The sequence below is a fragment of the Rana temporaria genome, chromosome 10, assembly GCF_905171775.1.
Source record: "Rana temporaria chromosome 10, aRanTem1.1, whole genome shotgun sequence".
Lineage (NCBI taxonomy): Eukaryota > Metazoa > Chordata > Amphibia > Anura > Ranidae > Rana > Rana temporaria.
This window is the reverse complement of record NC_053498.1, coordinates 125055533-125127621: the sequence shown is the minus strand read 5'-3', so window position 1 is coordinate 125127621 and position 72089 is coordinate 125055533. Positions and strand designations below refer to the sequence as shown.

General features: G+C 45.1%; 1 protein-coding gene across 2 annotated transcripts; it reads left to right on the top strand.

Annotated features, from left to right (window-relative positions):
- The first annotated feature begins 19752 nt into the window (after nt 1-19752).
- On the top strand, nt 19753-52816 carry ETS1 (ETS proto-oncogene 1, transcription factor). 2 transcript variants are annotated; one of them, XM_040326202.1, is made up of 8 exons: nt 19757-19899; nt 39298-39417; nt 39717-39917; nt 42143-42217; nt 43831-44079; nt 45273-45533; nt 51254-51372; nt 51580-52816. In XM_040326202.1, the coding sequence occupies exons 1-8, from the start codon at nt 19818-19820 to the stop codon at nt 51793-51795; spliced, it is 1323 nt and encodes a 440-aa protein (XP_040182136.1). In that variant the 5' UTR covers nt 19757-19817; the 3' UTR covers nt 51796-52816. The 2 variants fall into 2 exon arrangements, with proteins under 2 accessions (XP_040182137.1, XP_040182136.1); XM_040326203.1 differs by lacking the exon at nt 45273-45533 and having other exon boundaries at nt 19753-19899.
- Nucleotides 52817-72089: the final 19273 nt, after the last annotated feature.

Below are 72089 nucleotides of genomic sequence, written 5' to 3'. Positions count from 1 at the left end.
TGTATAACAGTGTAAATTTGCTGCCCCCTCAAAATAACTCAACACACAGCCATTTATGTCTAACCCGCTGCCAACAAAAGTAAATACATCACTAAGGCCCCTTTCAGACTGGGGCGGGAGCTGCGGTGGCGGTATAACGCCGCTAAAAGTAGCGGCGCTATACCGCCGGGATTGCCGTGGAAATCAGCCGCTAGCGGTGCGGTATTAACCCCCGCTAGCGGCCGATAAAGGGTTAATACCGCCCGCAATGCGCCTATATAGAGGCGCATTGCGGGCGGTATTGCCGCGGTTCCCATTGTTTTCAATGGGAAGGAGCGGTGAAGGAGCGGTATACACGCCGCTCCTCTCACCGCTCCAAAGATGCTGACAGGAGATTTTTTTGTCTCCCGCCAGCGCATCGCCTCAGTGTGAAAGCCCTTCGGCTTTCACATTGAGGTAGCTGGGCAGGAGTTTTTCAGGCGGGATAGCAGTGCTATTTTTAGCGCTGTACCGCCTGAAAAACTCCTCAATGTGAAAGGGGCCTTAGTGAAAGTGTCCAAATTGGGCCCAATTAGCCATTTTCCCTCCCAGTATCATGTGACTCGTTGGTGTTACAAGGTCTCAGGTGTGAATGGGGAGCACGTGTGTTAAATTTGGTGTTATCGCTCTCACTCGCTCATACTGGTCACTGGAAGTTCAACATGGCAAAGAAAACTCTACACCAGTGGTTCTTAACCTTTCTAGTGTTGTGACCCCTTGATAACATTTCACAAATTTGGAACCTGTATTACAGTGGTGTCTCGCAGCAGTAACACCTATGCTAAAATCAGCAGATAGGGTCTCCTCCAGCCCCTCCCACCTCACAATCCTCACCAGTCAGCGGATTTTTAGTCTACTGCCCCCCAGCCATGCCCTGAACTGAATGGGCGGAGAGTGGGTGGCCACGGCTCTAGGAACAGCCCAGCTGGGTGGCTGAGTCAAGGCTGGGAGAGCGGTGTGGGCTTCAGAAACAGGCCAGGATTTGGTGACCCCTGGCAAATCATCATTAGACCCCCAAGGGGGTCCCGACCCTCAGGTTGAGTACCACTGCTCTACATAAAGATGGCCTAGGCTATAAGAAGATTGGCAAGACCCTGAAACTAACCTGCAGAACGGTGGCCAAGACCATTATGCTGTTTAACAGGACAGGTTCCACTCAGAACAGGCCTCGCCATGGTCGACCAAAAAAGTTGAGTGCACGTGCTCAGCGTTATATCCAGGGGTTGTCTTTGGGAAATAGACATATGAGTGCTGCCAGCATTACTGCAGAGGTTGAAGGGATAGAGGGGGCCAGCCTGTCAGTTCTAAGACCATACGCTGCACACTGCATCAAATTGGTCTGCATGGCTATCGTCACAGAAGGAAGCCTCTTCTAAAGATGATGCACAAGAAAGCCTGCAAACAGTTTGCTGAAGACAAGCAGACTAAGCGCATGGACTACTGGAACCATGTCCTGTGGTCTGATGAGACCAAGATGAACTTATTTGGTCCAGATGGAGGAGCACAAATGGAAAATTACACAAGAACAGAGTGTTGTCACCCTGTAAATGTCAGAACAAGGATCTTGATGGCAGAATCACCAAGGATCTATTTTTTTTATTGAAAACTGCAGATTTCAAAAAGACTGAAAGTAACTTTGGAAATAACATTAACATCTTAGTTTATTTGGGATTTTACTTCTACCACCCCAATTCCAAAAAAGTTGGGACTCTATAAATCCCATATTTTATTCACAATAGAAAATAGAAAACGTATCAAATATTTCAACAGAAAGAATGTAGCCTTTTAAGGAATTGTGGAAATTGGTGGCAGGGTCATGTTTACCACAGTTGTCCTCTTCTTTTAACAACACACTCAATAACTGTTGATGGAGTTTTGGGAGAGGAATGTTGTCCCATTCTTGCCTAGTTGTACATTAATAGTGTCATGTGGAAATATATATTTTTTTCCATACAGTCAGACTAGACACCAAGACAAAAGACCAGCTAACAACACACATTGTCACAACCATCACAAAATGAACAATCCTGTACAGCTCCTGTCCTGATCACATGCCTCTCACACGTCAGATGACGCCCAGAAACCATGCCGTGTCTGATCAAATCACACAGAGACCAGTTACTAGTGGTGTACCACAAGGCTCTGTACTGGGCCCTCTACTATTCAATCTGTCTGTTATTGATATAATGGAAAGTATAGTAGTGGGTAACGTATGTCTGATGACACAAAGGCGTGCAATAGGGTGGATATCCCTTGACCTATTTGTAACATGGAATATAATTTGGCTGTGCTGGATGATTGGTCAAAGCAGTGGACGCAGCAGTTCAATGTTTCTAATAGGAAAACAATGCATTCATCCCCCTTTCACATCAGGGCGATTTGTTGTGCATCCGCTGCAGTGCTGCCATGAGAAATAGAAATCACATTACAGTAAAACCTTAGATTGCGAGCATAATTAGTTCCAGAAACATGCTTGTAATCCAAAGCACTTGTATATCAAAGCATTTTTTTTGCAGGGTATAAAAGAGAAGAGAGGCGCCTCTAAGTGTAGCAATACGTTGCTAAATGTTGTACCTTCATTAAATGTAACCATATTACTACACTTAGAGGCGCCTCTATTGTCTTTTATACTCCGTTGTGACATGACGCTACTCTTATATCAAGACATCGCTTGTATATCAAGGCAAAATTTATTAAAACATTTTGCTTGTCTTGCAAAACGCCCTCAAACCAAGTTACTCTCAAATCAATGTTTTACCGGGGCAGATTCAGATAGAGATACGACGGTGTATCTCCTGATACGCCGTCGTATCTCTTGATACGCCGTCGTATCTCTGAGGTTCCGCATAGATCTCCCTAAGATCTGCCAGGTGTAAGTGACTTACACCGTCGGATCTTAGGCTGCAATCTCCTGCTGGCCACTAGGTGGCATTTCGTGTTTTACTTGCGACGAATATGCAAATGAGGAGATCCGCTGATTCAGAAACGAACGCCCGCCCGTCGCTTTTTTTTTACGTCGTTTGCGTTCGGCTTTTTCCGGCGTATAGTTACCCCTGCTATGTGAGGCGTATCCTATGTTTAGTATGGCCGTCGTTCCCGCGCGAGTTTTGAATTTTTACGTCGTTTGCGTAAGCCGTTCGCGAATACGGATGGACGTAATTTGAAATCCGCCGGGGGATTTACGATCCGCCGGCGCAAGTTTTGAGGTAAGTGCTTTCTGAATACAGCACTAGCCTCTCAAACTTGCGCCGGCGGATCGTAAATCAGATAGATTACGCGGATCTAAAGATCTGCTAATCTATCTGAATCTACCCCACTGTATTTTCTTTAGTTCCCCTTTACATCAATGCAACATAGTGCAGTGTGATTTATTTTTAAAAGGCACATCTTTTGCAGAGTTTTTATCTACATAGACTGCATGAATATGCGTATTCGGCGCGATTAGTCTCTTCCTCCTAGCAACAGCGATGTCATGGCACACATTGCTAGCCACTGGCCAAATCAAAAATGCATGAAACATTAAAATGCATGAAAAACGCACATAAACTTGGTACAAAAATTAAAGATGGATAAATATGAAGCAGCACTAGTGTGAACCTAGGCTTAGGGAAACAAAAACCTCTGATAGAATGCAATATTGGGGGTACAGTGGTGGCCAGAACTACACAGGGAAAAGTTCTGAGGTACTTTTTTTTTTGTGAAGATTGCAGAATAAGCAAACAGTGTGGACTGGCAGTGGGGAAAGCAAATAGAATTCAAATAGATAAGGGATCACGGGAGGAAGGAGGTCCTGATGCCCTTTATATAGATCTTTAGTTATCACTAGAGCAGGGGTGCCCAACCAGTGGCCCGCGGAGCCCTCTGATGTGGCCTGCAACCTCCTGCTCTGGGATAGAATAAAATACTGTTATTAAGGGTCAGTTTATTACTAAAATCATAGTGTATATATGGGCATATCTGTTCTGTTCTGGTGGTTACTGGGTTGCTTTCAAACAAATCTGCAGATGCAGAGCAGTGCTGGTGCGGGTTACCTGCACTGAGCCATAGACTTCTATTATTGCGAGTTTGGTGAGCTTTCTGAAAGTGCACCACACCTTCAGAATCTAATATAAGTCTATTCCAAAGTGCAGAAAAGCCAAATGAACACTGTGTTGCACCCGCAGTGCGAGTAAACCCTGCAGCGCATCAGTATGAAAGCAGCCATTGGCCCCTTTTACATGGTCAGTCTGACCCAATTGGACCCTCCATTCACCTCTAAGAAGTGGCATCCGCCCGCTCCGCTCATTGTGGCCCGTGACCAGTTACCAAGTCGCTTAAGTGGCCTTCGCGCTTCAAAAGGGATCACCAACAGGAGAGAGAGAAGGGGTTCCTCATAGATCTTTAGTCATCTCTACAGGGGTCATCAGCAGCAGGTCCTGATTCTTCTATTGTATATAGATCTTTAAAGCGGTATTTGCACCCACTTCCGGGAATAGGCAGACATGCCTCTACCCACAGCCCCTGCTGTCTTCTGGGAAACACACTGTTCCCAGGAGAGCACAGGGACCAGTGACGGCCCACTACTCGCGCATGCGCAGTAGGAAACCGGCCAGTGAAGCCGCAACGCTTCACTTCCCGATTCTCTAACCAAGAATGGCGGCGGGTGCAGCCAAGGGACAAGCGATTGCTTGTCCTCGGCTGAAGACATAGTGGGCGCGTTGGACAGGTAAGTGTCCATTTTTTATAAGTCAGCAGCTGCAGTATTTGTAGCTGCTGGCTTTAAAAAAATAAAAATAAATTGGGGGAACCTCTGCTTTAAGCTGCCCATAGATGGATCAACACAAGTTTTCCAACAGTCTCATTCAACAGAAGTGGATAGTTAGATTGACTTCTTTCAAGCGAGAACAGCCAGAGATAGATCAAAATTTGGCTGGTCCCTGCTGAACCAGCTAAACGTCGTTCCATCTATGGCCGTTCTGCTCAAAAGAAGACAATCTAATGATCGATTTCTGTCAAATGGGACGGCTGGAAAACTTGCATCAATCGGCAGCCTCTTATCAGTGTATTTTGGGAGTGGAGGAGTCCCGCTGTCAGGATACAGTGGCACATTGGAGAGGATTCTTCCATCCACCTAGCAAGCATGCATAGGGGAATCCATTCATACAGTATGTATATTTTTTTTCTCCCAATTAACCCTTTAGTAAAAAAAAGAAAGGGGTATAAGTTCAGGAGACCTCACTTCCAAAAAGATGTTAAGACAGAACAAGTTCAAAGAAAGAAATGTGAAATGTTTGAGAGATAAAACGAATCGGGAGAGACTGCAGAGATTAAAAGTGCTTATAAACCCCAGACATGAAATGTGAACAAAGCATATCCCTCTATAGTGTGTATTTGTCTCAATCCAAAGCACCAAGTGTAATTTCTGTCTGCTGCTTTGTTATTCTGCTATCCGCATGAGTCACTTCTGACAAGTTTTGCTGACACCAAGAAGAAAATGGTGACAGTGAAGGGACCTCCAGATGCTTGACAGCCTCGGCTCTGTTACTGTGTGAAGTAGGATGTGTCACTTCCCTCCAATCAGCTCTCAGACGTCTCCTTACTGAGCTCTGCAGTGTCATTTCAGCTCTCCGCCTACTTTTTTCTGAAAACTCAGACAAGCTTTATAAATTCTGGACATTGGATGAAGAGAACCTGTGTATTATCCAAGGCTATTCACTTCACTGGGTATATGGAAGGGTTTACAACCACTTTTAAAGAAGAATTCCAGGTAGGGATATTTTTACAGTTTCAGTGGCCTAAGCTGGACCAATGTACCTATGTTATACCATACCTGCTGTGTGATCTCTCTAGAATCTGGAAATCGCTAAAGTAGGCATTGCTACTTCAGTGATCTCCACTAGCTAATGTATTTTATTGGAATTTAATGTGATAGACCGACACACAAAGTGGCACATACCGGTAATTGTAAAGTGTAAGAAAAATGATAAATGGTTTCCATTTTTTTTTTTACAAATATCTGGAAAGTGTGGAGTGCATTTGTAGTGAGTCCCCCTGAGTCAATACTTTGAAGAACCACTTTTCGCTGCACTTTACTCTGATGCTCCTAACTAAAATCTAGTGGAACCAATTGCCTTCAGAAGTCACCTAATTAGTAAATAGAGTCCACCTGTATGTAATTTAATCTTGGTATAAATACAGCTGTCCTGTGAAGCTCTCAGAGGATTGTTGGAGAACCTTAGTGAACAAACAGCATCATGAAGGCCAAGGAACACACCCGACAGGTCAGGGATAAAGTTGTGGAGAAGTTTAAAGAAGGGTTAGGCTATAAAAAAATATTTCAAGATTTGAACATCTCACAGAACACTGTGCAATCCATCATCTGAAATTGGAAAGAGTATGGCACCACTGAAAACCTACCAAGACATGACCATCTACCTAAACTGACAGACTGGGCAAGGAGAACATTCATCAGAGAATCAGCCAAGAGGCCCATGGTAACTCTGGAGGAGCTGCAGAGATCCACAGCTCAGGTGGGAGAATCTGTCCACAGGACAATTATTAGTCATGCTCTCCACAAATCTGCCCTTTTATGGAATAGTGACAAGAAGAAAGCCATTGTTGAAAGAAAGACAAAAGAAGTCCTGTTTGCAGTTTGCGAGAAGCCATTTGGGGGACACCGCAAACATGTGGAAGAAGGTGCTCTGGTCAGATGAGACCAAAATTTTACTTTTTGGCCTAAAAGCAAAACGCTATGTGAGGCGGAAAACTAACACTGCGCATCACGCTGAACACACCATGCCCACCGTGAAACATGGTGGTGGCAGCATCATGTTGTAGGGAAGCTGGTCAGAGTTGAAGGGAGAATGGATGGAGTCAAATACAGGGAAATCTTTAGAAGAAACCTGTTGGAGTCTGCAAAAGACTTGAGACCGGGGCAGAAGTTAGAATGGCCCAGTCAAAGTCCAGACCTAAATCCAATTGAGAATCTGTGGGAAGACTTTTAAATTGCTGTTCACAGACGCTCTCCTTCCAATCTGACAGAGCTTGAGCTATTTTGTAAATAAGAATGGGCAAAAATGTCACTCTCTAGATGTGCAAAGCTTGGTAGAAACATATCCAAAAAGACTTGAAGCTGTAATTCCAGCAAAAGATGGTTCTACAAAGTATTGAATACAAATGCATGCCACACTTTTCATATTTTTATTTGTAAGAAATTGAAAACCATTTATCATTTTCCTTCCACTTCACAATTATCTACCACTTTGTGTTGGTCTATCACATAAAACATGACAAAATGTGGAAAATGTTCTAGGGGTATGAATACTATTTTAAGGCGTTGTAGGTAGAAAGAGGACCAGGAAAGATCAGTGTCACCTCCACCTCTGTCTCCTTCTCTCCTTTTTCTCAGACCCCTTCTATTCTCCATCTAGACCTCCATTGGTCAACCCTCCTTGGCTTCCAATAATGTCTCAACACTAACAACACCCAAATATATCTCTCACCCCTCTAGTTTTCTCATGCATCACTAATTTACTAAATGATCAGTATGCATATCACACCACTTCCTAGAATTTCATTTTTTCAAAACTGAGCTCATAATATTTCCCGCCACCCAACTTTTCTATTGTGATGAAGAACACAACTACCAGTCTCTTTCCTCATGTCAGGATGCTAGGTGTATTCCTGTACTTTGACCTCTCCTTTCATCCACTAATCCAATCACTTTGAGAAAAGAGAGCTTCAACTGGAATGACTAGATAGTTGCCAACACCCCAAATAAGTAGATTATTCAAAATATAATATCCTTCATAGGGCCCTTTCACACGGGTGGATCAGTAATGATCCGCCTTCGTGTGTCCATAAGCTCAGCGGGGATCGCTCCGTATATCCCTGCTGAGCCGGCGGCTGACAGGGCGGTCTCCGCACACTGTACAGGGACCGCCCTGTCTTTTCTCCGCTCTCCCCTATGGGGGGGATCGGATGAACACGGACCGTGTGTCCGTGTTCATCCGATCCTCGGACGGAAGAAAAAATAGGGTTTTCTTCCGTCCGCAAAATTGGATCTTTGTGGAGGCGGGTGATTGCGGGTGTCAGCGGATGTTTATCCGCTGACACCCGCAATCACATAGGTACCAATGTATGTCCCCTTTTCATCCGCAAACGGATGGATGAAAGAGCGGACATACGGTCCGCACGTCTAAAAGGGGCCATAGGCTTTTAAGGCAACTTTAGAAGATGATCAGAAGCGGATGAGACATGTATGGATCCTCGCGGGATCCATACATGTGAAAGGGGCCTAAGTAATAAAGAGGGTTTTACACAATGTAGCACTCTCTTGTTTTTTTGTTTTTGACATACACTGGATGGTCTTTGAGGATTGAAGAGGAATCTGGGATAAAGGGCTTTAACTATATAGATGTTGGAAGAAATTGAATCATGTGCCCTTTAAAGTAAAATGAGATAAGAGCTATTGATTATGACCTCTGGTGAGTTGCTGGTTTGGAAGGTGGAGGACACGAGGTTTAGCACTGTGGATGAGGATTTAATTTGGAAGACGATTATTTATGTACTTTATTGGAGTACGAGTCACTTTGCTGGATGGACTTTTGTTGCTCTGCACACCCAATATGAATGGGGGAATCAGGTCATTTTTTTTCATTCAACCTCCTGGTTACATGAAAAAAAAAAAAAAAAAACAATTAAGCATGAATGCCTTGGGGTATTCTGACAGCCGTCGGAACCATACAATAGCCCAGCAGGGGGATTCATCCTTCCACACTGTATAGCCTATTATATATTTATTTTTTTGTTCAGCCTGCAGGCTGAATGAAAACAATCTGTCAGTGTAAGGAAATACTAAAAGTGGGCCCTCTGTGGTTATTATGGGGTCGGGCTGTCAATACCCAGAAATTACCCAGCAGGCTTCTTCAATAAAAGCCAATCTTTTGTCAAACCGGAGGGTGGCTAGGGCCTGCCACTGAGCAAATTTCAGATGGTTCTTCTGGGAACTGTACTGTCTTCCCTGATGTTGTAAAGCGCTGCGCAAACTGTTGGCGCTATATAAATCCTGTATAATAATAATAATCCTGACAAAATGTGTACAGTGCATCTTGTGAACATTTGTATTGTAACCGTACTATCTCCCTTTATGTTTAATCTATGCTTATACAATTGTTCACATATACAAATAGAACAGGATAGAGCATATTCAATCATGAGAAACACATGTATGTATCTAACCAGGCAACCTATGTTTCCAAAACATGAAAATAGAACATTGGAAATCTACTATACCCATTTTGTCAATATAAACAGATCTTATATGTTGTACCATAGAATTAGAGACACAGCAATACTGATATCAAAAGGAATGGTAGCTGACCTCACTGCATTAGAAGTAATAGGGCAGATCCACAGAGCGAGTACGCCGGCGTATCTACTGATACGCCGGCGTACTTTCAAATTACCCGCGTCGTATCTTTAGTTTGAATCCTCAAACCAAGATACGACGGCATCTGGGTTAGATCCGACAGGCATACGGCTTCGTACACCTTCGGATCTTAGATGCAATACTTCGGCGTCCGCTGGGTGGAGTTTGCGTCGTTTTCCGCGTCGGGTATGCAAATTAGCTATTTCCGACGATCCACGAACGTACGCGCGGCCGTCGCATTCTTTTACGTCGTCTCTAGTCGGCTTTTTCCGGCGTATAGTTAAAGCTGGTGTTTTGCGGCGTATAGTTAGACTTGCCATGTTAAGTATGGCCGTCGTTCGCGCGTTTAATTTGAATTTTTTTTTTTGCGTAAGTCGTCCGTGAATCGGGATGGACGTAATTCACGTCTATGTTAAAAAAAAATGACGTCCTAGCGACGTCATTTAGCGCAATGCACGGCGGGAAATTTCGGGACGGCGCATGCGCAGTTCATTCGGCGCGGGGACGTGCTTCATTTAAATGAAACATGCCCCCTAATCGCCGATTTGAATTCCGCCGCCAGAGATAGACTACGCCGCGAAATCTTTAAGGATTCGAACTAAAGCCAGGTAAGGTACGGCGGCGTAGCGTATCTCTGATACGCTGCGCGGGTGCAGATCTCTGTGGATCTGCCCCACAGTATATACTATGGGCTAGCCAAGGAAGCTCAAAGATACAAAATAAAACATTGCGGTCATAGTGATTATATAGTAGGAGGGGATATGGTAAAGCGATGCGCACTGTTGGCTTTATAGACATTCTATCTTAAATAATAATAATATTGGGATTTTGATGACAAAATGTAGAGATCGTTCAGAGTGTGCATGTAATGCACTTTAAATTATAAGACATCTTTTACATGATAACTTGCAAGGGATGATTCTCCAGTGAGCTGATATATAATTGAACTATTGGTCACCCGTGATTGGTATTGTACTTAGAAAGCTCCTGTCATTGATCCATTTTATAGACTTTTTAACTGAATCTTTTTGACATTATTTGAAGAACCAGTCTTGTATTTAATTAAATGTGGCAGTGTGTAAATTGTTTTTTGTGGTCCTGTCATGTATTCTGCTGTCTCTCGGCAGAGAAAGACACTCCGAAGTGTGACAAAAGCTTCATTGGACATGGTGGGGGGTAATTAAGCCCGACGTGTTAGTTCATTGACTCCACAATGGAGCTCAGGGGACACGTGCTGTCTGTGTCGGATCTGAACAATCGGCCTTTTAGCTGCTCTAATTGTCTGGGTAGAGCGGATCCTTTATCTGGGCCGGTGGGGTGTCTGTGACCTGTGACTGCGCTGGGGCTCATTGTGTGTTTGTGTAGGAGGAAGGGGACAAGAGCCACATTCTTCACAACTACACCGCAGACCTGGTTAAACGCATCAGCAAAATAACTGCGTCTCATTCCCCCAATTCCACCATCTGGGTTTCCAGGAAAGTTCTTAGAAGATTAAACATTTGCAAAGGCAAAGAAAAGTTATTCAAGATATTGGGGTGCAAAAAGTTTCAGTCTTTGTACAGAAGGAGAGATCTTCACCTACAAAATAGAGAATATTTTGTGGACTGTTTTCACCGCTATTCAGAACTGGTGAAAATGGAAGGGACTGCGAACAGCATCTTTTGATGGGGGGGGGGGAATTTTATCATCTGTACATTCCATGTCAACTCGATGCACATAAAAGTTACATTTCAACCTTTCAAAAACGAGGCAACCGTACATATAAGGGGCTTATTGGAGGGATCCATCTTCTGCTTGGATTTGCTTGGCTAAAACACACAACAATCCACAACATAAAACCTAAAACAACAAAAAACTGACACTAAAAACTTGCTTGGCTCTACATTAAGAGTAATGCAATGTAAAGCTTGGCTATTTCCTTACCTCTAGATTGTCAAATCCTATGGGCAGGACTCGCTCTCCTATTTCTTATTATTATCACTATATTTTGCTCAGTCCAGTAAAGGACATTGTGTATTGGATTTCCCCACTTGATAGATAGATATAGATATAATTTTTTTTATGCAACACCATGGCAAATGATGGCACCATTTAAAGGAGTTGTAAAGGAAAAATTGTTTTTGCTGAAATGGCTGTTTACAGAGTATAGAGACATAATGGTTAACTGATTCCTTTTAAAAATTGATAAAAATCAATCATATAATGTACCTGCAGTTTCTAGTTTCGTTTTTGCATGTTGTTTCCTGCTTCTGTGATGTACAGAGCCAATACAGGGCAGTGATGGTTTAGAAAACTAAACTGATTGGTGCTGAGGGGTTTTAGACGCACAGTAATCACACCTCCTTGATTAGTGACCACAGATAGAAAGCTCTCGGTACTGTGGTCATCAGGAAACGGACAACCAGGAAGTGTGGAGATCAGAGAAGAATTGCAGCAACTTGAGAGAAAAAACGAACAATGAGGACATGAAAACAGCACTGCATTAAGGTAAAGAAAGCTATTAAGATAAAAAAAATTTTTTTTACCGAATTTTCAGTCTTTTTTCTTTTATAGCGCAAAAAAATAAAAAAGCCAGAGGTGATCAAATACCACCAAAAGAAAGCTCTATTTGTGGGGAAAAAAGGACAAAAATTTCATATGGGTACAATGTTGTATAAGTGAGTAATTGTCATTCAAATTGCGAGAGCCCAGAAAGCTGAAAATTAATCTGGTTAGGAAGGGGGTGCACAGTGCCCAGTGGTTAAGGAGGTTATTTTTGAATCTTTACATTATATCCTTCTCTTCTCCTTTTCAGATTGTAAGCTCTTTTAGTCATTACATATGATTGTGTATAAAGGTATGTTTTTTTGTACAGCGCTGCAGAAGAGGTTGGCACTGGATCGATAGAATACTGATGGGCCCAGAGTGGTACACTACTTGGCCAAGTATATGATTTAGTAGCACTAGCCAGAGGGCAGCCCAATGATATTAATCACCTGCTCAGCTGGGGGTCTATAACTGGAATGAGCTGCTGCAGAGCATCGCTCCAACGTATGTTGGAACTGCCTGCAGCAAACAGATGAGTAGCTGAGCAGCCATTGATGACCTCTGAAGGGGGTTGGGGGGAGAGCACAGTACATAATCTCAGGACACTACGGCCTGTCTTATATCTCCTCCAGAGAAAAGGCCAAAACCAAAATAATCTGAGCAACCGTGATCACCCGCATACTGGACTTCTACAGCTCTACTGACATGGTCATTGTTTCCCCATGTGTACAGAATATATCAGAGCTATATATAGGATATTAGAGCGTAAGCTCCTCTGACTGGCTCAGTGTCCTCTGTACAGCACTGGAATAAAGCTGGCCATACGCTAATAGACTTTCGTACAGACAGTTGTAAAATTTTTAGTACATTCCATGACTTAAAGGGCTTGTAAACCTATTGTTGTGCATCAACAGCCACCTCGTTTTACTCACCTAAGCCAGTTTGTCTCCCCCCCAGAGAGGCACACACCCTATCTGGCCTAGGTCTCTGCTCTTGATTGGATAGATTGATAGCAGCACAGCCATTGGCTCCCGCTGCTGTCAATCAGGCGGGGTGGTCCCGAGTCCTGCTGTCTGTGTCTATGGACCCAGCAGCAGGACATGGGAGCGCGGCCCACACGGGTCCCCCAGAAGAAGAGCGCTTCTCAGATGGGTAACTTGATGCAGGGAAGAGCCAGGAGCGCCGAGGAAGGACCCTAAAAGAGGAGGATTGGGGCCATTCTGTGCAAAACCAACTGCACAGAGGAGGTATGTATTTTAAAAAAAATTTAGTGTCCCTTGGTAAAGTACTTCAAAAATGCTTTACTTTCAGCATTTGATTTTAGAACAAATGGACTCTACTGAATACAAACCATATAGATTGTTAGAAATGCGTTAGTTTGAGAAAATGTTCCCATTTTTGCTTCTTCAAATTCTCTCATCACTGCAGTCTATAAGGAATGTGGATTTGGCCCCACTACTGATTAGAAAATCAAAAAGAACGGAAAAATGCCAAACTAAGTTCTACTAATCTATACTTGGCTCTAGTCAGAGCTGTGTACATGTATAACAATAATAGTGTGTGACTGTGGTAGGACATTGGAGTGTAAGCTCCCCTGGTTCCGACTGATGTGACTGGCTCTGTGTTCTCTGTACAACACTGCAGAATATGTCTGCATTATATAAATGTGTAATAGGGTGTGACATTAGAGTGTAAGCTCCTCTGGTTCCGATTGATGTGACTGGCTCTGTGTTATCTGTACAACACTGCAGAATATGTCAGCATTATATAAATGTGTAATAGGGTGTGACATTAGAGTGCAAGCTCCTCTGGTGCAGAGACTCATGTGACTGGCTGAGTGTTCTCTGTACAACACTGCAGAATATGTCAGCATTATACAGGCATACCCCGCTTTAAGTACACTCACTTTACATACACTCGCGAGTAAGGACATACCTGCGAGTGTGTGTAAAGTGCCTTACAAGTACTGTACAGACATTTTGCAGCCGCAGCAGAAGGCGCTGAAGCTCCGAGAGCATAGCCCGCCCTGTTCCAGTGTGCCCCTGAGACCTCAACTACAGCCTCTGAGACCTCAACTACAGCCTCTGATCCCCCACTAAACCCTAGTAGTGAAAAAGGGTATTGTTTCACGTTAAGTACATTTTCGTTTTACATACATGCTCTGGTCCCGTTGTGTACTTAAAAGTGGGGTATGCCTGTATAAATGTGTAATAGGGTGTGACATAAGAGTGCAAGCTCCTCTGGTGCAGAGACTCATGTGACTGGCTCTGTGTTCTATATAACGGAATGTTGGGATTGGACGATGATACAAGGTGATAGGAATTAATCTGGGACTGGTGTGGGTACCTTGCATGCTTGTCGCCTACAAAACCTCAGCAGGTTCCTGCAGTGTAGTAACACAAGAGAGACTGACAAATGTCAGCCGGCGCCATCTCATGGTAGATTGTTGTAGTCCAAGTCAGGCGGAGCTCATGGTGAGAATAGTGCCACTTCATTGCCTTTGCCCACCAGGATGGGGCGGAGGAAATGTGGCATCTATTTGGGGAGAGAAGATGGCCTGAGTGTGTGTGTGTGCTATGACTTCCCTCGTACTCAGCATCTGGCGGGAGGACTTGGCAGGCCATGAAAGGCCTCTCATGTGCTCAGCCAATTGCTAAACTTCACAGAATATTTCCCCATCTGCTTATTTAGTGGATTCTTTGGAGAAGAAAAACAGTGACGCGGCTTCACATCAGCTTGGCCGCATCTCACCATCATCCGTGCAGAAGCCGGGCCTTCCCTGGGCGCATACCGCCTGTTATTTATATGTGGGGACTATTTATAAAGTTCAGTGAAATAGGAGATCCAACATCGCCGGATCACCGCTTTATAAAAGAGGAAACTGGAGTCGCCTTGTGACAGGCTACAAAGTTACAATGTACAGTCTGATCACTGCAAGAGAGGAGACTGGGGAAATGCTTCCTCCTGCCTGCAGCAGACTGACGACATCACTCAGCCAAGGGAAAAATCACTGACTGGAGATTAGGATTGCTTTTTAATGATAAAAGGTTTATGATAAAAAGCTTTTCTGAAAGATGATACTGTTCTGTATATTGTGACAAGTATTTACAGACCGGCTGTTATAGTAGGACGAGACATTCATGGATTGGGTGATCAGTAAGATGGAGGAACATTGCTGTATGCAAAGTCATTCATAACCTCCAGTACAGGTACCCTGAGGACAGCGCTGCCTCTTGTGGGACGTTCCGTGTAACAATGAAGGGAAAATAATACAGTATATAGAACGCCTATACAGAGCTATAATGTACCTAGGCCAGTGGATGCTGGAGCTACGATGACCTGCACTGGGGGACACAAACATTTTGATTAAACCAAAGTTAATAAAGTGGGGGAGGGGGTAGATTTTCCTCCAATGCTTTATTGCGGACTGTACTTTCTAGTCCCAGGGACAACCATTCCCCCATTTCTTGTATAGGTGTCACAGGGACAGGAATAAAAAAATCACCTAAATAGAGTCACATGCAGAAGTTTTAATTAGAGATGCACTGAAATTTCGACAGACAAAACATAAGAGTAAATGGTATTTTCAGCATTTTGCTGATAGAGAGAAAGGTGGCGATAATGGCGCAGAAAACGCATGTGAATTTACCACGATTTTACGGTGCTTATGGTGTGTTTTTCATAGGTCATGTGACTCAAAAAACTCATAAAAAATGTAAGACAGATGGGTTATTGATGCGTTCTTGCTGCAATTTCAATGCATTTCAACGAGAAGATGCGGTTTGTTTAACTGACCAAAAATGCGGCAAGCTGGATTTTTAACACCACAACAGAAGCAGAACAGACCCAACACTCTCCAACCAATATATCTTCTTATATATTGTTCATTTGGATGGAGTATAGAGAAGTTAAAACTAGAGGTACGCCGAATGGAAATTTTGGATCCAAACTATTCCTCGGCTGTTTTTTCACCTTAATGCATAGAATGCATTAAGGTGAAAAAACTTTTACCTTTCCAACCCCTTTAAGAAAAATGCATCCCTTTATATGTAGGTCTTCACACTGAAGACCTACATATAAAGGGATGCATTTTTCTTAAAGGGGTTGGAAAGGTAAAAGTTTTTTCACCTTAATGCATTCTATGCATTAAGGTGAAAAAACAGCCGAGGAATAGTTTGGATCCAAAATTTCCATTCGGCGTACCTCTAGTTTTAACTTCTCTATACTCCATCCAAATGAACAATATATAAGAAGATATATTGGTTGGAGAGTGTAAGATGGCAGAGGGACACAGATCGGTACACTGCAGGATCAGTGGGCATCCAGCACCCTGTGGGTATCGCTGGAGGATCATGTGGGATGTATCTGGCTCAGTGAAACCAATACAAATCTGATCTAAAAAAAACTACAACTATTAAATACAAATTATAAACTTAGATTATACAAAGAAATTGTGTGTTCTAACAGGAATCCTTCAGGATGGGGTCTGTTAGAAATCAGTGCAGAGATCAACATAAGATTACCTTTACAAGCCAAGAAATGTTACAGTTCATACAGTAATGATATGTATGTATCAGTTTGTATCATTGTATCTTTCAGTGGTTGTAAAGGTTCGTCTTTTATTTTCTAAATAGGTTCCTTTAGGCTAGTGCATTGTTGGTTCACTTACCTTTTCCTTCCATTTCCCTTCTAAATGTTTTTTTTCTTTGTTTGAATTTCTCACTTCCTGTTCCTCCTCGGTAAGCTTTCCACCATCATCCGAGTGGTGGAAAGTCATTTAGAACAGCTTACTGAACGCCTTACTGGGGAGTTCTACCCAAATCTTCCACTATAAGTTCTGGTGACCCCCTGACATTTTTTTTGGGGGGGGGGGGTTGACAGTTTTTGGCAACCGGGTGCCCATAGTTACAATGCCAGTGCTGCTCAGAGGACAGGGAGAGGGGCGGGGCTTCGGGCGCCGGCATCGCTGGATCCTGGGACAGGTGAGTGTCTATTTATCTAAAGTCAGCAGCTACACTTTTTGAGGGTGGAACACCACTTTTATGTACATGGGACGTTCTACAACTTTCCCTGAAAGATTTAACTTGACAGATAAAAAACGACGTTTACATGCCGCGTTTGCGTTTAGAAGCTTTTTTTTGCAAATAGTCAAACATGAAAAACATTTTATTTTCTGTTGTGATGGAGTAATGGAGTAACCACGCAATGACTTGAAGGCCATTCGAAAGCGCTTCAAAGTTGTATTTGATTTCAACATTTGATTTTGGAATGAATGCACTTTCTTGAAGGAAAATCACATTTGTATGTTTGAGAGAAAATGTTCATCCTGCGCCTTTCACTTTCTAATCATTAGTGAGGATGAAGCGACTTTAGTTTTGTACCTCAGTGATGAGCAATTTCAAAAGGAATGTTCTTAAAAGTGAAAACTGTTAAACTAAATTCTGCTGGTCTCCATCCTATGTGTGCTAATCATAGGTGTGCACAGGGTATGGCATTAGGGTGTGCACCTCAAACCTCAAACACGTAAGTGCGTGCCTGTGTTTATGTGCTGATGGTGTCAGTAGAGCAGTGGACAATGTCAGTAGGGCTTGTGGATTGTGTCAGTAGTTTTCACTATAATTCTTTTCACGATTTTTAGTTTTTTTACACATTTTTTAGGAGCCCCTTTAGGGGGCTTTGATGAAAAATCCAGGGCTTAAACAGGCGAAATCTGCACCACACAGGATGGTTAGGGTGTGCCCAGGCACACCTAGCACACCCTGTGCGTACGCCTATGATGCTAATCCTGATATCTCTGCATCAGCTGTATCTGAGTATACAATTGTAGCCTGCAGTGTCTCTTTGTGCATAGATTGTCCAGAGATGGATCTTGGTTATCATTGCATGTCCCCTCAGTGATCATTGCATGTCCCCATGTACCATCAGTTATCATTCCATGTTTCCATGTCCCATCAGTGATCATTGCATGTCCCCATGTCCCCTCAGTGATCATTCCATGTCCCCTCAGTGATCATTGCATGTTTCCATGTACCATCAGTGATCATTTCATGTCCCCGTGTACCATCAGTGATCATTTCATGTCCCCGTGTACCATCAGTGATCATTGCATGTTTCATGTCCCATCAGTGATCATTGCATGTTTCATGTCCCATCAGTGATCATTGCATGTTTCATGTCCCATCAGTGATCATTGCATGTTTCATGTCCCATCAGTGATCATTGCATGTTTCATGTCCCATCAGTGATCATTGCATGTCCCCATGTCCCATCAGTGATCATTGCATGTCCCCATGTCCCATCAGTGATCATTGCATGTCCCCATGTCCCATCAGTGATCATTGCATGTCCCTGTGTCCCATCAGTGATCATTGCATGTTTCCATGTACCATCAGTGATCATTGCATGTCCCCGTGTCCCATCAGTGATCATTGCATGTCCCCGTGTCCCATTAGTGATCATTGCATGTCCCCGTGTCCCATCAGTGATCATTGCATGTCCCCGTGTACCATCAGTGATCACTGCATGTCCCCGTGTACCATCAGTGATCACTGCATGTCCCCGTGTACCATCAGTGATCATTGCATGTCCCCGTGTACCATCAGTGATCATTGCATGTCCCCATGTCCCATCAGTGATCATTGCATGTCCCCATGTCCCATCAGTGATCATTGCATGTCCCCATGTCCCATCAGTGATCATTGCATGTCCCCATGTCCCATCAGTGATCATTGCATGTTTCCATGTACCATCAGTGATCATTCCATGTCCCCATGTCCCATCAGCGATCATTGCATGTCCCCGTGTACCATCATCAATTATCATTGCATGTCCCCGTGTCCCATCAGTGATCATTGCATGTCCCCGTGTACCATCAGTGATCATTGCATGTCCCCGTGTCCCATCAGTGATCATTGCATGTCCCCATGTCCCATCAGTGATCATTGCATGTCCCCATGTCCCATCAGTGATCATTGCATGTTTCCATGTACCATCAGTGATCATTCCATGTCCCCATGTCCCATCAGCGATCATTGCATGTCCCCGTGTACCATCATCAATTATCATTGCATGTCCCCGTGTCCCATCAGTGATCATTGCATGTCCCCGTGTACCATCAGTGATCATTGCATGTCCCCGTGTACCATCAGTGATCATTGCATGTCCCCGTGTACCATCAGTGATCATTGCATGTCCCCGTGTACCATCAGTGATCATTGCATGTCCCCATGTCCCATCAGTGATCATTGCATGTCCCCATGTACCATCAGTGATCATTGCATGTCCCCGTGTACCATCAGTGATCATTGCATGTCCCCGTGTACCATCAGTGATCATTGCATGTCCCCGTGTACCATCAGTGATCATTGCATGTCCCCGTGTACCATCATCAATTATCATTGCATGTCCCCATGTCCCATCAGTGATCATTGCATGTCCCCGTGTACCATCAGTGATCATTGCATGTCCCCATGTCCCATCAGTGATCATTGCATGTCCCCATGTACCATCATCAATTATCATTGCATGTCCCCATGTACCATCAGTGATCATTGCATGTCCCCATGTCCCATCAGTGATCATTGCATGTCCCCATGTACCATCATCAATTATCATTGCATGTCCCCATGTCCCATCAGTGATCATTGCATGTTTCCATGTCCCATCAGTGATCATTGCATGATGTCTGTACTGTACATAGCTCTCTCTCTCTACAATCGTGTATCTTCGTACATAGATCGAAGAGTGCTGCTGATGGCTCTCTGTCCTGCCCCTTCCCGTGTGATTGGCCCGAGCCGGCCCCGCCCCCTGTCAGTGCAGGCGGCCGCTCGGCAGGGGGAGATCAGTGTGTGCTCGGATCGGGACGATGAAGGCGGCGTTAGAGATGAAGCCCGGACTGACCATCATCAAGACGGAGAAGGTGGAATATGAGCCGATCTCCTGTGCCGGTGAGTGTCCAGGACCGACAAGGATTGGGGGGGCCCCACATACTGATACCCGCGGGGGCCACACAGGCCTGAGAGCTGGCCGCACCCTGATGATGCCCATTGTCACTGCTGCCGGACACTGACTGCAAGCACAGAGACCGGCTGCTGTGAGGACCGGAGGATGGGGGTGATGGTGCTACTCAGGAGGGGCATCCGTGCTGGGGTTTCCTAAATGGAGGTGATCCGAGAGAGCAGTGGTCAGTTTTGGGGTGCCTAGCTTGGATGCCCAGGATGAGGATCAGTGTGCAGTGCCCCAGGATGAGGATCAGTTGGAGTGCCCCAGGGTGAGGATCAGTGTGCAGTGCCCCAGGGTGAGGATCAGTTTGCAGTGCCCCAGGATGAGGATCAGTGTGCAGTGCCCCAGGGTGAGGATCAGTGTGCAGTGCCCCAGGGTGAGGATCAGTTTGCAGTGCCCCAGGATGAGGATCAGTTTGCAGCGCCCAGGATGAGGATCAGTTTGCAGTGCCCCAGGATGAGGATCAGTTTGCAGTGCCCCAGGGTGAGGACCAGTTTGCAGTGCCCCAGGATGAGGACCAGTGGGCAGGGGTGCCCAGGATGAGGGTGATAAGTGCTGTTGGTGGTGATCAGTTTTGGATTGTCTTTGGTTGGGGATGATCAGTTGGGGGGGGGGGGGGGTGCCGTCTCCTGGCCCCCAGGCTGTAGATGAAGAGATGAGTATGTGTGATATGTAGAATCCTTTGTGTAATCAGTGTTGTCTCCTCCCAGCAGGGGACTGACTGGTCCTCTTCACTGGGCATCTGACTGCAGCTGCTGTGGAGCCTCTTGGCACCCACCTAGCTCACCAAAAACTTCTTAGGAGAGTTCTGTCATTAAATTGGCACATCTGTATGAAGGGTGTGCATGGTGTTATCTGTTGCCCATAACTGGTGGCAGATACCGGTAGCATCACCCAGTGTGCCAGGTGAGCCCCCTGACCCACCTAAGGGTTCTGCATGCTGTCAGTGATCCTGGGAGCCCCCCCTCCCCGGTCAGGCTCGGTCACAGGATGTTTCCATGCAAGGCGAAGGGAGGCGTCATCTGTCCATTGATAAAACTTGGCGCAGGTTCTTTACCATTATTAATAGACCTGAACAGGGTCACTCCCAGAGGGGGATCCCCGGGTGGGTTCTTGGAGAGGTCTGACCCCCGGGCTCACCTCGTGTCACCCAATCGGATCAGAATATTTGGGAGAGAGAGAAGTTCTCTTATCAGGATCCAAACACAGACTTCATCATCTGTGGCTGGACTGAGCTGCAGCTATGTACTGTCCATTGCAACATCCCCCATTGTGTGCATTCCTGTGTGTGAGGATACAGAACCAGGGGTAGACCCCTCACTAAAGATTGTTGTGAGAACATGATCATTTCTATGTGCCAGGGACCCTTATAAAGATTGGTGACTGCCGGGACCCCTATCTAAAGACCAGCAGGCTCCAGGACCCCTCGATAAAGACCAGTGTGTGCCAGAGACTTGCATCTAAAAACTGGTGTTTTACTAGGAACCCCCCTATTAAAGACTGCAGTGTGCCAGGGAGCTCGTCTAAACACCAGCCTGTGCCAGGGACCCCTCATTAAACACTGGTGTGTGCCAGGGTTCGCTCTTTATACAATGGTGTCTGCCAGAGAGCTCATCTAAACACTGATATGTGCCAGGGAGCCCCCATGAAGATTGGCGTTTGCCAGGCACCCCCATCTAAACACCAACGTGTGCCAGGGACCCCTCATTAAAGGCTGGAGTATGCCAGGGACCCTAAACACCAACGTATGCCAGGGACCCCTCATTAAACACCGATGTGTGCCAGGGTTCCCTCTTTATACAATGGTGTCTGCCAGAGAGCTCATTTAAACACTGATATGTGCCAGGGAGCCCCCATTAAGAATTACCTGTACCAGGGACCCCATCTAAACATTGTGTGTGCCAGGGACCCCTCATTAAGAATGACGTGTACCAGGGACCCCATCTAAACATTGTGTGTGCCAGGGACCCCTCATTAAGAATGACGTGTATCAGGGACCCCATCTAAACACTGTGTGCCAGGGACCCCTCGTTAAAGACTGGAGTATGCCAGGGACCCCATCTAAACACCAACGTGTGCCAGGGACCCCTCATTAAAGACTGGAGTATGCCAGGGACCCCATCTAAACACCGGCTTATACCAGGGACCCCTTTGCGTAGGTCTGTGTATCTTTCACCCCCAGATGTGGGAAGATTCATTGTCCTCTGTGTTAAACTGTTTTCTCATGACTCTAATGAGGGAAACAACGTTCCCTTTTTTGTTTCATTGTTTGTGAAATGTTAAAGTGCGATTTACATTCAGTGTACTGAGCAGAGATTTTCACCCCTCACTAAACACCGATGTGTGCCAGGGTTCCCTCTTTATACAATGGTGTCTGCCAGAGAGCTCATCTAAACACTGATATGTGCCAGGGAGCCCCCATGAAGATTGGCGTTTGTCAGGGACCCCATCTAAACACCAACGTGTGCCAGGGACCCCTCATTAAAGGCTGGAGTATGCCATGGACCCCTCAGAGGCTGGAGCATGCCCGGGACCCTAAACACCAACGTGTGCCAAGGACCCCTCATTAAAGACTGGAGTATGCCAGGGACCCCCATCTAAACACTGGCTCATGCCAGGGACCACTTTGTGTAGGTCTGTGTATCTTTCACCCCCAGATGTGGGAAGATTCATTGTGTTAAACTGTTTTCTCATGACTCTAATAAGGGAAACAATGTTTCTTTTTTTTGTTTCATTGTTTGTGAGAAGTTAAAGTGCGATTTACATTCAGTGTACTGAGCAGAGATCTTCACCCCTCGCCCCACCCCCTCTACTCCTTACTGTATTGCAGGAATTTGAATAGCTAATGCTGATATCAGAATGAATGACATACACAGCATTGTTCACTGTTGTGGGTCTTTGTACCAGTTCAGATGTTGCTGCTTGGCGAGGTGAAAGCCACACATATGTTACAGTTTGATTCTACAATATCTGTACAATATCTTTAGATTTACCTAAACTCTCCATACAGATTGTATCCAATCTGATTGTGCAATCTTTTTTTGTTTTTTACCTGCCAATAAATGCCAATCAGATTGTAACATGTATGGTCGGGGTTATGCTTGGTCAGTAAAGCCGTGTACAATGCAGAATCCCCTGGCAACCAGAAGTCAACCCTTCACTGACCTTAGTGTGGTGTGCAGGAGTGTGTTGATGTTGTGGGGGGAGGAGGGGGCTGTGTGTAAACAGTATATCAGGCAGTTAATCTGGGCCTCGCCCGCTGCCTGCAGAGAGGACGGTGAGATCAGAGATCTGACAGAGGTGACAACAGACGAGGTGACCACAGCCCTGCACAGGGATGGACACTTCTCCCTGACCTATGTTCAGTCATTATTCATGTAGTGCCAACATGTTACCCTTCATATGCCATAAGGATATTGGTGATCTGCGGAGATTGTGGCATAGTGCTGATTGTACAGCTGACACGTCTGTCTATGTATGGGCAACATTCCCGATATTCTTCTGTATTTTGTGTAGGTAGATCAGGGTTGTAGTCTGTTGGTTATAGTAACTGTTCCCATTGGCGATATACGCTGCGGAATCATCTCTTCTAAGATTATCATTCAGATCGCAATTTGAATGATGAGCCGTCTGCATTGGCAGGACTGAGCCCCCTGTATATGTAGTCCTGTCCATTGTGGACATCACCCCCCCCCCCCCCCCCCAAACCTCTCCACCATGGTGTGAAAGCTCTGCAAGAGATGGAAATGTCCACTGATAGCTTCAGGGACTGTAAGGAATCAGACAGCTGGAGAAACTGCTGCACTGTAAGGGTCACCAGCACAGAATCTGCTGACATTAATTCAAAAGGTGAATGCAGATGGAGTTGTTGCAGATTCATCTTTGGAAATGGGTTGCTGTGTCCATGAACTCCACTTGTCCTCTCCCCTGTGAGAGCGTCCGTCAGACAGGACCCCACCAATCGCCAGGACTGATGACAATTGGGCGGTGCCATACTCTGGAAGCTGATAATCTCATAGATCGCTTCATCATCTGAAAATGCCCTGGTGACTTTCACACTGCTGACAGCATCGCAGCACTGATTGACATCCTCGGGGCGATGAGTTTTGGCAATGCCGTTTTGTTTGTAGAAATGCAGTTTAGTGAGGAGACACGAAGGACTGTGTACATAATGCAGAGGACAGAGGAGGGGTACATCTAGGGCCCGTTTACATCATAACTGTATAACAACACACCTCACAATGGATGGGATGCCAGTGCCCCCGATCCTACCTAAAATCACACAAATGTAATACATTGCTGTGTGATACAACGTTGGTGTGCCTTGCCTTAGTGCAGGGATATGCAATTAGCGGACCTCCAGCTGTTGGAAAACTACAAGTCCCATCATGCTTCTTCCTCTGGGTGTCATGCTTGTGGCTGTCAGAGTATTGCTATGCCTCATGGGAATTGTAGTTCTGCAACAACTGGAGGTCCGCTAATTGCATATCCCTGCCTTAGTGCATTGGGGTGCCATTCAAAATGAAGGGCACTGCAACGCATGTTAGGTTTTTGTAAATCGCAAATTTGCATTTTTAGTCTTTAGAAATTGGCTTGGAAGATTGGTGACCCATGAAAAGATATTTTCCGCTCCACCGTGATGTGATGCATCGGTTCTGTACCGAGGATGCTCTGTGCTGCACTGAGCTTCAAGAAGAGAAGGAGCCCGTCCACATCTATGCGGTGCAAATTTTGGTGTGACATGTTTTAAGCATGTTACCATTAAACTCCATAGAATGTGTTCTCTGATCAACGTGCATGAAAGATGCACCTAGAAAACACTGGTGTGAACAAGGCCGCAGGAGCGCCAGATTTATCGCCAATCTACACTAATGATTCTCTGACTGTCAGCATAGGTGTGCGCAGCCTATTGCATTAGGGTGCCAAAGCTCGAATACATACATGCCTGTGCGTGCGTCTGTATATATTTACTGACAGTGTCAGTAGGGCAGTAGAAGGTGTCAGTATTTTTATTTATTTGTTTGTTATTATTTTGTTTTACAATTTTTTAGGAGTCCTGTTAGGGGGCTTTGCTGAAATATCAGGAGTCGAAACAGGAGGAATCTGCGCTGCACAGGGTGATTGGGGTGTGCCCAGGCACATCTGGCACACTCTGTGTGCATGCCTATGACTACCAGACGGCAATGGCTGACCTCTGCCTCCCTGTGTGCAAACACAGGCCTGGTACAGGCTTATGATGAAAATTCGGAGGCTCCATCTACCTAACTTACCCAGTGCCCACAGAAGAGGATCTGACTTTCTAGAATGCCTTTAGTAAGTGTTTGAAATGACTTTCAGCGGCTTTCCTTAAAGGGGTTGCAATGTCTCGTTTTTTTTTTTCTTAATAACAAATATGGCATACTTTCCTCCCCCGTGCAAGGGTTTTGCACAGAGTGGGCCCAATCCTCCTCCTCTGGGGTTCCTCCGCGGCACTCCTGGCTTCTCTTCTTCTTGAGTGCCCTCAAGAAGAGTGGTGAGTGAGTACTTGCAGAAGCTTTTTCCCTGGGGGCACTCGTGTGGGCACGCTCTTGTGTCCTGCAGCTACGTCTATTGACACGAACAGTAGGATTTGACCCTGCGTCGTATTTGATTGACGGCACCGGGAGCCAATGGCTCGTCCCCGTCACTGGAAAGTTTTGGGTTCAGGTAAGTAAAAGGGGGGCAGCTGCAGCAGGGGGAGGTTTTTCACCTTAATGCATTGTTTGCACAAGGGTTTACAACCTTTTTAACCAGGCAGCATGCTGCAGCTTTTACATTTGCACATCAATACAGTGATAATTACCAAAAATATGCGGTGCTCAGCCCTTTCTATGCTACAAACCTGGCAAAGATTAGCCCTGCCATCTCCAGTGAGGCCCCTGTGTTGTCACCCTTACCGCCCTATAGAGGAACAGTGTTCGGTGACACACACCAGCTGTACCCCGAATAAGATGAAGCCACACTGAGCTGTGACACCAATACCTGTGCTCTGCACCCTCTCAGCCAATAGGAAGGCTTCTGGCTGTGTGTGTGGGAGTCAGGTTGGGGGCCCGGCCTTCCTCGGCACGCACTGTGGTCAGGCTGACGAAGAGCAGCTCAGTTTAGATCTGTAACGGTTTTCACACCTCAGGCTGCAGCTGTGTGTGTGTGTGTGTATGTGTGTGTGTGTGTGTGTGTATGTGTATGTATGTATGGCGGTGTCACTGGCCCAATACAGAAATCTAACAAACTGGAATAAAGATACTTTATTCCGCTGACAGCATATTTCCAACTGGGAGCCAATAGGATTTGAAAGTGACAGTCAGATGTCTAAAAATAGAGATCCTTATCCTTGTTTAATGCTTTGTTAACTGATTCTTTAGTGCCGTATTCCATGTGATACTCATCAGTTTACCATTCACAGTATCAGACAGTCCGTACATCATCCAACAGTCAGAGCATCACCCGGCGGGTGACCTAAACGTCAGAGCATCACCCGGCGGGTGACCTAAACGTCAGAGCATCACCCGGCGGGTGACCTAAACGTCAGAGCATCACCCGGCGGGTGACCTAAACGTCAGAGCATCACCCGCCGGGTGACCTAAACGTCAGAGCATCACCCGGCGGGTGACCTAAACGTCAGAGCATCACCCGGCGGGTGACCTAAACGTCAGAGCATCACCCGGCGGGTGACCTAAACGTCAGAGCATCACCCGGCGGGTGACCTAAAAGTCAGAGCATCACCCGGCGGGTCATTCTACAGCATAGGTGTAAAGCTCAAAACACACATGTGTGTCTACATACTAATGAGCCGGCATATTGACCTCCCTGCTGACACAGCGAAAGAGAAAAGCGTAAACTTGTTTTCTTATGGCAGAGCCAGTAAAAGGGGGATATTTCCCATCTACCTACCGTCACACAGAGCGATAATGCAGATGCGCATGGGGTGATTAGGGTGTGTGCCCAGGCACAAACCCGTCGCACCCTGTGGGCATGCCTATGTCACCTGGTACCCTGGTATATGCAGACATGGGTTGTTATTGCAACTTTTAGCTGAAAGTTATCCGCAGTCTGAATTCTAGATCTCCACATACTAGCCAAGCCAAATGTTCTCAATGGCATGTTCTATACAGATGTGCCCAGGCCCCTCTCTAGTAGCCAATTGTGTGTCAGGCAGTACAGCCGAGAACCCTGCCAAAGAAGTGCTGAAATAAGATTAATTAAACACATAGGCAGGCGCTGGTCATAAAACTTCAAGCAGCAACCAATTAAAGTGATATTAAACCCAAACCAAAGATGTAATACATTGCAGCTCACCAATCGTTGGATGTGGTGGCTGCATTCGTTTTCTCTTTTTAGGCTTTCTTACTTCTGTTGTTACCTGGTGATCTGGCCAGTAACTGACCTCCTGCATTAGAATTTCCGCGCTCTGGATGAAGAAGCAGAGGAACACCTTTGGACAGCAGCGTTGTCAATCTGGGGGGAAAGGAGTGTTGGATGTACTAATGCAGATTTAGATACACGAACAAATTGAAGCCACACTCCGGCTCACACGTTATAATCAGTTACAGCAAACGGATATTCCTTTTGAGATAAAGGTTTTACATAAATAAAAGCTGATCATTGTAGGCATCCCTGACCTTCATAAATAGTTTTTCTCAACCCTCTAACTGCTGCATCTGCAGGACGACTTGTTCTGTTGAAAAACAGCAGACTTTCTGGCTGGATCACCAGGTGAAAATAAAGACAGAGGGCCAGATTCTCAAAGAATTACGTTACGCTGCGGCGGCATAACGTATCCTATTTCTATGAATCAGCCGCATAGATACGACAAGCGTATCTCAGAGATACGACGGCGTATCTCTGCTGTGAATCTGGCCCAGAATGCCTAAAAAATGAATGCAACAACCACATCCAAGAATTGGTAAGCTGCAATAGAATAAATGTTTGCTTTTGGGTTTATACGCTTTCCGCCCGCGCTAAAGCCGGCCGTCGTCCTCTGTGATGGTCCTTCGGACTCAACTGATCACAGAACAGGGAAAAGGGCCAATCACAGCGGGCCCTTCACCACGTGCACTCAGCTGTCAGCCAATGACAGCGGATCACGGAAGTAAACAGAAGGTGGTTATGGGCTTTTTTGCTCCTTACAATCAGCGTGAGGAGAATATAAGAAAGCCGATTACTGCCTTCTATTACAGGAACATCAGTCCCAATCTGTGCCCGTCAGTGCTGCAAATCAATGCCCACCAGTGCCACCTTTCAGTGCCAACCAGTGCCTTCTCATCAGTGCCCATCAGTGAAGGAGCTAAATTACCTGTTTGAGAATTTTGATTTTTTTTTCATATTTTGTTATAAAATTCTGTAGTCTTTTTTGTTTGTTTGGCAAAAAATAAAAAACCCAGCAGTGATCCCACCAAAAGAAAGCTCTGTTTGTGTACAGTGTTACATGACTGCACAATTGTCATTCAAAGTGTGAGAGCGGGTCAGGAAGGGTGGTTAGCACTGGTAAGCAATGCATAGTGCACATAAGGCATGCAAACATGGCCTCTCGTCAAGCATGATGTTACTTTTCTTAGACCAACAGATTTGTATAGAGAGACGAACAGTTAAACTCAATCTCTGAGTGGCTCTGAAAACTTTATTTGCAAAAAGTGTGGCTGCCGCCATAAATGCTTTTTAGGATTGGGAATACATTTTTTAAAATAATTTCTACACATTGGTAAGAAAAATCCAGCAACAGGGCATCCACACCACTGTGTTGTGAAAATGTGCTCAGCAAGCAATGCACGTTTCATGCGTTGGTGCACTGCATCAATGGCACTGGAAGGGGGAGGTTGCAGCTTGTACAGTCAGTCAGAATCTCTAAAGACAGATCTGTAGACCTCATTGCTGGAAAAACTCCCAGACGTCTGTCATAAATGAGCTGTGATATCAGGAGATGGAGGCTGGTGTAGAGGATATACATTGTTCTGTAACTATGTTTCTGCTGTCCCAGCAGATTGCTGCTCTCATGAGTTTCTCAGGCAACATGTTCCTGTCCCTATACACAATGTTAGATCTCAATATATATTATTTGAGGGTCGCTCAGGAGATGTAGAATATAATTTATATGGTATATTGTCATCATATACTGTAGCAATGTATAGTAGCCCATGCGGTAAGTATATAGAACATCTAATAGGGGGGGGGGGGGGGGTGATGGAAAAGGCACGATAAATCTTAAAGGGGAAGGAGCAGCCATGCAATCCTAAAAGTGGAAGTGTAACGAAAAGCAGTGAAGAGTCAGACTGTGCAGCTTGGAGAAATCTGAGCACATTGTAAAGAGAACCCGTCTGATTAATATGAAGTATACGGCTCCTAGTGCCCTGTGTACTCTGGCAAAGCCGCTGCAGGTTCCGGCCTCTTCGGGCAAGGAGAAGACTGTAAAGTCATGGCTCCATGTATGCATATGAGAACAACAGTCAATTATCTTGCCTATGCTAGTTCCGGGGCAGTGGAGGTGAATGTGAGTTTTGTTGACACCTGGGGGGTAGAATGAGGTCAACAATCCTGAAGCCTTATTGCAGGTGTGGCCAACTAGTGGCCCGCGGAGCCCTCTGATGTGGCCCACGGACTCCAGCTCTGGAATGGCAGGTTGGCAAGCAAAGATCGCAAGTTGCCGACCCGCCATACCACAGCATCAGTGTTGTGATAGAAAATTGGTGGTAGAGGAAGATAGCGGCTGCGGAGCAGAGCACCATAAGCCAATGCTTCCTCTACAGTGCCGTCTTTTGCTACAGGCGGAGTCTATGGCAAAGTTCAGCTAACCCGCAGGATAGACACAGCTGCACTCGCGGTATGGGTAAGGTCTTAGGCCCCTTTCACACGATCAGCCCGACCAAATGGGACCCTCGATTCACCTCTACAGAGCGACAGATGTCTGTTTTACGCCCACCTACCTCCAATCTGAAAAACATTTGTCCCCTTCCATCTGGGCAGATAGGAGGGCCTATAGAGTAGCCGTGACCTGTCATCCGTCCGCTCCGCTCATTGTGGCCCGCGACTGGTTACCTGAGTGTTGTGACTGGTACTCTTTATAATGGTTCTGGGGGAGCAGATATCCATAAGAGATCCTGCAGAGTATCTGGTGGAAGAAGAGGCCTGGTGCTGAGGAGAAGAGTAGGGCTGCAATTAACGATTATTTTCATAATCGATTAGTTGGCCAATTATTGTTTTGATTAATCGGTTAATCTTAAAAAAAAAAAAAGGGGGCCATACGTCTCCCTTTAAAAAAAAATTATAATTTTAAGAACGTTTGTTCGATGTTCTAATCGTCAGTGGGGTCAAATCGACGTTTGTTTGTCAAAGGAATTTTCAGACCTTGTATGCGGTTTTCGTTCAGAAATTACATTGAATTCTAAAACTGAATGTTAAAGGCAAGTGAAAATTTCAAACAACGTTCTTTCCTTCAGCGAATGTACAATTTTTTTTCATATTAATATAATATTAACAGTAGTAATTATTTGATATTTTTGTACTATAAAGAATTTTTTTTTTAACCCATTATGTTACTGGCCAATTAATCGATTATGAAAATAGTAATCGATTAATTTCATAATCGATTAGTTATCGATTAGTTGTTTCGGCCCTAGACAAGAGCAATCATGTGTCTCATACATAGAACAATGACAACATGTACATGTAGTGCAGTCTGATGGATTTGCTGGGTGGTGATGAGTGACAGGTCCTCACATTAAAGTAAACCTGTCTGGAAAAGATGAAGGGTGCCTTTACTTGGCGCTCCTTCCAAAAATGCAGCTGTCATTCTGATTCTTTCTTCAATACCCCGAGTCATTGACCAGCAACAATTCTGAAATGCCAACTATAAGGCTTGTGTCAGAAACTCAGAACTATGGAGACCAGAGACAGCCAGGTAGCGAGCATATTCAGACCCTTTTTATCCTTCCCAGCACAGCTCTGTCATCCCAATGTGTCCCATCACATGGAATGGAGTCCCCATAGCATTCCTATTACTCGGCACTTAGTGTGTCATGAGTCATCTCATTCCTGTGATATCACAGAGTACCGGCCAGACACTGACACACCGACATGTGCATGGAGTGCTGAGCGCCAGCTTAACCCTTCACACAACTCACAGGGGTAAGAAACTGTACAGAGAATACTGGGCCAGTCACAGCCTCTGCACCAGAAGAGCTTACACTCTTAAAGATGAGCTACATCCCCCCCCCCCCCACCAAAAAATTAACAGCTACAAATACTGTAGCTGCTGACTTGGTATTAGAGCACTTACCTGTCCAGGGAGCCCGTGGTGTCCTCACTCAAGCTGATTCTTGAATTGGCTTTCGGGTGCTGGCTCTGCCATCTTGGGTAAGGGAACATGGCAGTGAAGCCTGCACTTTCTCAATGGGCCGGCTGCGATAAGGGCTGAACTTCTGGCTGAGTTTGCTGCCCACCTCCCCGCCCCATGGTGCAAAATCTGGCATCAGAGGGGGGGGGGGGGGCAGACAAGTGGAGTTTCCCCTTTTGGGTGAAGCTTCACAGTCACATACTATTATTGGTGTTATCAATTAATATAGCTTTGACATATTTCTCAGTGCTGTACAGAGAACACAGAGCCAGTCACGTCAGGCTCTGTACCAAAGGAGCTTACAATGTAATGTCCCCTTCACAGTCGCACACTGTTATTACCATTATACATTTATATGACATATACAGAGTACATGTAGTGTCTAGTGTTCTTGGTAAGAATTGAGCCCAGGGCCTTATTGCTAATAGGGAAGAGTACCAACCATTTGACCTCCATCCTCATCTTAGCTGTCATGCTCTTCCACAAACTTAAACCAGATTGGTTGATGTGGAGAAAAATATTTTTTGAAGGCATTTTCCAGAGCGTGGCCCTTTGTTACTAATAAGGATGAGCTCCAGCGTGTTCGCATAGAGCACGTGCAGAGCCCGCCAGGAAGTTTTTGCATGGTGCTGCGCTAATCACAGCCAGGGAGACATTTCCCGATGCTCGGCTGCAGAGATCGGGAAATGTCTCCCTGGCTATGATTAGCGCAGCGCCGTGCAGACTTCCTGGCGGGCTCTGCACGTGTACTATGCGAACACGCTGGAGCTCATCCTTAGTTGCTAATATAATAGAATCCAGCCCTCTTTATCAAATACTCTAGCGCTGCCCATACACGCTACAATCTGATTGTAAATGTAAGGCTGTATTCACACTATAGTAGCGGGTGAATGCGCCTAAAATGCGTGTCAGGCTTGCAGTGCCATACATTTTTTGTTTTGGGGTTGTGATGTACTTTAAATGTTAGGTGAAACCTTTTCTGTCACAGCGACATAAATGCCACTGAAAATTCACCCCTTGGAGGTTTTGGTGTTGAATATTCTGTAAATTATTGGGCTGAGAAACACACACTAAAATGAAATGATTTGTGTTGATCAGCGCAGAGCTTCTGTCGACGCGTTTCCACCATCCTCCCTTTCTAGGATTTGGTCTGGGGCAGTAATGACGGTTGCTAGGAGTGTCTCATGCTTTTTGTTTCCCACATGGTGGAGTGTTGGACTTGTTGTATTGGCGGTGTTCTCTGGCATAGGCTGGCGGAGAGCTGAGAGAAGAGGCTTCCCCGAGGGAGTGGCAGTGCGGGGCTGTGAGAAGACCTTCCTGAAATGGCTTCCATATGAGAGGGGCACCTCCAAGGGTGGCAGATGCATGTGAGGAGAAAGGGTCCCTTAACCCTTTCCCAGCCACTCCTTGCACTCTGCTTCCCACATTTCATGTGCGTGAGTAGCGGGCCGAGCCAGTGTGGGAATGTTTGGGATTTGCCGAAGACGCAACACTGACTGAGATCCCATGCACGCTGTGACGACTAACTGGAGGGGCTCACATTACACTGGGATGACTCAGTGGTAGGGGGCGGAGGACACCCATTAACCCCACCACAGCTGGCCTGGAGCAGAGGCGGCTTTTTATGTGCCGCCTGTTGGCTTTACAGGAACATGTGATCGCTCCAAGGGAAATAAACGCCTGGAAGGACAAGCAGCCCTCACACTGGGCCCGTTATGAGTGCCGGGAGTTCTTCCTCACCTTCCTTTCCATAAGAAATTCCAGCTTCGCCTGAGGCTTTTACTGTAAACCTGATCAACTATTTCAAAGCTTTTTATTTTCCGTCCACGGTCAGGAGCGTAGCTGCCCTGCGTGTAATACGGATAGCTGAAGTGGCAAGGCCTCGCTTTGCCCAGGTTTAGGCTGCTTTTTGTTAAATGAAGACAGATTTTTATATGTAGGGCTCTCCAAATCTGACTCCAAATTATTGTCCCATATCCGCCATCAATACTGTGTGTATCTATCTACAGTATCTCTCTATAATTTTATATATATTTAACAGTCAGATTATACAGTAGATAAATGTAAAGAGGAACGGATCGCCACAACTCCTGACCAGCCCAGGTCGCTAAAGAACGGCTTCAGCCTACATGTGTCCAGCAAACCACACTGCAGAAATAGGAATCGATAGCTTGACCGCCACACTTCACTGAGTGGTCAGCAGGTAAAATAAAAGTGGCTTTAGCATAATTTCCCCAACATGTTTCTCCCCATGGAGATGACATCAAGGTGTATGGCTTGGTGGAGATATGTAAGCTGAGGCCACTTTTTATCGATTCTTCACCTGGGCTGGTTGGGAGTATCGGCGATCCTTTACATTTACTAACCCCCCTGGATTGGAATAAGGACAAGCCTGCACCCCATGTTCTGTAAGACAGGGATATGTTGTCACCTCTACTTTGAGCAGCACCAAAAGCAACCAAATAGGTATACAGTAGGTGAAGTTAGAGCCGGTTCACACAGGGGCGACTTAGCGGCCTGACAAGTTGCGTTCCGTTCTGTACTATGGAACCGTTCTAATAGGAGCGACTCAAGTCGATCAGACTTAGAAAAAGGTTCCTGTATGACTTTAGGGTGACTTGCATTGACTTCAATACAGAAGTAATTTTGCAAGTCGTGTGCAGATTGCCTTGCCAAGTCGCTCCTGTGTGAAGAAGATGGCCGATAAGTGATTTCATTTCATATCACAGAGGTACAAGGAGACTGCATTTCTAACAGAATCGATAGACAAATTACCTTCCCTGAAAACACAAAAATGAATGCAGCCGCTATATGTAGGGGCTGGTACGCTGCAATATATAACACAAATAAATTGTTCTTGGGTTTAGATACGCTTTAAATGTTGTGTGTGTCATCCTTGTGTTGTGTAAATGTTGTCCTTATGCTTGCTTGTGTTTTCTCCATGTTTTTGTGTTGTCTCAAGTTATGTGAGTGTTGTTTCCTCATTGTGTAGTTCTGTCCCCTATTGTGTTGCCTCTGCACTGCATCTCCACGTTGTGAAGAGTTGTCTCAACACTCTGTCTCTGCGTTGTGTATTTTCCCCTCACTGTGTCATCTATGCATTGTGTGGTTTTCTCTCTGCATTGTGCGGTGTTGTCACCTCGCTGTATCGTGTCTGCGTTGTGCAGTGTCGTCTCCTCCTTGTGTCTCTCTGCGCTGTATGAGTGGCATCTCACTTTGTAGTCCTTTGTGTTTGTCTTGTACCTGAAGTGCCTCCTATTATCAGGCCGCCCTGTTGGCTTTGTGTGAGGACTCGGCTGCTGTGATAATCCGCACTAATATCTTCTAATCCCCTGTGATCTTTGTGAGATGAGGCCACCAGCCGGGCCCCCCTCCTGCAATCTGATCTGACTGCTCACATCACAGCCGGAGTCATCGTGTGCCATAAGGAGGACTCTCCGAGAAGATCGATACTCTAGTGGCCCCCGGGAAAAGAGAGGCACATTACAACACCAGGAAATACTGTATATTCTGTCACTTGTCAGGGCCGCTGCAAGGATTTTTGTCTACTTAGTTGAAGGAGCACATGTGCTAAAATTATTGCTTTCACTTGTTTTCATACTTGGGTGCCCCAACGCATGCATTTTTTGTAGGTGGGGGGGCTGAACATGTTATATGTCGTCTTGTATGCTTAAAAGATTTTTGGTTTAATATAATTTTTTTACATAAATTTGATTGCTGTCATAGGGGACCAATAGCCACCTATGTTATAGTATATAGGTGACAGGTTCTCCTCCTGGAGAGACACCCGGGGTCTATTAGACCCTGGATGTCTCCTCTCTAATGCACTGCAGCTAATGGAACACAGACTGTGTTCCATCAGCTGTTTTTCCAGCATTGATCCTTCAGAATGACGGCTCTGGTCCAGGAAGTGAGGTCCGCCCTTACCAGTGACACCCACCATAACGCCGGCCCAGCAAATAAATGGACGAGAACTGGACAGCCGCACTCCAAAATCACTTAAAGTTGTCTTTTTATTTTTCAACTGCACAAACAGTCACTGCAAACCAACAAGATACAGTATGGCCGACGCGTTTCGCACTTACAGTCAGTGCTCAGCCATGACTAAGCACTGACTGTAAGTGCGAAACACGTCGGCCATACTGTATCTTGTTGGTTTGCAGTGACTGTTTGTGCAGTTGAAAAATAAAAAGACAACCTTTTTAAGTGATTTTGGAGTGCGGCTGTCCAGTTCTCGTCCATTTATTTGCTATCATTAGCATTGCCAGCACCTTGGTGGTTCAACAACCCTTGATTGCTCACGGGGCTCACCTGGAGCTGTGAGATATCTGTCTGTTTGTCTGAATCTGGATAACGCCAGCCCACAGGTGGGCCAGCAGAGCACAGTGAACGTGGTGGGGGAAGGCAGCACAAGGTGCCTTCACAGCCACTTGCATCACTTCCACGCGAGCACTGATAATCGGCTTTACTAAAGTGTGAAAAGAAAAGAAAAAACTGCAGCACTGTAAAAATCCGAAGTGGCCAGGGATTTGGATTTTACCCCCCCCCCCCCCCTTTGGCGCCCTAGGGCGGGTGCTTAAGTCTCCTTGAGGTAGCACTGGCCCTGTGTGAAGGTGGCCACAGACATGAGAATGCATACATAAAAAAATAAAATGATCAAAGGAAGCAGCTGTTTTCAGTACATATGCTGCTTGATCTGGTAGAATTTGTGAGCGTCCCATTAATGAAAGGTTGTCATCTGATGGAGCCAGCCTGCCGATAGGACAGAGAAGAAGCTGCACCGAGGAATACAGCCTGCAGACACATAGGTGGGCAACTCCCTGAAAAAATAGTGGCTACTTCTGTGGGCGACTGCTGAACCTTTGTTTTCGCTTTGATAGTCCAGTCAGACTTGGTACATCATGAACAGAACAGAAACGGACACATGACATTTGGTGTTTGCGTTATGGCATTTTCTAACCTTTGCCTAGTGCCCTGGATTGGTGACAGGGTGGCTCTTTAGAGAAAGGGGTGGCTGCCAGGGGCAGTATTCTTTAAGCAATTCCACTTTTGTTCATTTGTGGCACCTATGGGAGGCGGTAAATAGTGCTATGATGTTCCCCCGGCTGATTGATTCCATCCAATCAGTGTTGGCCTTGCATGTCCCATCAATCTAAATGTATCTTATCCTGTGTGTTGTCCCTGCAGGGTGTCCTCTGCCTATCCCCTCCAGCACAGACCTGGGGCTAATTAAGGACAGCAGAAAAATCCATGTTATGTCTGATGGTGCATTTGTCCGGAGCCTTTAAAACTAGTGAGTCATGGCCGCCGTGGCCTTGTTTTCCATGAAGCACCGGCTCTGGATTGCCTAAACTCTGGCCCCTTTCCAGGGCCTAATATTACTCCGATTGGTGTGCAGCTGCTTCCATAGCTCTCTGGATAAAATCCTTCTCCCTCAGAAGTCCATTCTGCACTCCGCAGTTAGTGCTGCACACATAGAGAAGACGTCATCCCATCCACGGGGGTGTCAGCACCATGGGGGTTAAAGAAGGACCCTGCTCAGATCAAAAAGCAGGAAAGTGTTCTGAAATGTGGAGCCAATGAACCCACCAAAGACCAAAGACAGCTGATCATCACGTCATGTCTGACACCCTCGTACTCTGTGACTACTGATGCAAGAACAGTGTTTTATTTTTGAAACATGTTTTTTTATGTTGGGTTTTTCTTTACTTGTAAAGAGAAGTCGTCATGTTCTATAAAAGAAAACAGGCTGATCAGTTCAATGGAACTACAGATGGATTTACTAATGTTTCTTTTTACAAACCGGCTGGTATGTAGGCCTCTTGTCTCAGCATAGATGAGGGGGTACAGAGCTGGGCATGGAAAGCTGGCATTGCAGGATGGCAACAGTGTTTTTATTCCTGGTTCAGATCTGCTGGGGAGAGAGGTGGAGCGACTGCTTAAAGAGCAGAAATTCGAACTTCATCTTGTGTTTCCTGGGGGGTAGTCAGATCCTTCCCACTTGTATGGTGGCTTCTAAGGCTAGAAGAATGTTCTGGACACGGCAACCAATCACGTTGCACTATGCATGTTAGAAGGTGAAGGATGGTTTGATTGGACAATGTGGACAACACAGGCATGTTTTCACTTCTGCTAGTCGTACAGCGAGAAGCCGAGCACGCAAACCTACATTGTGCCTCTTTGAGAAGATTGTCTTGTTCTTCCCAAACACGAAATCAAAGTGACACTGAACACGACCCTACCGTCACACAACGCTCCCCTGGAGCCACGTCCTGAATGCAGAAATGCAGCCATTGTTCTCATGCACTGCAGTGTGAGAGTGCAGAGGATCAAGTGACAAGGAGATGCAGTCCTGACCATGACAGAGAGAATCTGTCTGCATAAAGTATACAATATAAAGACCTTATAGTCTGTATTGAATAAAAATAGTAATAGTAGAGTAGAAATAATAGGTTGCTAAACAAGCCTGACAACATTGAGAAAAACTAAAGGAATGCGTGTGTGCCACCCTGTCTGGAGGGGCAGGACATGTATCCAAAGAAATATTCTATAGTATGTCACATTTTTATACAGTTGGAATGTTGTAGGTGCCAGAAGAGCCAACACATTTCAGGTCTCTGCGCCCCCTTCATCAGGGATAATAATAAACATATTTAGGAATCTTGAATATTCTATGCTCCCAACAGTAGGTACGTGCAATAAACTGAAGCCCTCTTGATGCAGTGCAACAAAATAAATTAAACGGTGTAGCATCTCTGCAAATAAATCCTATAAAACCATCACCTACAGTTAAACAAATCGACAAAAAAATATTTTTGTTAAAATAAAAAAAATTATTTTATTCGCTGTATGCTGTGATTTTACATGATTATTTTAATTTTTTTGTAGAAGCATTAAATCGGTTCTGCTTTCTATTGTTTTTTTAGACGCATTTTGTTTTTATTAAGATATAAATACATAATCCAGGAAAAAATGTGCACTCACACTTCACTCACACACGATTCAGTCATTTTTTACAATGGTTTTTATGTGCGTTTGGATCTCTCTTCCCCTCTCTCGTGCCCTTTTTCCTCAGAAGAATATTCAGATGATGTTGGATGTTATTGTCATTTTTGTGAATGATCCTCGCAGACTCTGGCATTGGACTTGCTGTGACTCAGGGTAATACGAGGGAGGTGAAATGGCGCAGTGGGCAGAATAATACGCTTGTGAAAGCAGCACAGCTCTCCGCGTGGCCGGATGCCAGGGAAGCTCCCACGGTTTTGGCACATCACAGCGGAGTGTTTTTTAGGACGTACCGCTCCGGATTTGGCACTCTAATATTCCTAGAGGTGAATCTGCGCGTGTCATGTTCTCTCTAGAAGTAAATCGTTTGGCACAGGATGACACAGTGGGTTCAGTCAAGTCTTCTCATCACTTCACATGACCATTTCTTTGTTTCGTTTTTATACCACAAAATGTAGCTAAACCCCAAAATAAAATGCAATATATTGCAGATTACCAGTCCTTAGACGTGGTGGCTGCATTGATTCCTTTTAAAGGATTTTTTTCTCTTTATTTGCACCTGGTGATACTGCCAATAACATACTTTCTGTCTTAGAGTGACAATGATCACTCACTGTACTGTATTATTCAAACGCCTAAAACATTACCAGGTAAATAATTTCTTCTCGAAGACTGGGACATATTGTGCAGGGGCGGATATATTGCAATGCTGGGGGTTAAGTGTAGATGAAGAGTGGGGGTGTTGGATGCAAAGGAGGGGTTACTGGAGTTGGGCAGGTTGGTGTGGGGGAAGGGTTCTTGAAATGGGGGTAAGGTGTGGAGGATGAGTTATTGGTGTAGAGAAGGGGTTTTGGGGGGATAAGATGCAGATGAGGGATTATTGGAGGGTTCTTAAAATTGGGGTGAGGAGGGGATATTAGAGTTGGGTAGTTTAGTATACAATATTATGTATTGATGTGTGCAAACTCAGTTGTAATTATGCTGTTCCTCGCAGATATGGAGTGCGGTGATGTGCCTCTGCTGACCCCCAGCAGCAAGGAGATGATGTCACAGGCCCTCCGCGCCACCTTCAGCGGCTTCACCAAGGAACAGCAACGCCTGGGCATCCCCTTCGGTGAGATTTCAGAGACGTATTCTTAATATCCTCTTGATTTCATGAGGCACGAAGCCTGTGTGAGAAGCCTCTAGTGAGCTCCTTTTATTCTCTGACTCTTAAGCCGCATACTAGCGCAGCTCATGAGTTGATAATAAAGGCTTCTATCTGAGGGTTCTCACACAGGCACCCTGCATTGTGGCTGTTACTGCCAGTAATCTTCTAAATGACCCTCAGCTTTGTTGGCTACTGGCTATCCTGTCAGTGCCGTGATCTTGCATTTTGCATCCTGAGCAGCTGTTGCAATTTCTCTCCGACAGATCCCCAGGAGTGGACAGATGCTCACGTCAGGGAATGGGTGTTATGGGCAGTGAATGAGTTCACGCTAAAGGGAGTGGAGCTGCAGAAGTTCTGCATCAGCGGAGCAGGGCTGTGTGCTCTGGGGAAGGACCGCTTCTTGGACCTGGCACCGGACTTTGTCGGAGACATCCTGTGGGAGCATTTGGACATCTTGCAAAAAGGTGAGGCAGCATTTTGTCTTTTAGGGAAGCTCTGGTCAGACATCACACACCCATAGATCTTGTCTTTAGCCAGCTGGTTACCAAAAGTCTCAGCACAAAAAAACAGCCAACTTTGTCCCATTTAAAACATAATTTTTCCAAAAGTTAGTAGGTAATTATTACCAGGGCGACTAAGACGATCAGGTGTTTTGTATTAGAATTCTGTTCTCAGCTACACTGTATGTCCAAAAGTCTCACCATGACACCTTATATAATCCTGTTGGACATTCCATTTCCGAATCATGGGCATTAGAATGGAATTTGTCTGCTTCCCATTTGTGACTTTAACAGCAACCATTCTAAAGGGTTTCCACAAGATTATGGAGTGTGTCTGCGGAGAAGACCTGGCTCACAATAAACAACCATCCAATTCAATCCAAAGCTGTTCAGTAGAGGTCAGGGCTCTGTGAAAGTCACTCATGTTCCTCCACATTAAATGGGTCAAACCATGTGTTTACGTCCCCCCCCAGATGAAGAGAGGATTCTGGACAGCCACACTCAAAAATCAATGCCTTTATTTAAAAAAAAAAGAGGTAATAATCCAAAAACTACAAGCCACAGCAAACAGCGGAATACAGGAGCTGACGCGTTTCACACTGTCAAGCGTGCTTATTCATAGCTAAAGAACCAGTAAATCTTTAGCTATGAATAAGCATGCTTGAAATGCGTCAGGTCCTGTATTCGGCTGTGGCTTGTATTTTTTGGATTATTACTTATTTTTTTAAATAAAGAGACTGATTTTTGAGTGCTGCCGTCCAGAATCTTCTTTTCATCCAATCGTTTATGCTTAGCCTGCACCTGTTGTTCATATCCTGAGAGCTGCATTTCTAGGAACCCTTCCTAGAGCAGCATCCTTTCCATGAGGTTGGGGCCTAAATGTGGCCCCTGATATAACCAAAGGGCAGCTTATAATATAAAGTAAGGCACAGAAAATAGGACTGAACTTGACCATGCAATGGCAACAGATTTCTGTTTTATCTACAGTAAGCAGGACACACAAATTTTCGGCCATGTAAACTGGGTGCTTCCAATAAATACCATAGAGCATGGCCGTGCAGTAACCTACAGCCACCAATCAGAAATCGCTTCTTAGCTGAAAGGGAATAGGATACTTTGCAAGCCTTTCCGTGTTTTAGTTACTTTGCCACATTGAGCTGCCTCTGGGTCCGCAGCCAGGAAAGTGAACCTGTCTATCTTCCTTGGAACTGTTAACTTGTATGTTGCGGAAATTGTTTCTTGGCAGCAGATTTTCGGTTTATCAGCCTCCCACATAGTACTCATTAAAATGCTGGAACATTCATGTGAATGCCGGGGAGCCAGGCATTGATCCAGGGTCTTGCACTGAGAAAACGGGTAATCAGAAAACGTTGATCTACCACAAACTAACGCAGTTGCTTGGCGGTGACACATTTGTGTTTCTGCTTAAACTTTAATGTAGTGAATTTTTTAAAACAGACACATTCCTAGAGATAAAATCATTGTATTATAGTTGACTTTCCTCCTCGGTGTCGAGGTCTGTCTATTCAGGTTGAGTGTTAAATAGCCCAAATCTCACAAGTAGGTGTTCCTGCACTACGCTGCAGCACATTCCCCTGAGATTTGGGCTACTCAGCATTCCCAGGTATCTTGTTGTCTGGAGGATGATGTCACCCCCTGCACTACAGAAGTCTAGGAAAGGTAAGTATACTACAGTATCTAAGTTTGCCGACATGGGTACTTTTACGCAGCGTAGGAGGGGGGATAGGGGGCACCTTGAATAAGCAGATTATGCCACTGAGGATGAAGGTCTGCTACAACATGGATAACACAATTCATCTGCTCAACCAAGAGATTGTCCCATCATTATAAAGGCCTCTCATTGAACTGGATGCTTTTCCAGCAGACAGAAGTAAAAACTAAAGCTACCAATCCTTATATCAAAGCAAAAATCTGTGAACTCCCGGACAACCCTTCTAGTATAATTACACTGTGAAGTATCATGACTGCCGGTCTCAGAAATGTGTGATCTCTTTGTGTTCTTGTCATATGACAGTGATGCAGGCAGTGAGCATATGGTACTTTCTATGTTAGTTATGTCATAATTCTCGCCATGCTTTAATAAAATTGCCATTTATGTCTGCTAAGATAAAAAGCGATGTATGGTTCCTTGTCTAATGCTTTTTTTTTTTTCTGGTCACTTTTGTTAGACTCCAAATTGTACCAGACAAGCGAGATGGCCCCCGCCTATCACGAGCCCAGATACACCACCGACTACTTTATCAGTGAGTATTTCCAGAGCCCTGGTATAAGTAGCATGACTAGGCCCTCTGCGCATGACTAGGCCTTCTACATCTGTCAGATGGGATGCATTAAGGTGAAAAAACAGGAAGGTTTACAACCCCTTTTTAAGAGCATCATTTCACCAAGCTTAAAGTATAACTAAAGGCAAAACATTTGTTGAGAGGGAATATCTGTCAGTTTTTATTGCTGTCTGTGCCCCCATTAAAGGGGGGTTGTAAAGGTACAATATTTTTTTCCTAAATAGCTTCCTTTACCTTAGTGCAGTCCTCCTTCACTTACCTCATCCTTCCATTTTGCTTTTAAATGTCCTTATTTCTTCTGAGAAATCCTCACTTCCTGTTCTTCTGTCTGTAACCACACACCGTAATGCGAGGCTTTCTCCCTGGTGTGGAGTGTCGTGCTCGCCTCTTCCCTTGGACTACAGGAGAGTCAGAACGCCCACTAACACACGGCTCCTTTCTCTATCTGCAATGTAGAGAGCGTCCTGACTCTCCTGTAGTCCAAGGGAGGGGGCGAGCACGACACTCCACACCAGTGAGAAAGCCTCACATTACTGTGTGTAGGCTGTGTGTTGCCAGGTCAGGGAAAGCCTGATGCATGTCATCATTGCTGTGCAATGGATTCCCCTTTTGTCTTGTTGAAATAATAATAAATGTTCTATGGATTCTACTTGACATTGCCAGACTTCTCATCTGAATTTGTGCCAGTGTTTTAGTAAAGGACATGTCTAATACAGGGCAGGCTAAACCCACTTAGTAAAATCTCATAGAAGTTTAGTTAGTATGTATTATTGTTGGCAATATATTGGTAATCTCGCTGCTGCGTCCATTGACACAGACAGCGGCATAGCATACTAGCTCATTATGAATTACTTACCTGAGATCGAAGCGACTCTCGTTCCTCTCTTCCGCCGCTGCCATAATACCCGAGTGACTTCTGGGTATTGCGGCTCCGGCGCTGTGATTGGAGCCGCGATGACGTCACTCCCGCACATGCGCACGTGAGCTGTTAGAGACGACACGATCGCCTTCACTAACGGCATGCTCAGTGCGCATGCGCCGTAGACATCGGTGCAGTCTTTTCAGCAAATATCTATTAAACCTACACGGTTTGTTGCACCTACAGGTAAGACTTAATCTAGGCTTACCTGTAGGTTAAAGTGGTCTGTAAGGGTTTACAACCACGTTAATGCATTAAGGTGAAGAACCTTGAGACTCTACAATCTCTTTAAAATAATCCCTGGTGATTCTGCCATGATGATCCTTGTTCAGGCACTTTCTGTTATCAGTTAACAATGTGCTGTCCCAGCCCCCCACCAAATGGCTTTCAATGTGGGTATGGTTCACCGTTATCATTTGAAAAACTTGACCTGAGAAATGCCATGCAGCCATCACTGCAGTGCATCTACACCAGAAGTTGCTGCAATAGATCGGCAGCACTGACATGCAACAAGTGAGGGGGGAAAAAAGGCTAAAACCAGAATATAATATAATTATATAATGTAATACAGTTAGGGTCAGCATTTGTTTTAATTTGTATGTCATCAGCCATGGTTTGTATCCTCTCGTGACATCAGCCTTGTCCTCCCTTTCAGGTTATGGAAACGAACATGCACAGTGCGTTCCACCTTCAGAGTTCTCAGAGCCCAGTTTTATCACAGAATCCTACCAGACCCTCCACCCCATCAGTTCGGAGGAACTCTTGTCTTTGAAATATGAGACGGACTACCCCTCCCCCATCCTGAGAGACCCCCTACAGCCTGACTCTCTCCAGGGAGACTACTTCACTATCAAGCAGGAGGTGGTGTCACCGGACAACATGTGTGTGGGCAGGATCAGCCGAGGTAAGAGGGATCCACAGACTGTATTGTATACCTGAGTCAGAACAGACATACAAATCACCACACAGTTCACGTATTTTCATTCGTTAGGAATTCTGACATTTGGCACAATTTTTTTTTAATTCAATGTATTGCAATGCTAATGTAGGTTCTGTTTGGGTGTAGCTGACAGGCAGTTCAGAATCTTCTGAAGAGTCCATATAAATTTACAATAGTTAAAATTCTCTATGTCTCTGTTATCAAAGTAAAAAAAACTATTCACTGGTCGCAACTAATTAGATGTGACCGACTCTGGTAAAATAATGAATAGAGAGAATGTGATTGGCTGATTTAAAGGGGTTGTAAAGGTTAGTTTTTTATTTTCTATTTAGGTTCCTTTAAGCTAGTGCATTGTTGGTTCACTTACCTTTTCCTTCTAAATGCTTTTTTCTTTGTCTGAATTTCTCACTTCCTGTTCCTCCTCAGTACACTTGCTCCCATCATCCGAGCCGTTCTGGCTGGGGGTTAGTCCATCCAGGGATGTAGTCCCAAGGGAGGGGGCTAGCACGCAGACTAACCCCCAGCCAGAACAGGTCAGGATGATGGGGGAAAGCTTACTGGGGAGGAAAAGGAAGTGAGAAATTCAGACAAAGAAAAAAACATTTAGAAGGAAAAGGTAAGTGAACCAACAATGCACTAGCTTAAAGGAACCTATATAGAAAATAAAAAAACGAACCTTTAAGACAACATGACGGTGCTAATGCCCACTGTGATTTTTACAACTTATGCCAGGTTTAGCTAAATCTCAGATATGACGTGTATTGGGTCTGGCCGGTCACATGGGAGACAGTAAAACTCAGAAAACATTCATTCCGTGTCTCGCCAAATCTAGTCATCCGTATTAAACTGGGTAATATCTGACATCCAACTCCTCTGATATGAAATTCTTGCAGAGCATGTCCATTATGACGGACATGACCCATAAAGATCTTCATGTCTGTGTCACCCATAGTTGCCACTCACTTTCTAGCTGCCATGCTTCTAGTGCAGGCTGTGCAATGAAGGCAAGCAGCTGATTGGTTGCTGTGGGCGATTGAGCCGTTTGCCACAAGTCAATGCCACTTAATGCAGGCACAACAGATAGTACTTTGACCCCACAATAGCGAGATGTTGTTTTGTCAAGGTTTCTTAAGTAACAGGCTGGTGTTTGTGGACAGGCAAGCTTGGCGGACAGGAGTCATTTGAGAGTATCGAGAGTCACGACAGCTGTGACCGCCTCACTCAGTCATGGAGCAGCCAGTCTTCGTACAATAGCCTGCAGCGTGTCCCGTCGTATGACAGCTTTGACTCGGAGGATTACCAACCTGCACTGCCCAACCACAAACCAAAAGGAACCTTCAAGGACTATGTGAGGGACCGGGCCGAGCTGAATAAAGACAAGCCAGTCATCCCTGCTGCTGCCCTTGCAGGATACACAGGTAGGCTGACAATGTGTGACAGAAGCAGTGGGCCTGATGTAGCGTGTATGATGGGAGGAGATATGAAGATGTAGGAACATATACAGGTCTGCAGAGGGTACAGGCAGTTGGGGGGTATGGTGGGTGGGTGAGGTGGCATTTGTAAGTACAAGACCAATTGTTTGGTGTAGTATGGAAAACATTTGGAGCTCTATCAGTCTGTAGGGGGGGGGGGGGGTATAGTAGGACGTTTGAGAGTATATAGGTCTGTACTGGGGTCTACTAGAGGAACAGTTGAAGATAGATGGGTTCGTAGTGAGGTATAGCAGGTCTACATCTTGATGAATATGGGCCCATTGGTGAACACAAGCCCATGCTATGGTATGCAGGAAGAGGACATTTAGAGGTATACAGCCCCATAGTGGGGTATAGTAGAAGGGGACATTTAGAAGTCCATAGTGGAGATGGCACATTTGGCAGTATACAGAGCAACGTTTTTTTTGGTCCCTTAGTGAGGAAGGACATTTGGAGGTACACAGATCTATGGTGAAGTATAGTAGAGGGGACGTATAAAGGTATACGGGCCCATGGTGGGGTAAAGTATGGAGTTATTTGGAGGTTTATGGGCCATAGTGTAGTTTAGTAGGTGGGGATAGATGGAGGTATAAAGTCAAAAGTGAGGGAGAACATTTAGAGGGCTAGGGGCCCAAAGTGGGGAGGACATTTGGAGGTATACAGTTTGATGGTGTGGGAGGGAATTTGGAAGGTACATAGTGGAGTATAGAAGAACAGGACATGAAAGTCTACTGTGTGTGTGTGTGTGTGTGTGGTGGGGGGAGGGGGGCATTTTAAGGTCCATAATTGGGAAACAACTGGAGTATAAGGGCCTCAGTTAGACACATCTGTGGTCTCATGGTGACATTTCTACTTGTGTAATACTTAGAATTTCTCGGATTCTTCATTCAGCCAGTATGGATAATGAGACCGAGGTGGTGGAGACACTTCTCAGTCCGCCCCCTCAGCACCATTTCTGCAGCTTTTTAAATTGGGTCGTGATTTTTCACTTTGATAAGTTTCTCTGAGCAATGTGAGAAGAGGCGAGAGGTTTCCATCACAATTCACTTTCACACCTTCTGTGTGACTGAGGTGATATTATCTGAGACGCACGCTCTTTACACACCGCCCTATGCTGCACTTACTAACCACCCAGCACAGAGATCTGTAGCAGGATTGCAGTGTGACACAGCTGTGCACACCGGCTACACATCTATGTGTGCATTGTCATAAGAAAGTTACAATATTACATACATATCAGATGTAACTGCTGGTTAGAAGTATTATGCATTCTCTTTGAAGAGCAACTGAACTGCAGGCAGCAAGTAAAACCAATCCGAGAACTGATATTATCCAGAAAACATTCTGGATAAAATGAAATCCTTGCCACCTTAACCTGAATTTTATAGGGGATGCCTTCTCTGTCACATGATACTGGGCAAACCTAAAGCAGTGTATGCGATTCGAGCATCACTGGGGTCAGAGAGGCGGCGGAGCTGGAACCAGGATACACTGCAGCCTTTAGGTTGTCAGGCTTAGGGCTATTCAGAAGTGGCTTCTAAAGGATTCAGGTAGTGGGCAGCCGGGTGCAGAGGTGACTGGCAGAATTACAGCAGGCAGGCCGAGTCTCCAGAGTCATTTTGAATGACAGATTTGTCCTTTTTGGAGTGTTCCTTTTGGAGTAAAAGTATATGGTCAGTGCAGGATTGCCACCTTCCCATAGAATTGACAGCTCCCTTATATTGGGACAGGTGTGTGTGTGTGTATGTGTGTATATATGTATATATACACACACACACACAGTGTAGCACTTCTGAGCAATCAATATTCATCCAGTGAATATACATATAAAAGTGATAGGAAGTAAAGGTACATATAATCAGAGGGTTATACTGTATATCGATGGTTTAGAACCGGGTACATTGTTTATATATTCACTCACTGGCCACTTTATTAGGTAGACCTTGCTACTACCAGGTTGGACCCCCCTTTTGCCTTCAGAACTGCCTTCATTCTTCATGGCATAGATTCAACATGGTTTTGGAAACATTTCTCTGAGATCTTGCCGTGCCGTGGCATTTAAAATGATGCTCAATTGGTACTAAGGGGTCCAGTGTGCCAAGAAAATCTCCCTCACACCATCAGACTGAACTGTTGATACAAGGCAGGATGGATCCATGCTTTTATCGTGTTTACGCCAAATTTTGACCCTACTATCTGAATGTTGAATTCGAGACTTGATTCAGACCAGGCAACGTTTTTCCAATCTCCAATTGTCCAATTTTTGGTTCACATGTGTGAATTGTAGTCTGTTTCCTGTTCTTTGCTGACAGAACTGGCACCCAGTGTGATCTTCTGCTGCTGTAGCCCCCATCTGCTTCAAGGTTCGATGTGTTGTGCATTCAGAGATGGTACTCTTCATGTCTTGGTTGCAACGAGGGATTATTTGGGTCCAGATGATAGAAAAGCAACAGTAATGCAGAGTGCCCATTTTCCTCTGACATCAAGCCATTTTTGTTCACACAACTGTGGATATTTTCTCTTTTTGGACCATTCTCTGTAAACCAGAGAGATGGTTGTATGTGAAAATCCCAGTAGATCAACATAAATACTCACACACCAGTCCTTCTGGCGCCAACAACCATGCCACATTCAAAGTCACTTAAATCCCCTTTCTTCACCATTCTGATTGTCTGTTTGAACTTCAGTAAATCATCTTCACCATGTCTAAATGCCATGTGATTGGCTGAATAGCAATATGTGTTACCAAGGTGTACCTAATAAAGTGGCTGCTGAGTGAGTGAGTGTGTGACATATATATATATATATATATATATATATATATATATATATATATATATATATACACACATACTGGTTACTTCTATAAATTATTGTAGTATTTTCCCTAATTTTGTAAGCAATGATTTCAATCCTTGTTATGAAAAGTGCAGAAAATGATTTATAATTATTTATATACACAGCAGAGGAAGAGAGATTGCAATGTCCTCCTCTCATTTCTCTCTGCAGCTGTAAACAGTAATTCATGCCGTGCACGGTCCTCGAGGACACGGTTGTGCTCCAGCAATGGCTGGTCACATATGGACACAGCCCTCGGCAACAAATCTCGTTCCTAAACACAGAAGACGTATACAAACTATACATCTGCACTGTCCTGAGCCACAAATATGTACACAAGTCAGACAAAGACATTATCCTTCTCTGTGAGTGTGGAAAGATTGCATGCTTTCTCCTCGCAGCCATCGCCAGGAAGACGCATTGGGAGGCTCTCTAGACACGCCAGTCTCTGAGCTGCAGATCCATTAATATTTTGGTTTGGGGTTTATACAGGTTTATACAGACCGCTATAGTAGATGTAAACCCAATCTCTAAAATCTCATAGAAGTTGTAGCAGGCTGTCTTTTTTTAATATTGTTAAATCCAGTGGCGGCCCATCCATCTGCTCCCCCCACCCATCCATTCATCCGGTCTCCTAATCTACATGCGAGGCACCAGCGCTACATGGTTTCCAATGGGAGTTATTTTTTTTTTGAAGCACATGATTAAAACCAGAGGCTCTAATAGGCTTCAGAAAAGGGTGAGCTTAGGGCGAGCACACCCACTTGTGTGACAATAGCGAATGAATATTCACTATGGTCTCCCTCATTCTCCTCCCAGTCAATCAGGAAGCCCCTATTGGCCAGGGAGTCTTAGGACTTGGGGTGTAACAGACGGCATCCATCTCCCGCAGGGACCGATGATAGTTGTGGCCCTGGCAGCTGTTAATGATACACAGAGCAGACCAAATGTCATCTAGTTAGAGTTTACACCATACTTAGTTCTGCAATTCAGGGACCATTGTGGCTATGGCATCTTTACATTGATTGGAGCGTGTGTCTGAGCGAAGCAGCACTGTGGCTTTTAAGGAACCACAAGACCCTGCAGTTGTTCTGAGCTTCCTGCTGACCACTGCAGGACAAGCTGAGATTTGTAGTTCCTTAATAGTTGAAGCCCTGCAGGTTTTCCTTGTCACATTTGTAATGGAGATGCACCCTCTACTAAATGAGCTTCAGGTTGAAGCCATTGGGGGTGATGAGGCTGCAGTAGGCCGTGGTGCTGGCGTACAGACCGATTATATGGAGTGAATTGTATTTGGCAGATGTGCAGTTTTCTGTGTGTATATAAAAGTTACTGTATACAAAGACTAAACACAGAACAGAGGGTGAGAGGCGCCTCTGCAGGGGCCACTACCCCAGTGTCAGGCCATGTGATATCTGCAGAAATATTTCCTTATTTAAACAGAAAACGCTCTCATGAGCCTGGGAACTTTCCATTCACAGGGCCCTCTTGGGGTTTGCGGTCACTGTGCACAACAGCTGTGGCCTGAAAAACGGAGCCAAACGTGTGCATGGGTCAGGACGCGTTTTAATCCCTATCCAGTGAATTATAGATTATTAAGGAGCCAGTGGCATTGCCCAGTTTGATGCTGCTCTGTGTCTGAATCTGAAATGCACCCCCTTCCCACCCCAAGCGCCTTCTCTGTGCGCATATTAAAGGCAGTTGTGTTTCAACTGTGATAAAATGTCCATTATGTGACTGGAGACCAGACAGAAACGTGATTGGCGAGTAGAATGGGGGTTCTGTCTCTGGCCAACAGTATTTTTAGAATCCGGGTTCCCCTGTAGCTGAATGGGGAGACATATTTTCCCAGTGAGGACAGCGCATTCCTATCATGTGACGGGCATAATCAGTCTGTTTCTGCGCCCGCCATTACTGGCTGCGGCCTAACACAGGCTCCATTGTGCACAGGAATAGCATGTGAGTCCCATTGACTGGTTTCAGTCTTTGAACCCTGTTCAGGTTATGGGTCATTGGGTTGCAGCGAAGGACAGAGGCGTGCTGTTATCGGCCAATTTGCGGTTGCTCCGGGACTTTCCAGAGCAGCGCCATGCTCAGGAATCCAACGGTCACATGTCTCGCTAATAAAGTGCAAAGGCCCATGGGCAGTGCCCTTTGTGTAGACATATTGTTCTAGTGTACAAGATGGCTACAGGGAGGAAATTAAGAAACCACCATGGGTGTTACAGCGTAGAGGATCAGAAATGTCTATAGTCAGAGAACAACACAGACATAAGGGCAGGCACACCACTAACGCACATCTGCAGACTGCTAGTCTTTGTTCAGACACTTCCTGTGGGTAACCATACTATGTCCAGGACTCACAGTGGTGCTCCTGCATTGTCACATGTACCCCAGAAGTTGACTACTGACACATTTCATAGCGACGATGGTCTACTGTTGTCATTATAGGCAAGCAAGTCCAGAGCCAAGATGGGCAGCCCAGTGAAAAGGGTGAAAGGAGACGAGCAGCACTGAGAAGTGAAAACAGACTTTTATGGAAAAGTAAATCAAATGGTTTATAATGAACAGTGTACTGAGAAAACAAAATATCATCCAGTTGGGGTTTAAATCTACTTTGGTGATCATATGGGGTTATGACAGGGATTCCGCAGTGTATGGAATTAAGTCATGAAATCATATCAATCTGCTCTGTATCCTTACTTTGTACCTTGTAGTATTTCTGGTGGGTCAGAATGGGTATAACTTCTCTATGATTGTGTGATGAGGACATCTATCATGGTGGGAATATATAGACAATGCTGACCTCTCTCTTCTGTCTCTCCTAGGCAGTGGACCAATCCAGCTTTGGCAATTCCTCTTGGAGCTCCTTACAGACAAGTCATGCCAGTCTTTCATCAGCTGGACGGGGGATGGCTGGGAATTTAAACTGTCCGACCCAGATGAGGTAAGTACCTGCTGACAGGGCAGTCATCTTATAGCTGATGTTAAGGTTGTGCAGACCCCCTGAGGTAGTTGGCTGTCGTTCTGCCAGTCCGCTTTAGCATTGTCAGCCGGATGAGAACTTTCCAGAAGCAGAACTCTGTATTCCTCAGTGTTACTTTACTCAAACAACCCACCCTTGAAATATAACATTTGTTTCTCTGTCCTGCAGGTTGCCCGGCGTTGGGGGAAAAGGAAGAACAAGCCTAAGATGAACTATGAAAAGCTGAGCCGTGGACTTCGATACTACTATGACAAGAACATCATTCACAAGACGGCCGGCAAGCGCTATGTCTACCGCTTTGTATGTGACTTGCAAAGCCTTCTGGGATATGTACCAGAGGAGCTCCATGCCATGTTGGATGTTAAACCAGACAACGACGAATAGAAACACTGTCAGTCTTATTGGAAAAAAAAGACCAAAGCCCCTCTCTCTAGGAATGTGTGAGATGGACACAAAGGATTCTGGGAAGAGGGGTCTCTCCACATGCCAGGCTGGATTAAGAGACATGGCTACTTAAGAAGCTAGCTGGGTTCTTCCCTGCCTTAAAGCTGAATGAGGACCAAGAGAAGAGCAAGTCGATGGCTTGTTTTATTAATCAGAATCATTCCCGATGTCGTGCCAGTATTTCTGACTTTTTCATTTTATCTTGAAAGCTGATTTCCTTTAAAAAGTTACAATATGTGCAAAGAGAAAAGCAGAGTAGCAGCCTCAGAGGCGGGTCATATCCGGAGCGGAGCAACGGTACCGCAAGGCTCAGAGCCCTACGTAAGTCTCGTGCAGGTTTTGTGCTTGATGTGACCACAGAGCTCCAGTGTTAATTGAATCTTCTCAGGACCCAAGTGCAAATACAGTAACCAAATGGCAGCCAATCCTTGCCTGTATTTCACCGCATAAAACGCCATAAGCCCCCCAAACGCCTAATTTCCTCTATTGTAAGCTTTCTCACTGAGCCGCCAACATGACTTCTCTCCATCTTAAGTGTTCTTCCCAGATTGTATTTTTATAGAGATAAGAATTATATGTGTATATATTTTATAAGAAAGTTTTTTTTTTTTAATGAGATAGTTGTACAGATTTAAAGTTCTTTTTCTTTTTTTTAAGTGTGCCAAAGATGTTTCTCTATTGGCTCTGGTCAGCTGTGACAATCCTATGTGTTGTAGTAAGGACACTGCTTAAAGTGTAGGTCCCGCCAAGACTTTCCTTCCGTAGTAAAGGAGATGGACGTGCATTTGAATCCGTTCTGGATTTTTTATTTTTTTTACTTCTGTTCCACTGGAGAGATTTCCACTCGCTTCTGGTCCCAGTCACAATGATTTCTCCAGTAAGGGAAAATCTCCAACAGCAAAACGGACAGACTAGAATCAGTATCAGATTTTAACATCTTGCACGTGGAAAGGCAAAAAAATATATATATATACTGTGGCCCAGATTCACAGAGCGCGGGCGCACATTACGCCGCCGTAGCGCAAATAATATACGCTATGCTGACGCAGAGAGGCAAGCATGGAATTCACAAAGCCAGTGCTGCCGAAACTGCGCTGGGTTTCGAAGGCGGAAGAGGGCGTGAGGCGTGACCCCCATGCAAATGATGGGCCGAGCGCCAGACAGATGCGTATCACCAACTGCGCATGTTTTCCCGAGACGAGGACGCATCCCTCTGCGCATGCTCCTAACTACGTCGGAACAACTGCCTAAATTACGGCGGATCACTGCCTACAGCGTGAACGTAACCTACGCCCAGCCACACACACGTCCAACGTAAACTCCGTAAAATACACCGGCTTGTGTTCCCTGGTGCAGACCTTTGCATGTCTGCTGCTGGGTTACACCTCCTTTATGGGGCATAACTTTACGCCGGATGTACAACTTGCGCGCACATCGCGTAGCCTGCGTCGGGCGCACGTACGTTTTGTGAATCGCCTCATTTCCCTCATTTGCAAATTTGAATAGAAAGTCAATGGGAGCGCCACATGCGTCCAGCCTAAATATGCGCCCACGCTACGTCGGCGGGATGAAGCCTGTTTTTAGGCGTATCTTAGTTTGTGGGCCCGGCCCACAGATACGACGGCGCACATTTTCACTTACGCAGCGTATCTGGAGATACGACGCCGCAAGTGCTTTGTGGAATCCGGGCCATTATTTATTGGCGTATAACACTCACTTTTTTTACCCTGAAAATAGAGGGTAAACTGTGCCTACGTAAAAAAAAAAAAAAATCCTGAAACTTCCCTCTTAAAGTTAAGGTGCTTGTTATACGCCGGTAAATATTGGATAGATATTTTTTAAACCTACATTTTTTTAGTCTTGCACAGTTATGCAAAATACGGAGGAGAGTTTGTACAACTCCTCCCAACAGCCACGATCTATCTGCATTGCATAGAGAAGCACAGCGCGCTAGTGGTGACATATCTGGCTCCATGATAAATTATGTAATGAAAATAGAAAAGTTTTACTTTAAAATTTAATTAGCATGTTAATGAGGGGAGAGACGGTACCAGTGAGGGCAAATTATATACAGATTAAACTTCCGCTTTAATAATATACATAATTATAATGAGTGATGCCTAAAGCTTTATTTCTTTTTTGCCTTTCCATGTGTTAGAATTATATTTTAAACCTTGCCTGTCCTTAAAAAAATCTATTTAGTAACCCATAAAATAAAGCAGTGTTTCCTTGAACGTATACTATCAGGGGTATGGATTTTGAATGTCCCTGTTGCAGATTTTCCTTCATTTCATGAAGTGGTGGTGAATCTTGAAGTGGTGGTGAATGTCTCTAACAGAGCCCTGGATTACTGTAAAAACCCAACAGAGGGAAATAAAAAAGTTCTGGCTAGACATACACTTCTAAGACACTGACATACTCTATGGTTCTGCTGAGCCATTGTGGTTTACTGCTCAGCCGGTTGTAAAGAACGTGTCTGAAGGAGCAGTCATCCAATCAGCTGTTTTCTTACATTATCTGTTGGAAACACAGCAGGGGAAAGCTGAGTGGTGGACACCTTTCTGCTGCCATATGGCCAGCATTCCTGCCCCCGCTCTTCTGATGAGTCCCATATGGAGGGCACGGGGACATTCCTCTAGGAGGAATATTTGCCATTCATGATAGATGTCTGGGTGCTCCTGTGAGAGGGGCTTGCTGTCACACGCCTGAAGGGGTGATTTAAGGCACTGACAAGGCTGCTTACCATATCATCCGCTCCCATCTGGGGACAGAGGCTGCCAGAGTACTTCATACATTCCTCACATCCTCCGGGTTAACCCTTCCCAGGCTGGGAAATAATGGAGTGCTCTGCGGTATGCTCCATAGACAGTCTAAGATCAGGAAAAATTGTTAAAGAAAGGGATTTGCCTTTTTTTTTTTTTTTTTTTTTTTTTTTTTTATATATAGCTAACTTTTACTTCAAAGGTTTAGTCCACCTTTTAGACTGTTTCATTTTATACCCATATTTAGGGTGCAAAATGAAGCATGATCACTTGCCCATTCCCCCTACTTTGGCCGAGTTGCCAGCATTAGGGTGAAGAGTTAAAGCGGGGGTTCACCCTTAGAGGGCACTTTTCCCCCTTCGCTTCCTGCTCGTTATTACTAGGGGAATCGGCTATTTATTTTAAAATATGTGCAGTACTTACCCGTTTACGAGACGCATCCTCTCCGTCGCTTCCGGGTATGGGCTTCGGGAATGGGCGTTCCTTCTTGATTGACAGGTTTCCGAGAGGCTTCCGACGGTCGCATCCATCGCGTCACGATTTTCCGAAAGAAGCCGAACGTCGGTGCGCAGGCGCAGTATAGAGCCGCACCGACGTTCGGCTTCTTTCGGCTACGAGTGACGCGATGGATGCGACCGTCGGAAGCCTCTCGGAAGAATGTCAATCAAGAAGGAACGCCCGCTCCCGAAGACCATACCCGGAAGCGACGGAAGAAGATGCAGCTCGAAAACGGGTAAGTACTGCACCTATTTTAATACAAATAGCCGATTCCCCTAGACCAAACGAGCAGGAATCTAGGGGAAGAAAAAAAAAAAATTTAGAAATGGGTGAACTCCCGCTTTAAGTGGTGCTTAAATTTAGAATTCTACATCCAGCAGAGCCCAGCCTGGGCTTCCTCCTGTCTGCACCTTTGCTGAAGGGGGGTTGGGGTTGCAGTGTGATCAAAGGGGAAAAGCAGCAGCTTCAGGGAGGGCCGTCTTAATAGCATCATGGGCCCCTGGGCAAAGTAATGCTCTGGGGCCCCTACAATGGAGACCGTGCAGGTAAACAGAAATCAAGGAGGTAGGGTGTAGAGGGGTCAGAGTGCTGGGGGGGATATCTGGGATATAGAGGGGCTGCTCCAACTTCAAGGACAAGCTGCTTTGGGAAAGGGGCAGGGGCCCCCCATGCAGCTGGGGCCCCTGGGCAGGTGTGCCCTCTCATTAAGACAGCACTGGCTTCAGGTTAGAGAGCAGAGAGCCCTTCCCATCATTGACATTAACTTGGCCTGTTCTCAGCCAGCAGAATTACCGCTAACCAGGGCAGTGTATGTAAAGTGCCAATGCAGTGCGACCGTATTGGCTGCTTCTGGAGGGTCCCCGGCCTTTTTCATGGTGAATGTTAGTTTTTAGCCCACGTTCACATTGGGCCGAGTTGACATGTCAAATCGCATGCCAAATCGGAGTCTATTGCCGGCAACTGCATCATCTGAACTGGTGCGACGCCGACTTTGGGGGTGCCACACCGATTACCAAAAGTAGTTCCTACACTACTTATGGTAACTTCGGGGGAGATTGCAATAGACATCTGTGCAGGAACTCGCATAGGAATCTGTCAAATCACCCCTAAAGTCCCAATGAAATGCGGGTTTGAAATTCGCATGATTTCAAATGATTTCAATGTTCCAGTGTAAACGTGGGCTCAGGTGAGTTTGATATAAAATTCAGAAATGACAGCTAATCGCTAAAGACAATCAGAATCTTTTCCTGGATGAGTATCAATGAAGTTTTAGGATAAAGCAAATCTGGACCATGTGCAATCACTAGAGAGATATCTTCCACAGAAACCTGTATTGTGAGGATTAGAGGGACAAGTGACCTCTCCTGAACATCAGCTGCCCACACAGTCCTAATGATCCAATGGCTTCTATAAGTCTGAGGCACTGACTTGGGCCAGGAGATGTGACTTCCTATTTAGGTTGGTGCTGAACATTTGTCCTCATCGCTTATGACTGTAATCAGCATGTGTAGAGCGGCGTGGACGGGGCTCTGTGATAACGGGGGAGGGTGGTTGTCTCTCACGTGTGTCACAGAACAACCAAACCAGCCCCAATGTTTTACATCAGAATCAATAAAGACTTTACAAAAAGTGCCAATAAGAAGTAAAGTTACAAAATGTTTCTCTAGTAGGATACAAGACGCGTGTCCACAAGATGCCGACCTTGTGTCAGATCTGCGTTCTTTATTTTTTTTAATACAAGTGCGTGGATGAGAGATATTTAGATGGAAATGCCTACAAAGCATTAACTTGCGCTGGCCTGAGTGGGAAGGCCGGCACTGCAATGTCAGGGATTGTCTGTGCCTTATCTGTGGGTGATAATCTTCCACTTTGTGCCTTACCCCAAGCAATGACAAATATGATATGGATAACAGAATCACAGGACAGGTTTAGGGGTCACAGGGGATTCCATTTATCAAACTGTTACCTAAAACAACCATTCAGACCCTTCCTGTCCCAAAGTAGACTGGTGGAGGTACAGCCAGCACTGCCTGCCTAACCAGATCCATGGTTAAAGCAGTCCTAAAACCTTCTTAAGACCACTTTCACACTGAGGCGCTTTTTCTCGCTAAAAAAGGCGCCTGAAAAGCTTACGAAAACGTATTTCCATTAAAATCAACGAATGCTTTCACACTGGGGCAGTGCGCTGACAGAGTGGTGAAAAAAAAAAAAACACCCTCTCCATTGAAAGCTCTTCAAAAGTGCTCACTGAGGCTCTTTTACTGACAGTTTACAATCCTTCAGAAGCAATGGCTGCTCTCTCGAGGGTACCAGAGGACCAGCGGCACTCAAATAACTCATACAAACAAGCTTTTTAAAGAAAACCTGTCACAAGACTATTTCCACAACAATTTTTTCATAAACTTGATATATGCATTTAACACATTTTAGGCATGTCATTTACCCGTAAAAGCCCCTTTTGTTAGACATTCAAAATCTGTGAGACTGCTGCTGGCCACTAAGATTTTGGATGTGCCGTCAACAGCCCCAGCCAACTCAGAGCTGTCACTTTTATTCCCCTTCACACTTCCTCCTGCAGCTACATTGAGGCTGGGGTCACACTATTGTGTATCTGATGAGGGTTTCACCACATCCAATTCGCATGTCAGGAGATTGTGGCTGGCTCACTATGGAGTCCTGAATGATTTCAGGTCCGAATTCAGCCAAAAATTCGGACTGAAAACGATGAATGGGGGGATGCACTGGAGAGAGGTAAAGGGGAGGGTTGGAGGAGCTGGGCCAGCACAGACAGTAATTAGACACTCCCATGTGAGGAAAGAGCCATAATGTGCAAGAAGAAAGGGGGCTGTGTTGAGGAACTGACTCTCTTGCAGTTGTTATATTCCTTAGAAAATTGAAAGACACACTGCAAGTGATTAATTAAATGATGGAAAGGAATAACACTGAACGTAAGCATTTTAAATACTTGATTTTTCTGTGCTTTTACCTGCAATTTTCTATGGTTTAGTGACGGGGTCTCTTTAAGATGTTTTTTTTTTTTTTCCTTTTTCCCCCCGTCTAAGGTAAAATGCATGTGTCCTTTTTATGTCCGAGTATTTACAGGTTCACTTGTTTATTCAATCAAAATGCAGATTTGAAAGCGGAAACATGTAAAGTGACTGCAAATTTGCATAAATAAGCATCAGGTACAGCACCAAAGCAAACAGTTGGCTTTATACGTATCTTAAAGAGTACAAACCCCCGAAGGGATGATTGCCATAGAGCAAATGGGATCTGACCTATCTTCTTCTGAAGTGCATTGAAAAGCTGAGACAATCTGGACTTGTAGATCTTTATGAACTCACATCTGGTGCAGCTAATCCAGTTTCACTCCACTTACCTCTACAAAAGCCCTAAAAAGCTGAACGCATTCCTACAGAGTGTGGGCGTCTCCTGTGCAGCAGCTGAGCTGATCTAATATGTCGTTTTCTATGACCACACTTTGTATTTGTATTTTCTGCTTAATTTATGAGAAATCAGGTGTCTCTCTATATGGAAACATGTAGCTGACTTGTGTAGCATTTCATGAAGTACTGTTTTATTTCTACGGAAAATAATGGCGCTCGTTGGGCCCGGCGCTGGAGAGACGCGGCTTGGGGCTCCCCTATCTGGAAGATTGTTTTATTGCCCTGTAGTTTATACTGATGCAGGAACATCATTTCTGATAGATATTTTTATACATATGTGAATATATATTCGGTTTCTTTTTCTTACTGTGTTTAAAACAAACTTGGAAAATTAAAAATGAAGCATTTATACAAAACGTCTGCCGTTTGTCCTCATCTGTCGGGTCCATTTTATAAAGATCCAATATCCTTACTGACGGTTATAAAGTAGCAATAAACTGTTCTAATTTTCGCCAACACTTTCACTCAGCTGAAAATAAACCAACAATATATTCAGCTGGAAGATTTGAAGGGATTGACAACGTTTATGAGAGATGATCACCGTGATAATCATACACCTCATATCAGTAGTGTATTTAGGTTTTGTGTTGCCCTAGAGGCCTGACTAAACTTGTGCACCCCCTAATTTAAATATGACCCACCCCTTCCTGTCAAGGCCACACCCCTTTCTGTTTAAGACCTGCCCTGAAATTTTCAAATGGGGACACTAGTTCTGAGGGGGGGGGGGGGCAATGGATTCTCTCAATTTGCATAGTTTTCCTTTCACTTCCTTATTGGCTATGGGGCAGGAAGTGAAGGGAAATCTCTGCAATGGGACAAGGATGGAAAAAATGAACTAACAGGGGCGATAACCCTCCTTTAGAAGCAGCGCCGCCCCCCACAGTTGCGGAATACCAGCCGTCCACATACCGGAAGCAGTGCGGCCACTTTATGGGGGCGCTAGACTAATTTGCCTCTCAGCCCAGTCTGCCCCATAAGACTGGCGCTATACTAACAGTGTAGCGCAAGCCGGCGGGAACTCTTTCCGTGTTGCCCCCCCTGCAAAGTGCTGCCCTAGGCCAGGATACAGCGTTGCCTCATGGGGCGGAACAAGAGAAATCAATGTATTCCCCCATTTAGGGTAAGCAGCATGAATGGTGGAATTTCCTCTGACAGCTATTGTATTCTGACAGCGGGCATTCATGACTCTCAAAATACTTGAGCAGTGACTGGACCGGATTGGCTTCAGTCACTGTTCATCTGAAAACTTTCCACCAGGCTTCTTTGATATTCCAATCAAAGGTTGATGAGCCGGATGGTGGCGACGGGGCCATCCACAGATCACATTTTGATGCTGAATCACCTGAAAGTCAATCTGTGTATGTGCGGCTCAACAGGAGAATGAAACTTGGGAATCACCATCTGTGTCTAGGCAGTCATAGCACAAAGTGTGTGTGTATGTGTGTATATATATATATATATATATATATATATATATAGTGGGTTGTTTCCAGTAAATAAGATTCAGCCACAGCTCCATATATGGCCACATAATGCAGTTGGCAGCATTGAACTAGCTAAGTGTTAATTTAACAGAGAGATGTTTTCTACTCGCTATAGAAACCGATAAACATCAAAGTTATCACCGCTGAACTCAAGAATGTGTTATTACTGTGACGCTCCAAAACCTTCTCATCACTAAAAGCACTCAGTCTCCCCTCTACATATACTAACATTTAGAATATTTACTGGCTTCAAATGCAGTACTTCCGACCATCTGAAATGTAAAAAACTGAGACGACCGAAATAAGGCAGTTCTACAAGATCCAACATACACAAGCCACCTAAACTTACTTGATGACTTAAAGTGATTGTAAAGTCTTGTTTAAAAAAATTAAATAAATAACAAACAAACATGTTATAATTACCTGCTCTGTTCAGTGGATTTGCACAGAGCAGCCCAGATCCTCCTCTTCTCAGGGCCCTCTTTGCTGCTCCTGGCCCCTCCCTCCTATCGAGTGCCCCCACAGCAAGCAGCTCGCTATGGAGGCACCCAAGCCGAGCTTCAGTTCCTTGTGTCCATTTAGACACAGAAGCCGAGGTTCGGCCCCGCCCCCTCTATCTCCTGATTGGCTGACTTTAATTGACAGAGGCGGGAGCCAATGGCGCCGCTGCGGTGTGTCTGCTAATCAGGAGGGAGAGTCCCAGACAGCAGAAGCACTATACCCGGGATTCCTTCCGGGTATAGGCGTTCCTAAGCCAAGCGGATTTGATTGACGGGCTGCTAAAGCGCATCACGCCTTCCGAAAATACCCGAAGTCACACTCGGGTGTTTACGGCGCCTGCGCCTGCCGTGTAGAGCTGACTGCGCAGGCGCCGTAAACACTCGAGTGTCACTTTGAGTATTTTCGGAAGGCGTGACGCGCTTTAGCAGCCCGTCAATCAACTCCGCTTGGCTTAGGAACGCCTATACCCGGAAGGAATCCCCGCTCGGAGCCGGATATATAATTAACAAAGACAACAACAGTACCTTATTAAGTACATGCACACCTGATGTATTAATTAAGAGGAGTTCCCATACAACCTTCTGACTTTTTTTTTTTATATTATGGAGAATGAAACAGGAGAAGCGATGTAACTGTTGAAGGGAAAGTGATCACTGTGGAAGTATCCAATATCTTCAAGACTCAAGTCTAACTGGCTGTGCCTACGAGTGAAAAATCACTCCTGGGTTGACTGACAAATCAATTCTGTGGATCTATACGGCCTAGAGACACACTGACGCTTTGTGAGCACAGACTATGTTGACATCCCATCAGTTACTGATGTCAGTGGGACCTGAGAAGGTCTGGCAGAAGTGCTAGACATCACAGAAATGTAGATTGCTAGACGGCATTTACATAAGGAGAAGTGGTCATTCAGCAGATGACTCTAGTGGGTTCCTCCACTCAAGGCCTGAAGGAACTTGTAAAACTATAGACAATACCATTGATAAGGAAGCTTCTGGGGTGGGAGAGGTGACAGTATGTGGCCACTTTATAGAAAGGTGCTAAAAACAACACATTGTGTCTTAGAAAAATCTTTTTACAATGTTTCTGAAGGGCTGGATGAAGTAGAGTTCTCAATTCTCCTTTAATCAGCAGATACAGATCTGTTCTGCCATTCAGGCGCTTCACATGGGGCACATGTAGATGTGGCTAGACAGGCAGTAAACTATTCTGTTAAACTGCATTGGAATCGAGAGGAATGCCTTTTTTTTCCTCCCCTGGGGGAGGGGGGGGGGACGACGACGACGACTCCCGGGACTGCCTAAAATAATTTTCAGAATTACAGCTCACCATATGTTAAGCCAGGTACACTATAAGCTTATTGTTTTTTTGCTCTGGTCAGAAATACTGTACTAGCCATACAAGGTTAGTACAGAGATCTCCCCTGCTGAGTTGTTGTGTTCTGACAGGGAGACGCCCCCCGCCAGAACACTCCATTCAGACACAGAGCTGAGGTTTGCCCCAGCAACCTCTCTCTCTTGATTTGCTGACTTTGATTGACAGAAGCGGGAGCCAATGGCGCCGCTGCTGTGTCTTAACCAATCAGGAAGTAGAGTCCCGGATGGCCCGAGTCACTTTTAGACATCGCTTGACAGAGATGGGGCTCCGGTAAGTATTAGGGGGACTGAGGGGCGCTGCTGCACACATGGGGCCAGATTCTCCAAGATCCCGCGTTGGCGTAGTGTAAGCCATTTACACTACGCCACCGCAACTTACTGGAGCAAGTGCCGTATTCTCCAAGCACTTGCTCCGTAATTTGCGGCGGCGTAGTGTAAATGGCCCTGCGTATGGCCGCGTAATTCAAAGGGGGCGGCTTGTATTCAAATTAAGCGCGCCCCCGCGCTGATTGAACTGCGCATGTGCCGGGCTGAAAAATAGCCCAGTGCGCATGCTCCAGCTCACGATGGAAAACGTCAATGACGCCAAAGTGAGCGTCATTGACGTAAAGTCGTATTCAAGAACGACTTAGGAAAAAGACGGAAAAAGACGACGCGGACCCGACGCCATACTTAACATGGCATACGGCGGACTGGCGTAAGGTTACCCCTCATATAGCAGGGGTAACCTTACGCTTACGGAAACGAGTACGCGACGCAAATTCGTTCAGAAATCGGAGTATCAGGCTCATTTGCATAGTCAAATGAGACCTGAACGTAAACGCCACCTAGCGGTCAGCGTTGTATTGCATTTAGGATCCGACGGTGTAAGTGACTTACACCAGTCGGATCCTAGCCTAATTCCGGCGTATCTTGTTTTGTGAATACAAAACAATGATACGCCGGCGGGAATTTCGAATTACGCCGGTGTATCAGTAGATACACCGGCGTAACTCTTTTGAAAATCTGGCCCAGAAGGCTTTTTTTATCCTAATGTATAAAATGCATTAGGATAAAAAACCTTTCTTTACAACCACTTTAAGATACAGTATGGAGCCAACGCCTCCTTTTGAATTGGGGATGCTGAACAGGTTGGAATTAACCCCGACACTGACCCCTTGAGAGAGAAATTGCTTCAGAGACAAGAGAGGGTCTCTTCGCTTTGGAGAGAGCTTGGAAAATGTAGGAGCAAGTCAGGGGGAGGCAGGAAGCAAGACTCGAATTTGTACCCCCTGGATACAAGGTTCTGGACCAAAGCATCAGAAATGACCAGATGACTACAAATGCTGAAAGATGTCCCCCTCTGACAAAAGGGGTGCTCCTTCATTGAGAAGAGGGTTTGTTTCTGGACTTGGTGGGTTATGGACTTATTATAGAACTGAGTTACCAGCTTTTACTTGGCTCCAAAGGCCTGAGAGGAAAATAAAGAAAACATTTTTCATTCCAAGGGCAGAGGGTTGCCCTGCTGGAGGTTTTGCCTTCTTTTTGTGTGACAAATAGGTACCTTTGCCCCGTGACTTCCTTGATAAAGGTATCTAAGGATTTACCAAACAGTTGTTACCAACTAAAAGGCACTGGAGATGCTTCTTGCGTGGGAGCTCCAAAGACCAGCATGTAAACCAAAGGATCCATCCTATACTGTATGAACAGAAAGGGAACTCATCCTGTATATCTACCAAAGAGTATTTGTCAGCCTGTCAACATACCAGAGCAGGGCCACAAGGAAGAGCTCTGGCTACTACAATACAAAAGGACTCATCAGTTCGGATCTGGGCTCCTGGGCCATTGATTTGGACCAGAGGACTATCGGAAAAATAATGCCCCTCACATGGACATCATTTGAAAATAATTCCCCTCTCATTGGAATCAGTGTAAAAATAATACCCATTACATTGACATGAGTGAGAGTAGCGTATGAATCCGACACTGGCGTCAGTGGGTGCCTCTCAGAACAATGTAAATTGGGCATTTAGTAATATGATATTAACAGATGAATGTAATAGATATCAAGGTCAGGCAGCACAAGCCTCTTCAGCAGTCTGTAAGAATGGGGTGAGATGTGGCTGTATTTGCATTTTACATAATGACTGATAGCTAGGTATACTCCAACTTCTGTCCCACAATGCTGTGCAGATCTGCTTACCCTTCCAGTGTTTTTCCAGTCCCAATGCAAAGACAAGGCAATAATTCCTCTTTGTATAGGGCCTGGTCACACCGACACTCTGCATTAGTACAAGCCTTTAGGGTCTGTCCACAACTGTGGGTGTGCATTATGGGCCAGATTCACGCAGAATTGCGGCGGCGTAACGTATCGTAGATACGTTACACCTTCCCGCAAGTTTTCATCGCAAGTGCCTGATTCACAAAGCACTTGCATGAAAACTTACGCCGGCGGCCTCCGGCGTAAGCTCGTGTAATTCAAAGGGGCGTGTGCCATTTAAATTAGGCGCGCTCCCGCACCAGACCTACTGCGCATTCTCCGTTTTGAAATTCCCGCCGTGCTTTGCGCGAAGTGCCTTAATTTTTTTGAACGGCGACGTGCGTAGCATACTTTCGTATTCCCGGACGTCTTACGCAAGAACAAAAATTTTTTAAATTTCGACACGGGAACGACGGCCATACTTTATACAGCACATACGTGTGCTGTGCAAAGTTAGGGCAACTAAAACGACGACTAACTTTGCGACGGGAAACTAGACTAGCAGCGACGTAGCGAACGCGAAAAACCGTTGTGGATCTCCGTAACTACTAATTTGCATACCCGACGCTGGTTTACGACGCAAACTCCCCCCAGCGGCGGCCGAGGTATTGCATCCTAAGATCCGACAGTGTAATTCAATTACACCTGTCGGATCTTAGGGCTAACTATGCGTAACTGATTCTATGAACCAGTCGCATAGTTAGGAAGACACTAAAACAGAGATACGACGGCGTATCAGGACATACGCCGTCGTATATATCTTTTTTGAATCTGGGCCTATGTTCCCTGCACACTGATGTGCACTGTGTAGGGGAGGTGCAATGCATCGTAACAAAGTATTTACTTTTTTGGCCCCCCTTTTTTTATTTTTTTTACTTTATTGAAAAGTCACAAAATACACTTCGTTCAACAGGGCGTTGCTCTGTGCTGTGGCAAGTTGACACATGTTTTTGTGCATTGTGTAAAAAAATACAGACTTGCTGAATTTTTATGCCATGCACATCAATGTACCTGTATGATCTGAACAGGCCACGTAAAGAACAAATGTTTTCTATGTTCCCTTGCATTGCTCCATGCTGTATAACACAGCTGGTGTAAACAAGCCCTCACTAACATGACAGATTTCTTAGAAGGTATAATCAGAATAAGGGGGACTGGACAACTTCTTTTTATGGGGTACACACAATAGCAGTTATCAGATGTCATGCAGTGCGACGTCCTTTGTAGAGTCTCAGAAAGACCCACGTGTGTCTGCCTTCCTTATGCCAAGGCAGCTGCAGGCCAATCCCTGGCTACATGTGGTTCCAATTGCTCGGCTGACGTCCCTGCCGCCCCGTCGCTGGATCTTCCCCGTCATTTACGGAGCCCTTTTCTGCCTCCTGTGCTCCAGGGCCTGCAATAAGCGATCCTTTGTATTTCTCCTCCACTCAAAGCCTCACTCAGTGGCTGGAAATTCAGCCACCATGAGTCACCAGCCCTCAGTTCTTGGTTTAATTGGTACAGGGAAAGTGCAGAACTCAGCATAGCCTGCGCCTGACACAGCACCTTGTCAGCAAACACTAAGTGTGTCATACCCATAAACACACAGCACAGCCCCTCATATACCAACCACTATGTATACACATCTCAGAACATACAGTACGCACCGGGCTTATAGAATCACTGCATTAAAGGCCCAGTCCACCCAAAACTGATATTTTCACAAACCTTGGTTTGAGAGTAACTTGGTTTGAGAGCGTTTTGCAAGACAAGCAAAATGTTTTAATAAAGTTTGCCTTGAATATACAAGCAATGTCTTGATATACAAGTAGCGTCATGTCACAACTGAACATAAAAAAGAAGAGAGGAGCCTCTAAGTGTAGCAATATGATTACATTTAAAGCGGGGGTTCACCCTTAGAGGGCACTTTTTCCCCTTAGATTCCTGCTCGTTTTCTCTAGGGGAATCGGCTATTTTTTTTAAAATATGTGCAGTACTTACCCGTTTACGAGATGCATCCTCTCCGTCGCTTCCGGGTATGGGCTGCGGGAATGGGCGTTCCTTCTTGATTGACAGTCTTCCGAGAGGCTTCCGACGGTCGCATCCATCGCGTCACGATTTTCCGAAAGAAGCCGAACGTCGGTGCGCAGGCGCAGTATAGAGCCGCACCGACGTTCGGCTTCTTTCGGCTACGAGTGACGCGATGGATGCGACCGTCGGAAGCCTCTCGGAAGACTGTCAATCAAGAAGGAACGCCCGCTCCCGAAGACCCATACCCGGAAGCGACGGAAGAAGATGCAGCTCCAAAACGGGTAAGTACTGCACATATTTTAATACAAATAGCCGATTCCCCTAGACCAAACGAGCAGGAATCTAAGGGGAGAAAAATGTTTTTTTAATACATGGGTGAACTCCCGCTTTAATGAAGTTACAACATTTAGCAACTTATTGCTACATTTAGAGGCGCCTCTTTTCTCTTTTATACCCTGTAAAAAAAATGCTTTGATATATAAGTGCTTTGGATTACAAGCATGTTTCTGGAACAAATTATACTCGCAAACCAAGGTTTTACTGTATATCCTGGGCACACCAACAGTGAGATCTCCCTGTAATAATTCCTGGCTTTAAGGGTTCCAGCCCACCTTTGTGTGTTTCACCTCCACATGTAACATTCTCCATAATACAAAATAAATAGTAAAAGCTAAAAGTGATTCTAAAGGCAGAAGATTTTTTACCTTAAAAGAGAAGTACAGCCAAAGCTTTTTTTGGCTGTACTCCTCCAATGGGTAACCCGTTTTCAGCAGACAGAGGGCTGACATCACAGAGCTGGTCCAGGCTCAGGCAAGATCATGACAATGGAGTTGGGATCCGCCCACATACCTGGACCGACACCCGGCTCGGCCGCGAAGTAAGCCGATGAGAGCCTGGGCCGGCCGCTCTGAGAACCGAGCAATCAGTAGTGTTAGATCAATATTGTTGGATGATGAGCGCAAAAATTGGTGAATGGTGCATACACAAACAATATATATAAATATGAATAAGATCCCCTATAGGGGAATGAACCAAAAAATATATTAATTAAGTTCTGAAATAAGATTCCATAGCCACTCAAAACGCTGTGACAGTGATGCAAACAAAAGTGAACCAAAGTGTCCTGTGTTGCAAAAAATAAATGAAAATAAATAATGTCCCAAAATTGTCAGCAATAAACTTGTGCATCCAGATAAAAGTGTTAGGCACAATCCCACCGGCAGCTGGGCTCACGGAGCGCTTACCTTCCTGATGTATAAAAACAGCATGTAGATCCTCAGATGGAGACTCAACAGCCTTCTCCCCGCTCAGACGAGCTGCTAAAATCTTCTGGGTTCTTGCCTGGAGAGCGTCTACCTTCACTGTGTGTAATGCGAGGCTACACCAAAATGGAGGCTCCGTGCCCAGAGCGTTCACAGGTAATCACCAAGATGATAGAAGAGGAAAAGAAAAGGGGGCTCCAAATGGTGAAATACTTCACGGCAAAAATCATTTATTGGTCCAAAAATATAAAATGCTCAGCATGAGCTTTAAAATATCAAACGTTTAAAACAGCAAGTTGCGGATGTGCGGACGGGATGTCACGTCACTTCCGGTCACGTCTTAACAGGGCCTTACGCGTTGCGTCACGACACGTGACTTCATCAGAGGCTCTAGTAGTAGTGTTAGATCGCTCGGTTCTTAGTCTTAGAGGCGCTGGAGACAGATGCAGCATCAGGTAATTATGAGCAAGTATGATTCTGAAATAAAAAGAAAACCAATACTTCTCTTTCAGGCCCCTTTCACACTAGGGCGTTTTTCGAGCGTTATTCGAGCGTAGCCTCATCTGCAATCCCAATGTGCTTGTAAAGCACCGCTAAGACCCTAGCGTTTTAGGGCGTTTTTGCAGTGCCTCAGTGTGAAAGGGTAAGGCATTTTTACAGCGCTTTCAATTCATTTCAATGGAGAGGGGGGGTTTTTGGAGCGTTTTTTGTTAGCGCCCAAAAGCTGCTCTAAAGATGCTGCTTGCAGGACTCAGTGTGAAAGGGCCCATTGAGATGCATGGAGAGCGTTTTAGGAGCGTTTTAATAGCGCTATTTTTAACGCTAAAACGCTTCAGTGCGAAAGAGGTCCTAATCCATTCTACGTATTGTCATAGTGATAGGAGCAGTGTCACATCAGACATGGCACCAGTCACACTTCATTGCTTTTCATGTCTATTTCCTGCATTGCTGTTGATTCTTTTATATGTTTTTACATTGCATTTATAGATGTGTTTTCTAGATTTCCTCTCCGGAGGAGGGAACTTCCTGCGTTCTGTATGAAGCTGCAGCTTTTAAAGCACTATGGCCCTGATCAATCAATATATAAGGTGCCTTAAATGCTACAGAAAATGTATGTTATGTTATTTTAGCATGTCTTAAACCTGAACTCCAGACATATATAAAAGAAACAAAGTACTGCAGCTTTGTATTAAAAAATACATCAATAACTGTCTTTTTTAAATGCAAGCCGTGTATATACCTGAATCTGACCTGATATCAGCACCTTAGAGTCCCCGTACAGTACAGCTTAGACTGAGAGAGTCATGCCCCGTACACACAATCACTTTTTGTCTTAATTTTTTTTTTCATTTTTCATCATGAAAAAAAAAAAAAACGGTTTCCAACTTCATCATTAAAAATGATGTTGCCCACACACCATCGTTTTTGAAAAATGATGAACAAAGCGAAAGCACTCTAAAGAGGAAGTTCTATTCGCCTTGAGGCTGCTTTTAGCTGGTTACTTGTTAGTAAAAGACGATTCGCGCTTTTTTGTCTGTTACAGCGTGATGAATGTGCTTACTCCATTATGAACGGTAGTTTTACCTCCCGTCTCATAACTTGCTTCTGGGCATGTGCGGGTTTAAAACTTAGTTTTTGCCCACACACGATCATTTTTTACGACACAAAAAATTACATTTTGAAAAACGACATAAAAAAATTGAAGCATTTTCGAAGTTTTTTTTTTTCGTTTTTCAGAAGACGGAAAACGATGTGAAGCCCACACACGATCATTTTAAATGACGTTTTTCAAAATGTCATTTTATTTCATCACAAAAAACGACCGTGTGTACGCGGCATTAGAAGCAGCACAAGGAGCCAATCAGTTAGACCCTTTTCACACCGAGGAGTTTTTCAGGTGGTACAGCTCTAAAAATAGCGCTGCTATACCGCCTGAAAAACTCCTGCCCAGCAATCTCAATGTGAAAGCCGGAGGGGCTTTCACATTGAGGCGATGCGCTGGCAGGAGATAAAAAAATCTCCTGCAAGCAGCATCTTTGGAGCGGTGAGAGGAGCGGTATGTATATCGCTCCTTCACCGCTCCTTCCCATTTAAAACAATGGGAAACCGCGGTAATACCGCCCGCAATGCGCTTCTGCAGAGGCGCATTGCGGGCGGTATTAACCCTTTATCGGCTGCTAGCGGGGGTTAATACCGCACCGCTAGCGGCCGAATCCCACAGCAATTCCGACGGTATAGCGTCTCTATTTATAGCGGCGCTATTCTGCCACCGCGCCTCCCGCCCCAGTGTGAAAGGGGCCTTAATGTGCTCACAAGCAGCATGCCGATAGAAGGAGAAAGCAGTGTGAACAAGGTGAACTCAAAACTGTTCTGCCTCACCATTCACTATCAAGTCACGCACATATGTGGCCTTGGCTTTAAGGGGTTATACTGGGATGATGCATGCAGCTGCAGTCATCACTCCGGTACCATTTTTTAGAGGGGGCGATCAGCATTTTAGGGATAACAATAGGGATACTGCTCGACTGTTATCCCCAAGGAGCGGGAGGAGACTTCCCCCCTTCCCACCACCTTCCGACACTCTTCCCACCAGGAGACTCAAACCACAATCCGGCATGTCCACCGGCTAGAATAAGACTGAAATAAAGCCAGTCTCCTATGTAAAAACATGGAAGCGACGTCACAACGTCACTTCCATTTTACTCGGCTGCCAATGGCGCAGATTTTGATAAAACGACAGTGTTCGGAATCAGCGTTTTTAGCAATTTGAATACTTTGAAGTGCAAAGGAGAGATTTGGGGTATTTTTGACCCCTGATCCCTCCATAAAGAGTACCTGTCACCACCTATTACTGTCACAAGGCATGTTTACATGCTTTGTGACAGCAATAAAAGGGATCAGATTTTTTTTTTTAACCACTTAACTACCGCCCCGCCGTCAATTGACGGCGGCATGATAGCTCCATTGTTCTGACAGGACGTCATATGACATCCTAGTCTTTTAAAGCCACTAGGGGGCTTTTAAAGCCACCCGCCGCGTTACTGGGAGCACGATGCGCGTGCCCAGTAACTGAGCAGGACCGTGGATCTCTGTGTGTAAACACAGAGATCCACGTCCTGTCAGGGAGAGGAGACCGATGGTGTGTTCCTTGTACATAGGGACACAGATCGGTCACCTCCCCCAGTCAGTCCCCTCCCCCCACAGTAAGAATCACTCCCAGGGTACACATTTAATGCCTTCCTCGCCCCCTAGTGTTAACTCCTACCCTGCCAGTCACATTTATAGGACCGCTCAAGGAAAAGATGGATATCTCAGTTGTGGCAGCAGCTTTAAAAACAGGACGTATATAGTCGTGAGCAGGTCCTTAAGTGGTTATCGGCGGCAGAAGAGGGCCCCTCTCTCCCCCCCCTTACCGGAGTCGTCAGTAGCGGCGGAAGCGATCGGGTCCTGTCCCCTGTTTGGCTGGGATACGAGTGAGGGCAAGATGGCCCCCACCCGTCCCCATAGCATAGCAGGGCGGAAGTGACGTCAAAACGTCACTTCCGCCCATGCTTCTTAAAGCAATATTTTTTTTTTTTTGCATTTAAGTCTAAATATGAGATGTGAGGTCTTTTTGACCCCAGATCTCATATTTAAGAGGACCTGTCATGCTTTTTTCTATTACAAGGGATGTTTACATTCCTTGTAATAGAAATAAAAGTGATCCATTTTTTTTTTCATTGTAAAAATTAATAAAATAAATAAAAATAAATAAGAAAACAAAAACATATTTGTTTTTATAAAGTGCCCCGTCGAGCTCGCGCGCAGAAGTGAACGCATACTTGAGTAGCGCCCGCATATGAAAACGGTGTTCAAACCACACAAGTGAGGTATCATCGCGATCGTTGGAGCGAGAGCAATAATTCTAGCTATCGACCTCCTCTGTAGCTCAAAAGATGCAACCTATAGAATTTTTTAAACGTCGCCTATGGAGATTTTTAAGGGTAAAAGTTTGACGCCATTCCACGAACGGGCGCAATTTTGTGACATGTTGGGTATCATTTTAATCGGCGTAACATTATCTTTTACAATATATAAAAGAATTGGGCTAACTTTACTGTTGTCTTATTTTTTAATTCAAAAAAGTGCATTTTTTCCCAAAAAAGTGCGCTTGAAAGACCGCTGCGCAAATACAGTGTGACAAAAAGTTCTGCAATGGCCGCCATTTTATTCTCTAGGGTGTTACAAAAAAACATATTTAATGTTTGGGGGTTTTAAGTAATTTTCTAGCAAAAAAAACAGTTTTCATCTTGTAAATGCCAAATCTGAAAAACAGCCAAGGTCCTTAAGTGGTTAAAGGGTTAGTTCACCTTTTTAGAAAAAAGTTAACCAATAAGCTAAAACCTCCCAATCACCCTCCCCCTTACCGCCTGTGTGGAATAAGCCTACCTATACAGCTATCTATTCACTGGAGGGGTGGATAGGTAACCGGACTGTGGGCCAGATTCATCAATAGATACGCCGGCGGATCTCCTGATCCGTCGTCGTATCTGTGAGATCCCACGGTCGGAGCTATGCAACTGATTCATAAGAATCAGTTCCGCATAGATCTCCCTTAGATCCGACTGGTGTAAGTGACTTACACCATTCGAATCTTAGGCTGTAATCTCCCAC

Bases quoted from the DNA above. Each gene is read 5' to 3' on its own strand.
- ETS1 (XM_040326202.1), top strand. From the start codon at position 19,818: ATGAAGGCGGCGTTAGAGATGAAGCCCGGACTGACCATCATCAAGACG. The intron at 39,418-39,716 runs GTGAGATTTCAG...TCTCTCCGACAG, and splicing joins ACGCCTGGGCATCCCCTTCG to ATCCCCAGGAGTGGACAGAT. The intron at 42,218-43,830 runs GTGAGTATTTCC...CCTCCCTTTCAG, and splicing joins CACCACCGACTACTTTATCA to GTTATGGAAACGAACATGCA.